This window comes from Perognathus longimembris, chromosome 25 (assembly GCF_023159225.1).
Source record: "Perognathus longimembris pacificus isolate PPM17 chromosome 25, ASM2315922v1, whole genome shotgun sequence".
NCBI lineage: Eukaryota > Metazoa > Chordata > Mammalia > Rodentia > Heteromyidae > Perognathus > Perognathus longimembris.
This window is the reverse complement of record NC_063185.1, coordinates 18,082,948-18,148,924: the sequence shown is the minus strand read 5'-3', so window position 1 is coordinate 18,148,924 and position 65,977 is coordinate 18,082,948. Positions and strand designations below refer to the sequence as shown.

Genomic DNA, 65,977 nt, shown 5'->3' with positions numbered 1-65,977 from the left:
TCGGTCTTCCTTCTGCTTTTCAACAGAGGGTTACCACACATAACCAACGATTCAATTCCATGCCATCTGTGTGGATTCGACTCCATCCACACAAAAATATACACATAAGTGCTCGTAGCAGCGTAATACCCAAAAGGTGGGAACACTCCGTCTGTTCGACGGATGGAGAAACAACATCCGGCACAAAACCCTCCGATGGACTATTACTCAGTCGTGAAAAGGACCTTAGTTCAAATACACGCTATCACCACGACACGTGTCAACTTCAAAACCTGTACTCTAAGGAAACAAAGCCAGTCATTGCCTCTAAACCATTCCTACCACATGTCCCCAAACAGGCAAACCTACACACAGGAAAAGCAGGTCAGGGTTGCAAACGGCTGGGGGGTAGAGTATTGGGGAGACCAGTATTATCGCTAAAGGATATGAGGTCCCTTTTTGAGACGCCAACGCTGTTGTAGAATTCTCTGTGACTTTTACACAACTCTGTGGATAGTGAGGGAAAAAAACCCACACAGAATGATGTGGTTTCGTGAGTGGATCACAAACTATGCCAGTCCCATGTCAATAAGATCATTTACCAAAAAAAAAACACCCCCAAAACCCAAGGTTACCATTTTAATAATATTTTCATGATCCTGTTGGGGGAAAGTTTGGGTACCACATGAACAGGAAGAGAGAGATGGAGCAGGGCTCTAGGAATTTTGGGGGGGGGGCAACGGTGGGGCCCCCTCACCCAACGTTAGCTGTGGTGAGCCACAACCAACAGGAGGTGGTGGGAGAGAAAAACAGCAGCAAACACACCCACTCCGCCCCACGGAGCAGCCCCTGAGCTAACGATTTCCTTCCCCCACCCCCCGCGAGAGAGAGGGGGGGGGACAGGGGAAGAAATGCAGGAAAATGATCACTCTACCACGTTCATGACACAAACAAAACAGGCCATGTAAGAGAAGCAAACCCACGGCAAGAGCTGTCCTTGGCACTCGCATTGGTGGGCGCATCCGGGTAGCGGGGGAGCCGAGGACTTCAGGTGTGATTTAGGGGAAAGCAGAGTTCTGACTCGGTTGGGAAATGGGGCAGAGGGAGGGGTAGGGCCTAAGAGAGCGGACATCCCAGCAGGAGAGAGATGAGCCATCATTCGGAGATGTAGAGGGATGGACACACACACACACACACACACACACACACACACACACACACAAAATCGAGTCCTGGGTGGGTGGTTTGGTTATATCTTTCTACACTGTCCGGTCGTTCCTGTACAAACGTGCGCGTGGATTGCTCTGAGGGGGACTCTGACCTTGGAAGACACCCCCCAAGGCCTCCATGCTGGCAAGAGGGCCGGGCAAATGGCAGGTACCCAGCCCTGGCGGGCGAGGCGGGCTGCGGTTTAACCGCCTCGCTGCTGCCTGTCTGTTGGGACCAGAGGCTCCACACCTGCACCTGCAGCCTCTCCCGACTCGGGGGGCCCGGGGCCCACAGCAGAGGCGTCCGAGCCCCCCCCACCGGGTCCTCTGAGGCCCACCCTTCTCGTTTTTCACAGGGAGGTGGCGAGAGGGACCTGGGCGGCGTGGAACAATTGTCCTGCGGTTTGCCAGCTTCTCTCAGCGGCTTCCTGTGCTGTTCTAAGCGGCTGGAGCTCTTTCCTGTGACAGCCAAACCCGGCCTCTGCCAGCAGCTCAGGGACACAGCCCCGTCCTCTCACGGGGGGGTGGGGGGTGGGGGGGGGTGGGGAGGTCATGCCTTGAGTGGCATGACCCCTGGCAGGCTGCCACACCAAGGTGACTTGCATGCGGGGACAGGGGTGACTGGCTGCCTTCAGGGTGGCACAGATTGAAGCACACAGATGCCAGCGGTGTCACGACTGTCCAATTACAGCTTGACACGGCTTCGTCCGGAGACTGACCTAGGCCCCGGCTCACCAGGGCTTCGTTCACTAGGAAAGGGCCAAGTTCCCTGTGTGTGAAAGACGGCGGGTGGACATCTGACACGTGTAGTGTCCAGGTGGTGTCAGAGTAAATACATCGGTAGTCTAAATCCTAAGGTTTGCACACTAGGTACAAAGAGAAGGTTCAAGGTGACCCCCCCCCACAAGGAGCATGATTTCCTTGGGTGTCTCTTTTCCTAAATGGAAGAAAACGGGGCAGGGTTGGGGGACCTGGTGCAAGGCTTAGGTTCGTGTCTCCTTCCATGTGAATGTTAAACGGATGGGGGTGGGGATGGGGAACGAGCTGAGAGAGCGTAAGAGACGGGGTGATACTGTCCCCAAAGAAATGTACTCATCATCTGAATTAGGTAACTGTAACCCCTCTGGACATCACCTTCATAATAACAATAGAAATAAAAATGAAGCCAGGGGCCGGTAGCTCACGTCTATAATCCTAGCTACTCAGGAGGCTGAGATCTGAGGATCACGGTTCAAAGCCAGCCTGGGCAGGAAAGTCCGTGAGACTCTGATCTCCAATAAACTACAAAAAGAGAAACAAGAAAATCCGGAAGTGGCATTGGTGGCTCATGGACAGCACCAGTCCTTGAGTTCAAGCCCCAGGGCTGGCACAAGAAAAAAAAAACAGAAAAGGAAAATTGAGGGCAAGGGTTGGGTTGGGAGGGAGGGGAGAGAATGAGGGAAGGCGTGACAGGGATCAAGACACACTGTACTTATTAACTGATCCTTTGTACAGCTACTTACAAATAATAAGAATGTAACTTAGAAAAACATGCCACCAGGCCAGAGCAATCCCTTGTAAGAAATTCCGTCTGCTCACATAACTTCTCTCAAGATCTTGTGCCCATTCTGTGTTCCCTTCCATGGACGCATGCTCAGAGACGCATCACACACCACCCTGGGCCCTAGAATGCCAGCATCCCACCGCTTTGCATCATGGGAGGCATCCCACCGTCACCTGACAGACACGGGGCCTCCGTCACCAAGGACCTCTCCACTTCCTGCTCACGCCCTGCGCCTGCCCACAGATTCATCTCCCCGAATTGACACTCAATAGATCATTAATAACCTGTTCTTTAGGAATGGCGGGCACCCTTCCAAAAGAGCCGCCTTCTCTTCCCACGCCCGTAGCCTCTTCTCTAAATTGGTCCGGGGCTGGACCAACTGCTTGCTGTTGCCCAGTTGTTCAAGCCAGCAAGGTTGAGGGTTGGCATCGAGGCCCCACAGTAAGCCAGGGAGAAATTCAGTGTCCTGAGTCCACTCACTGATGGTCTGTCTGTCCCGGAAGTGAGCGCGAAGCACAGCAGAGCCGGCTCTGGATACTTTGGGTTGGTTGCAAAATGGTGAAGGAAGAGGCCCTGGGTGTGTTGAAAGCCGAGAATCACCTTCTGGGCTTCTGCTCACCGATTCCCTCTCCCCACTCAAGTACTGCCGAGACCCCTGTGTCCCTGAGTCCCCAACGGCGGCCATGTCTGCTTGCCCTTTCTTCTCCATCCCCTTTGGCATTTGGGGACATTGATCACAAAGCCAAACACCCCTTGACAAGGAGGGGTGCAGCTCTGGAGATAGAGGGGTTAAAAAAGAAAGAGCTGTGGGTTCACTCCAAATTCTCAGTGCTCGTGTAAACCATGCATCAGTGCAGCCATAAGGGCATGAATAGGATCACCCTTATGACATGCCAAACCCTGTGCTCAGCGCTTTCATGGACCCTCCATTGAACAAGGGCATCTTTGGATGGGCCAACCCCCTCCCCCCTCCACTGCCTGGTCCACTCCCCCACGTACCACCCCTCCCCTTGAGCTCCTAATGCAGGGCCCAGCCTCTGAACCCTAGACGGGCTCTGCTCCTCCACACACACGACCGGGCCAAAAGGCCCGTGCACAAAGGCTCCAATGAGGGGGCTGATGTCTGCTTTCGTCAACTACAAGTGAATAATTAATACTTGCCAGGAAAGAAATAGACTCATTGTGACAGTGGCCACATGGAGGCCACAAAAGCCCATTCTGCCAGGCTCTTGGTTGGAACCCCGAGGCGAGCAGGGGCCCAGAGAAGCGGCTTTGAGCTCACAGGCCAGATGCTGAACCGTGAGGACCCACGCCCTGTCCCGCTTCCCAGCAATGCCGGCTCCCATGCCAATCAGCCCGTCCTCTATTTAGCACCTCACGTCCATGCATCGCCCAGTTGGGTTTTCTGGGCACCGACAGCCCCAGGGGCACACTGAACACTGAGAAGGTCTAATTTTTTCAGAGGGGACTTCACCCCTTTAAAAAAAATCCCTCTTCTGTGCCAGTCTCGACTCCAATGCCCCACTCTTGGCCTCCTGCCTAAAGCCAAGTTGTCCTTTTCCATTTTCCAGGACACATGGAACATGGGCGGCCACAGAAACCAGTCGGAACTGGCCGGGACGTATAATAAAGCAGCTTAGTGAACCTAGAGATAATGCCCCCAGCCGGGGGCTGGGCCAGCGCAGCGACCCAGGGGCCCTGGCTTTGTAAGCTACAGCTCCTTCTTTCTGTGGTCTCCTCGCCACCCGGGCAGGTGGCGGTTGGTGCCAGCGAGGTATGCTTGTGTGACAGTTTCACGGTGCACAGGTAGATGCTGGGTGCTGAACACACACACACACACACACACACCCCTACTTTTCCAGTATCTAGTATTTTTTGCCCTCAGGGCCAAAAGCTGCCCTTGCTAAATACGGAGCTGACAGCTGCTACATCTTGTCATTTCGGGGTTTGTTCCCCATTAGAATGACCCAGCCCGCCAGCCTGCCAGCCACCTTCAACCCCAACTCACGGGTGGGAAATTCTACCATGAGAGAAGAGTTCATCCTATCGCAGAAAGCTCTGTGTCCACCCCCTCCTTAACATGTCTTCCATCCTTATTTCCTTTCTGGTCCCAACAGACTCTCCGAAGCACCTGTTTTTGCATCCAATGGGAAATTTTCGTATTTGGCTCTTCAAGATCAACGCTATTCACTGGCTCTTTCCTTGAAAACAAGTTCTGACGTCGGCGGCAAGAAGGAAAGCGCAGGGCCCTGGCTGGACCGGGTGGGAGGCCGCAGGGAGGGACCCAGAACTGGGGCGTGGGGGTGAAAGCAACCCTTCCAGGCCTTCCCAACCCTGGCCATGGGTACAGCCCTAGGTTTGGGCCCCCACCACCCCACCCAAGGTCTAGAGGCTCCCAGCTGGCTGGCATGGGTTCTCGCAGGGCCTGTAGGCTCAGGAATAAGGCCCGGGTGGGGGGGGGGTCCCGTCCTACAGGGTGGGGGGCACCGAGGCAGGAGGTGGGAAAAGAAGGGCCGGGCGCAGGCCTCCCTGGCGCTCCTGTCTGCAGGCCTGCCCTCCGCCCCGCTGCCAGCTACCAGGGGCGGCTGGTGATGGCTCCCAGGCCCCACTGCTGGGAGTCACAGAGTCCTTTCCACCCCCCCGGGCTCTGGGAATCCATGCCACCTGCCAACCCCCCCCCCCGACCCCCGACGACGCCAAAGGCGGGCCACCCCCTCTCTCTCCTCCGCACCTCGGAGGGGGTCGTGGGTTCCGTCCCTCCCCGCCCCCCCACGCCCTCCCTTCCCCCAGCCGAGCCCGGGCTCCGCAGCCACCAGCCTGGCCTCCGCGCTCCCCCAAACCCCGTCACCCCCACCCACCGCCCGCCCTCCCGGCCCGCGACCCCCGGCGGGGTGCGCCCCGGGGCTGCGGGGGGGGGGTGAGGGGGGCAGGGGCGGCCCGGGGCGCGGCTCTCCCAGGCCCAGGGGCGGCGCCGGGGGCCGCGGAGGCCGAGGCCAGGCCCCCCACCCCCCCACCCCGCCCCGCCCCGGGGCCGCGCGCGCTACCTGGGCGTGGAGGCGACGCCCGGGGGCCGGGCCGGGGGCGGCCGCAGGTGCCGCGGACGGACGGACGGACGCCGCGAGGGGCACCGCCTCCTCCCCGGGGCGGGCGCACCTGCTGCCGCGGCGGCGCGGGGCCTGCGGCGGGGCCGGCGGGGACCCCGGGCGCGGTGCCGAGCGCCCCCGGCGGGCGGGCGGGCGGGGCGGAGGGGGCGCCGGGGCCCCCGCGCATCCTCACTGCGGCACCCGCTTCCCCCCCCCGCCCGCCCGCCGCCCTCGCCGCCCGCGGCTCCCCGGCGCCGCCCGCCCGCCCCGGGCCGCTCACCTGGGTCTGCAGATCGCCGCGGGGAGGGATCGAGGACGCCGGTGGTGCCGCCGCCGCCGCCGCCGCCAGGCCCCGCGCCGGGGCGCAGGTCGCCGAGCCCCGCTCCGCTCCCCGGCTCCGCTCCGCTCGCCCCGCCCCGCCGGAGCCCCGCCCCCGGCCACGCCCCTCCCGCCTCGGCACCGCCCCCGCCGTGGCCACGCCCCCTCGCCGCCGCGGCTGTCACACAAAGAGCCGGAAGTGGCTGCGGCCGGGGGCTCCGCTGCACCCCCGGAGCTCAGGGCCGGGGGGGGGGCGGGGCGGGGGGGGAGGAAGCGCTGGGCCCGGGGCTCCGGCCCTGAGAGCCGGCCTCGGTGCTCGGGGAGGAGAGAGGAGGGAGGGTGGATGGGAGGACGGGAAGGAGGGTGGGAAGGAGGGAGGGAGGGAGGATGGGAGGGTGGATGGGAGGGAGGAAGGATAGGAAGGATGGATGGATGGGAGGGAAGGTGGGAGGGAGGATGAGAAGGAGGGTAGGGAGGGAGGGAGGATGGGAGGGAGGGTGGAAGGGAGGGTGGATGGGAGGGAGGATGGGAGAGAAGGAGGGAGGATGGGAGGGGGGAGGATGGGAGGGGGGAGGATGGGAGAGAAGGAGATAGGATGGGAGGGAGGGAGGATGGGGGAGGATGGGAGAGAAGGAGGGAGGATGGGAGGGAGGGAGGGAGGATGGGAGGGTGGAGGGTGGGAGGGAACCCTGGAACTGGCAGGGTTTCGTAGCCAGGGTGGGTGTCCACACTCTGTAAGAGCCGCCCTGTGGTTCCCTGCAAACCCAGGGCCAGGGAGGAACTGGGGACAGACAGACCGACACCTCCTGTGTCCCAGGCTTCTCTGCCTCTCAGGGCTCTTGAGCTGAGCTGTGCTGGGCCCAGGGAAATCCTGGCCACTCAGGAGGCTGGGATCTGAGCGTTGCAGTTCAAAGCCAGCAGCCCTGGCAGGAGGGTGCACGAGACTCGTACCTCCGACTAGCCACCAAAAGGCTGCCAGGAGAGGCGTGGCTCAAGGGGTAGAGCACCAGCCTTGAGCAGAAAAGCAAAGGGGCTCTGCACACAGGAGTACAGGCTTGCGTTTGTCCGTAGCCCTCCAGCCCACCCCTGAGGGGCGGGGGCCGCTCTACTCCAGCCTCGGGGAAGAACTTGAGCAGCCTGAGCCTCCCATGATCACACATCGTTCCCCGTGTGCTCAGAACTCACGAGCCTCTGTGGCTAGCTGTTACATCACTCCTCCGATTTAAATCGCTATTTCAGGGCTGATGACTTACACAGAGAGACACATATATTTCCCTGATGCCTTGGGAGAAGGCTGTGGGGGTGTCTGTGGAGGATGGCTTTAAAAACAGAACTCACATTTCATAAATGCGTGTCCATATAGTCATTTTCTACCACCGTCCGTGAGATTTCAAGTATCAATAACAAATTCAATCACGGCAAAGAATCAATGTCTGCTTTTCATTCTAAAGGGCAGACTGATTTGAGTCGTTCTCTTTCTTTTTCTAGGAGACATATTTCTCTGGGTGCTTTCTTTGCCCTTTCTACCTTTTTTTCCTTTCTTTTTGCTGGTTTTGGGGTTTGAACCCAGAGCCTGGGTGCTATCCTTGAGCCTCTTTGTGTTCAAGTCTAGTTAGCGCTCTACCACTTGAGCCACAGCACCACTTCCGGCTTTTTCTGAGTACTGTATTGGAGATAAAAGTCTCTCGGACTTTTCTGCCCTGGCAGGCTTTGAACCACCATCCTGAGATCTCAGCCTGCTCAGTAGCTAGGATGACAGGCGTGAGCCACTGGCTCCCAGCTTCCTTCACCGTTCTACAGACCCTGCCTATGATGGAAGTAGGAGGTGGATGATACACAGTGAGCCTAAAGAATATGCTTGAAACCTAACTTTGATTTTAGTAATAACAGTAAATGGATATGTCAGCCAACATAAACTAGCGAAGGAGACAAAGGATAAAGATCAACTTCGTCCTACCACTCCCCTGCCTTAGGAAAGCAATCAGACAAAAATTTCAAAAAGGAGTTGTTTCGAAACAACATGGGAAAAGGTCAACCCATCTGTCTTTGGTTGACTTTTAGGCACAAATACTTCCCAAATCTGTGAATTTTATTTGCTTAGAAGGAAGAAGCAATTGGGTCTATTTATAATAAGTATTATATTAGTAGTAGTAGTATTTATGTTGGTACCGGGGTTTCAGCTCAGGACCTGAGCATAGACTTTAAGCTTTTCAAGGCCGGTGTTCTACCACTTGAGCCACAGCTCTACTTCTGGCTTTTTGCTGGTTAATTGGAGAAAAGAATCCTAGAGACTCTCCTGCCTGGGGGTGGCTTTGAACTGCGAGCCTCAGGTCTCAGCCCCCTGCGTAACGAGGATGACAGGTGCCAGCCACAATGGGATCTTTGGAAGTCACCGTGTTAGAAATCCAGAGATGTGGCCTTTGGGTCCTAGTTTTGCAAGTAACAGAATAATGATTTTAGGAAAAAAACCACCGCCTGCCCCTTTATTTCCTCATTTGTAAAGTTAAGTAGGGTGGAAGCCTGCCAATATTCCCCGGGAATGTGGAAAATTACACGAGTTAAAACAAATAGCATGCCCTTCTCTAGCTTAAAGCCGGTACTCAGCTAATGCTTTGCAATCCAGCACTACCCTTGGGACAAAGCGCAGACTCCCTACCGTGCCCGGCTGAGATTTCACCATCTATCATGAGCACAGGATCCATTGTGAACACACCTGCTGTGATTCAGCTAACGGGGGCGGGGGTGGGGGGGGAGCTCACCCCATTCCCCAAACTCCAGGCCTTCTGTCTTTTGTTTGACATTTGCAGCATCCACGGTTTTTCCTGGGGATGTTCTCTTCTCCATCTTCCTACCTGCCTGACTTCTGTGCCCCTTCTGGCATCTCCTCGGCTGCCTGGGCTAGGTTAGCATCCTCTCTACCTCCCTGCTCTTTCTCCATCAGGTCACTTCCCGTGCTGTCCTGGGCTCCTGTCTAAGGACAGACCTGCACCTCTCCTTCCCCTACAGCAACCTCCACGCCTGGCAGGAAGCCTGGAGTTCAAGGGGAAAGAAAAAACAAAACAGGTCAAGGAAACAAAGCAGAGGTGAAATCTCTCCACTCCGGTGTCTCCTTCCTTCACGCTTGCTTTGCATCTGACCCTCAACATCATCACGTGAGAATTGCTTTGCCACTTTGCTCTCCGCCCCCCCCCCCCCCGCCCCGTCCGGGCAATGACACTTGATTTTTGATCTATGTGTGCCACGATTGCAGCTTGAACTCAGGGACTCACTCTCTCTTGGCTTTTATTTTTCTGGTACTCTACCACTTGAGCCACGTGTTTACTTCTGGCTTTTTGCTGATTAGTAGGAGATAAGAGTTTCATAGACTTTCCTGCCCAGACGGACTTCGAGAACCGTCTGGTTCATTGAAACCGTCAGGAATAAGCATGGAAATCTATCACTCACCCTGAGTGGGGTTACCAAAGTCAAGGAACACGAATCTTATCGAAGGCGTCCGTCTGCAGGTGTGATCGTATGACCGCCAGGCACTGTCATCCTAGCTACTCAGGAGGCTGAGATCTGAGGACCGAGGTTCAAAGCCAGTCTGAGCAGTAAAGCCCTAGAGACTCTTATCTCCAGTTAATCACCCCACAAAGGGAAGTAGAGCTGTGGCTCAAGTGGTAGAGTGCTAGCTTTGAGCAGAAAAGCCTAGAAACAGTGCCCATGCACTGAGTTCAAGCCCCGGGACTGGCATGTGTGCCTGCCCACGTGGGTGAGCACACACACACAGACACACACACACACCCTAGAATAGTGAAACCTGCTGAAATTGTTTTGGGAAGAGGGATTTGGGATAGGAAAACTGGTAGGAGAGGTGTGGTTGATACACTGCAGAGGAATTGTGGTGGATACCTTGTATGTGTTACAACAGAACCCCCTTGTACAACTATAGTATGATAATTGAAAAGAAAACAACATAGCTGCAAAAAGGCTACTTTGTAGCTACACACTGGTATCTCACGCCTGTCATCCTAGCTACTCAGGAGGCTGAGATCTGAGGATCAAAGCCAGCCTGGCAGGCAAGTCCATTGTTGTAAAGCTGACTCCATCTTGATTATTAGGTCAACCTGACCCCAAAATTCTGCTTCTGTAAATGGCTTGCTTGTTGCTTGCTCCCCCCTCTGTGTTAACCTCCTACATCTGTGCCTCGATTTGCTCGTTTGAGGCTTACTCCACCCCCTGCGCCAAGCCCCTACACCTGTGCTACGCCTTTACCTTTCTAAACCCTGTTCACTGAAGGGTCGGTGCTCTTAATCCAGATCCGCTGTGTCGGGGCCGGTTGTGAGTCCAAGCTCGAGCTTGCAATCAAGACTCTCGTGCGTTTGCATCAGAATCGGCTCCTTGGTGGTTTCTGGGGACCCCAAATCTGTGCATAACCCCATGAGACTCATCACTAGAAAATGGGTAGTGGGTCAAAGTAGTAGAACGCTAGCCTTGAGCAAAAGAGCTCAGGAACAGCGCCCAGGTTCTGAGTTCAAGCCCCATGACTTACAAAACAATAAAATAGCAACTTGTGTCTAGTGCCAGTAGCTGGCACCTGTAATTCTAGTGAGTCAGGAGGCAGAGATTTGGAGGATTACAATTTGAGGTCAGTTGGGCAGCAATGTCCTTGAGAGTCCATCTCCCCAAATAACCATCTTCTTGCTAGTTATTTTGAACCAAGCTGGAAGTTGTGTGTGTGTGTATGTGTGTGTGTGTGTGTCAGTCTCAATCTTTCTTGCTATGTCTTTATCTCTGTGACACACACACACACACACCCCACACACCCCACAGGTCTATCTGTCTTCTCAGCACGGTGAGCCCCTGGGAAATTCAGTGTCTGCAGAAAATCTGCCGGACCTTGGAGCTCCCTCCGGGGATTATTTGCCATGAGTCCTGGGGGGGACTGAGTGGAGCCTCCAGGCCTACTACCCCATGTCTGATAGTCAGCTGGTGCAGGCACTGACTCCTGTAGTGCAAATGAGTATTTGGCGAGTGGAGATGTGCCAAGTGCTTGACCGCGCCCCTGGAGGCTGAGGAGGGAGGACCGCAGCGATTTATGACTGGCCAGCTGAGATGGAAGAACTCCGAATTGCAGTTTCCACTGTCACCCACACGGCAGATGACAGCGAATGAATACGAATAAATAATCTGTTTCTGTAACAAGTTTTTTTTTTTTTTTTAAATCTCCAAACTGGTTTCTCTCTCACCAGCTTTGCCTTCCCCAAAGCTACTCATCAGAAAGCGTGAAGTGCAGCTTTGGCTTTCCTGTCCAGCTCTATCTAGAAGGCAAAATTCTACCTCCTTGAACTCTTAAAATAAGCCTGGGTTGCTGGGTGCTGGGGGCTCATGCCTGTCCTCCCAGCTACTCAGGAGGCTGAGGTCTGAGGATCACGGTTCAAAGCCAGCCAGGGCAGGAAAGTCCATGAGACTCTTATCTCCAACGTCTTATCTCCAACGAAGCAGTCAAAAAATGGAAAGTGGCGCTGAGGCTACAAGTGGTAGAGTGCTAGCCTTGAGCAACAGTGAATTGAAAATAGTGTCCCAAGTATTCCTGAATATTCTGAACTCCCTTCCTTCCTTCCTTCCTTCCTTCCTTCCTTCCTTCCTTCCTTCCTTCCTTCCTTCCTTCCTTCCTTCTTTCCTTCCTTCGTGTGTGTGCATGCGCGCATCAGTCTTGGAACTTGAACTTGGGTCCTGGGATCTATCCCTGAGCTTTTGTGTTCAAGGCTAGCACTCTACCACTTGAGCCATAACCCTATTTCTGACCTTTTAGTAGTTAGTTGAAGATAAGAGTCTCAGAGACGTTCCTGCTCAGGCTGGCCTCAAACCACAATCCTCAGGTCTCAGCCTCCCAGAGCTGGGGTGATGAGGAACTTCTTGTGAGGAAAGACTGCATACCCTTTCCCGGCTTTGTTTCTGTAAGGCACAGCACATGGAAACAACATGTTCAACTTGAATGAATGTAGCAGAATGATGTGAAGTATCAACTTGTCCTGAAAGCTGAAACCATGTAACTATTTTTTTCACTTAAGCAGGGTTCCTGGAGTTGGCCATTTAGAAGCCAAGCCATACCTGCTATATTTATTAAAAACAAAACAAATTGTTTTATTTGCCATGTACAACTTTTGACTTTGTGTACTCTACAAAGCATAAACAATCTCTGTAACGTTTTTATTCTGAACGTGAAGCAGTGACTGTACATCAATAAATAGTTATTTGATCCAGATATAAATACAGTATCAAAAGGTACCCATCAAATGCAAGAAATACAAAAATACAGCTAGAATCCGAACCTGTCACAAGGGAATTCTCTATGGATACAATGCCACCCCCAAAACTTTAGAGAAAGACAGAGAGGGAGGGAAGGAGGGAGGAAGAGAGAGAGAATATATATGTATATATGTCATAAAGTATATATATATACATATATATATATATCAGGGAAGAAGACTTTTATGATGCTACAGGTGAGCAATGTACATGTGCTCATTAAAATCCACAAGGAATGTCTATAATCCTAGCTACTCTGGAGGCTGAGATCTGAGGATCACAGTTTGAAGTCAGCCTGGGCAGGAAAGTCTATGAGACTCTTATCTCCACTAAATTACCATTTATTTTTAAAAGCCAGAGTGGAGCTGTAGTTCAAGTGGTAGAACACTAGCCTTGAGCAAAAGAAGCTCAGGGACAGCGCCCAGCACCCCAAGTTCAAACCTCAGGGTTGGCAGAAGGAAAAATAAGAAAATCTCCAAGGAATCTGAGCTTTAAAGAGATAATGTCCTAGGGAAGAATCTTTTAAAAGCAGACTACAGAGATCAGCAATTCCAGTATTTTTCTTCTAGGCTGAACATCCTAGAAATCATCTCTAATTGAGGCTTTCCAATAAAAGAATGGACAAAATGCAGAAAAGGAGACCGATGATTGTGGATACATTGAGCAAGAGTATCCCCTCAATGACAGAGTTTCATCTGGACGCTGTGTTTTTACCACAATTGTGCTAAAAACGTATGCATCTGAATCTTCAAGCCAGTCACAATAGTCCATGATGTGGAAGGAACAAACAAAAAACAAAGCAAGAAAAACCAACCCAGATAGCAATGCCATTTGACAATTTCTCTAAGAGTTGTTCATGGTGGAGAAACCAAACTGTCTCTTGTATCATGGAGCCATTCCTCCTTACGAAATGTCCAAGAAGAAATACTACAGCTCAAAGTTAGAGTAAAATTATATATATATGAAGCCTTAGGGCTTGGGTAGCAGAGTGGTTTTTTTTTTTTTTTTTTTCCAGTCCTGGGCCTTGGACTCAGAGCCTGAGCACTGTCCCTGGCTTCTTTTTGCTCAAGGCTAGCACTCTGCCAGTTGTGGTGCTGGGGAATCGAACCCAGGGCTTCATGTATGTGAGGCAAGCGCTCTTGCCACTAGGCTATATCCCCAACCCGGTAGCAGAGTGTTTTGAAGCTGTTTGGAAGGCATCTACATAAATGGGTCACACACTTGGACTCTGGTAGGCTGGGAGGCTCAACGGGTGAATTAAGTTAATGATCAAGGAAGGGATGGAGATGGAGGAAGTGTAGATCTTCCAGGTCAGAGGGCCACTTGGCCCTGGGGTGGTGGGAAGGGAATTGTCTCTCACTGGTATTAATTGGCTGTCTGGGTCTTTTCTCCTTTGTGGTGTTGCTCTCCTTTGCAACCCCTTTCCTTCTCAATAGGAGGCAGTGTTGAACAGCCGGTGAGAATCCGCATCTGGGTTAGGTTTGCGTTCTGTCCATCTGGGCCGGCGTCCTGGCTTTTCAAAGACTCAGTTCCATTATGGGTGAAATGCGGATCACGGTGTCATTTCCTGGGCTGGGCGTGAATTGCAGTATTCATCCACTGTGCTATCCACAGCCCACGTCCTTACGCACATCTTGCATGACTCAGTTTCCACCCGGGTGGCTGGACCAGGAACAAACTCCTCTCCCAGAGTCTTGCAAAAATGTTCAAGTCCCAACCTCGACCCTACCGGGGCAGAAGGCAGAAGTTATCTTCCATGGCTCTGTAAGGCCACGTGGAGCAGCCCCACGCTGCCCCCTGTGGGTGGAAGTGGGGCAGTGCAGAGAAGGAAGCAGAGGCTGGGAGCAGGCAGGGCGGGGAAAGTGCCAGAAATAAACCATTCCTTCAGCAATCTTCCTAAAAGCAGAGGCAAAGTCATTCACATGACTCGGTACAGAATACGGGCCTTGGAGTGCCAACACCCCCAAACCTTTCTTTTTGTGCCCGTTGGCTCCCCAACATCAGATGCTCCTTGTATTCCTGACTAGACATTAGATTCCCAATAGCTCAGTCATGGAGTCTGAACGGATCACCCCAATCCGTCCACGAGAGCACACAACGGGAGAGACGCGGCAGCCTGTCCAAAGCCACTCCTGATGACATCGGGCCATAGGCTGGAGGACTGCATTATTGGGACAAGCAGAGAAAGTGTCTTGAACCATTACGCTTGGGCTCCATCCACGCTTAAAATACTAATCATGAGAACCTGAGGGGCTCCGTCAGCCTCTCCTACTGCGAAGAAGAGCAAGTCTGCAGATGGAGGTTTCTGCCCAGGCCCGTGGCCAGGCCTCCAGCCTCTGGCTGTCAGGATACCGCATTGGTGGCAGCTCAGGGACCAGGGCCACCAAGCCAGCCACCTCTGGGGAGTCCGGGGCTGGTGGCCACTTTTAATGCTTGTTGGAAGGAGGCTGTTCTCCTTCCATCACAGTCCAGACCCCGGGGGCTGGCAGGGGACTTTCTGCTAAAGCCCTGATTCCGCGATTTCTGCCAGCTGACCCAACAGTTTAGAGAAGGGGGGCCGCTCTTCTGGTCTCTGGAAGAGAAGAAAAAGGTCTCTGTGAGTTCTTTGTACTTGCATGGCAAAGCCAAGTTCAAAGCAAGTCAGAATTCAACAGCAGAAGTCTCTCTCTCTTTAGTGCCTTTCCTGGGGCTTGAACTCAGGGACTGAGCTCTGTACCTGAGCTTTTTAGCTTAAGGCTAACACACTACTATTTGAGCCACAACTCCGTTTCTGGATTTTTGGTGGCTCATTGGATAAGAGTCTCACAGAGTTTTCTGGCTGGCTTCAAACCTGGATCCTCAGATCTCAGTCTCCTGAGTGGCTAGGACTATAGGTTTGGGCCACCAATGCCCAGCTGATAATGTTATCTTTTGCTAATTTGAAAATATGCATTCACAGAGACTGCCCGGGGGGCACTATGCCTTCGTGGTTAATGGCGGTTATTCTGAAATTAGGTGGCCTCATTTTATTTTATTTAATTAATTTATTTTTTTGATGGTGGAATGCGTCTCAAAATCTTTAATAGGGAAAGGGACTTATATAGAGGTAATGGCGGGAAAGAAAGGGGGCTGACCAAAGGGCCATTCATAGGCTAAAGACCATGATGTCATGAAACTTCCTTTGTGGGCGGGACAACCCCATCATGGTGTCACGCACGTTTCCCCCCCCCCCCCCGGGGCGGGGGGCTTCTTTTCCGGTTGAGGCCAGAAGGTGGGAGGGGCTCCATCCCACACTGTCCCAGGGCTGGGGGAGGGGCAGCGCCTCGCTCTTGGCGCCCTTCCCCCACCAAAGGTGGCCTCATTTTAAATTTTAACCTCACTACTCATTAGCTGTGACATAGCTATCCTCTGGTTACTAAGCCTCTCTTTATGTTAGTCTTATCATCTGTCAAAAGGAGATACTAAAAAAAAGATGAAATAAGTCACGCATAAAAAAATACCATCATAAAATGAATTGTTACATAGCACCAAGGAAGAGCTATTTAAGCATCAATCTCACACACAGAAAAATGTCCAGGCTTGATATGAGGGGGGAAAAGTAAACTTTGTAGTGAAAGGAAGAAATAAATACATGGAGAAACAGAGCATGGTCCTGTGCAGGAAAAGTGTACTGCTGGGGCTGGGGATACGGCCTAGTGGCAAGAGTGCTTGCCTCGTATACATGAGGCCCTGGGTTCGATTCCCCGGCACCACATATACAGAAAATGGCCAGAAGTGGCGCTGTGGCTCAAGTGGCAGAGTGCTAGCCTTGAGCAAGAAGAAGCCAGGGACAGTGCTCAGGCCCTGAGTCCAAGCCCCAGGACTGGCAAAAAATAAAAATAAAAAAAAGAAAAGTGTGCCGCTAAGGTCTTCGCTGTGGTGGGTTCAGCCTTCAGAGGTGACACTATTCCCATGAGAACCCCGCTAGCGATGCAGAAGGGATCGCCAATCACACCCCGCGCTCTGTATGACGAGGCAAAGCGTGTGCAGAGCCCCTGTGCCAACGACCAAGCCGCACAACTCCAGAACTCACTGAAAAGCACTGGTATTCAAGACAGGGCGGTGTTGGTGTCTGGCTAAACAAATAGGCCAGTGGTGTAGACAGAGAAAGAAGGAAGGCCGTGCTTCGTAACAGTGTAGAATAGTGTAAAAGGAAAACAAAAAAAATAAAGGGAGATGGGCACCGGTGGCTCACGCCTGTCATCCTAGCTACTCAGGAGGCTGAGATCTGAGGATGGCGGTTCAAAGCCAGCTGGGGCTGGAAAGCCCACGAGACTTACCTCCAATGAACCACCAGAAAACTAGAAGCGGAGCTGTGGCTCAACGTGGTAGAGCGCTAGCCTTGAGCCAAGAGAGCTCAGGGACAGTGCCCAGGCCCTGGGTTCAACCCCATGACTGACAAGATAAAATAAAACGGGAGTACCCTCAAGGTCCCATTGCTGGTAATACATTTCAGCCATCCTCATCCTCATCCTCATCCTCATCCTGCCGTCTCATCCCTAATGGCATTAGCATTCCTGTAGACAGAGGCAGGGGACATGGTGCCTTTTGGTGCAGGGGACTGACCTCTTTCCAGCAGAGATTCATGAGCTGGTAGACGGGCGGCGAGGCCAGGCGGGGCTTGTACAGCCGGAAGCCGGTGCTGATGTCCTCCACCACCTCCGAGTTGCTTCGGTTTTCGTATGGGATTTTGCCTTCACTGAAGACTTCCCACATGAGCACACCTAGAAGCAAGGGTGACAAAACACACAGCTACAGAGCCCACCCCGGACCAAAATGCAGACTTACCTCTGCAGGTCACACTGTGGGGCGTTAGGCCCTTGCTCCACAAGGATAGGATCCGGCCTACCTGATGGCTATGGGGACTGGGAGTGTGGCTCAGCGGTAGAGCACTTGCCTAGCATGCATGAAGCCCTGGGTTCGATTCCCCAGCACCACATACACACAAAAAGCTGGAAGTGGCGCTGTGGCTAAAGTAGTAGAGTGCTAGCCTTGAGCAAAAAGAAGCTCAGGGACAGTGCTCAGGCCCTGAGTTCAAGCCCCAGGACTGAACAACAACAACAACAAAAAGATGGCTATGGTTTGTCACCAAATGAGAACTCATTTTTGTCATCTTTGCTGTTTTTTTTTCTTCAAAAGTCATTGAGAGTTAAAAATGTGAATTCAATTTGATATTTAAAAAAAAATATTGCTTCAGGGCTGGGGATATAGCCTAGTGGCAAGAGTGCCTGCCTCGGATACACGAGGCCCTAGGTTCGATTCCCCAGCACCACATATACAGAAAACGGCCAGAAGCGGCGCTGTGGCTCAAGTGGCAGAGTGCTAGCCTTGAGCGGGAAGAAGCCAGGGACAGTGCTCAGGCCCTGAGTCCAAGGCCCAGGACTGGCCAAAAAAAAAAAAAAGACTTAAAAAAAATATTGCTTCAACATCCATAAACCAGAAGTCCAAAATGCTCTAAGATCTGAAACTTTTTCTGGTAGGCTGTGTGTGGGGCTTGAACTCAGAGCCTGGGCGCTGTCCCTGAGCTTTTTTGCTTGAGGCTAGTGCTCTAGCACTTGGGCTATGGCCCCTTCTGGCTTTTGAGTAGTTAATTGGAGGGAAGAGTTTCAGGCCCTCTGCTGGCCTGGCTGGCTTCACACCAAGAGTCTTGTATCTCAGCCTCCCGAGTGGCTGGAATTATAAGTGTGTGCCACCAGTGCCGGGCTCTAAAATCGGAAACTTTTTGAGTATTGACATGGTACCAGAAGTGAAAAAAGCCCACACTATGAAACTTCATACACAAAATGATAATTTAAAAAAATACTGGGTGAGATTACCTTCAAGCTCTGTGGACCAGGTACATGGAACGAACAGACTTGTGTTTATTTAGACGCGGGTCTCACCTTCAAGGTAATTCCTTATGTGCATGCAAAAGGTTCAAAATTCCAGGTTGGGAACACTTTTGATCCCAATCGTTTGGGGTTAAGAAACTCAACCTACAGTGGACCAAAATGGACCACGTGGACCACGCGGACGGCATCTTCCATTGTCCATCGTGGTCCCTGGACCAGACATTGTGCTCTTTTGCCCTTCGTAGGAAAACCACACCCAGCTTTATCTTCATCCTTCACAAATATATACCAGAGGGGTGTGTGCACAGCGCTCATCTCTGCTTTAGGACCATAGCCAGAAAATCCTAAACGAGAGTTTCCCACAGTATGGTCTCCAAAATAATCTGAATAAAAGTCACCTCACAAAACCTCTTCCTTGGAGACCTCTAGAACAGCGTCCCTGGGAGCCCCCCCCCCCAAATGCCTGGGAGCAGTTGGGAATTCTAGGCTTGACATTACAGAACACTCACGCCCACAGATGCCAGAGTTTCTACTGAGGTGTCTTTGCAATGTGGGGCGTTGCTGGTAAAACCTGGCTGGACCACAATGGCTATACAATAGTTCTGCAAACCGAATGCAAGAAGAGAGGCTTCATTTGCTCAAAATGGCTCACGAGGGCACATCAGACAAACAGGTATTCATGAACAACTTTAACAGGCCACGGCAGGCAGGGAGCGCTCCGCCCATCTTGGTCTGTGGGGCTCCAGTCTGTCACCCTACTTTTCTCACCCTTTTCTTCAAGGAACCCTTTCTTATTCTGTTGTGCCCATCCGTCAACCCACCTCATTCCTGGACTCTGTTCAAACCACACGCCTCAGGCAAGGGCGAATTGCAGCCTAACCCTCTAATTAGCAAGTGGAGGAGAGAATTCCCAGGCTGACACCCTCTGTAATGGAGCAAACCCCAAGCAAACCCCACTCAGAGCCTACATGAAGGCACCAGGAAACCAGGTCCCTAGGTGGGGCGGCTTTGTACATTGCAGTTAGCTTTGACATCTATAGAGTGTTGGGCTCTTGGAAACGGACATTCTGTGTGTGTGTGTGTGTGTGTGTGTGTGAGAGAGAGAGAGAGAGAGAGAGAGAGAGAGAGAGAGAGAGACTCACCGAAGGACCACACGTCCGACTTGCTGCTGTAGCGGCTGAAGGAGAACACCTCTGGGGACGCCCACTTCACGGGGAACTTGGTGCCCGTGGAACTGATGTACTGGTCATCGAGAACAAACCTGGGAGGGCATGGCACAAGGAGTTAGCACAGAGCGAGGGCTCCAACCCCCCCCTCCCCCGCAGCCCGGCTGCTTCCACGGCCCTGCATTACCTCGTCATCCCAAAGTCAGACACCTTGATGACCTGGTTCTCACCCACCAAACAATTGCGAGCAGCCTGGAGAGGAGAGAGACCCGCTGTGTCGGTGGAAGGGATTTCTAATTCTGCCATACATTTTCTGTGTGTGTGTACACATGCGCTAGTCCTGGGGTTTGAACTCAGGGCCTGGGTACCATCCTTTAGTGTTTTCTGCTCAAGGCTAGCACTCTACCATCTGAACCACAGCTCTACTTTTGGCTTCTTGGTGTTTCATTAGAGATAAGAGTCTCACAGACTCCCCCCCCCGCCACCCCCCAGGCTGGCTTTGAACTTCGATCCTCAGATCTCAGCCTTCTGAAGAGCGAGGATGACAGGCGTGAGCCAGCAGCACCCAGCTTCGCTGCGTCCTGTTGTGCAAAGGCCTTGAGGAGCTGTAATGAATAATCCCCTCCTCCCACACACGGCCTGACACCTGTAAGGAAGCCCAGGACTGGAAGACCTGGTTCAAAGCCAGCCAGATCAGGACAGTTCAGGAGACTCCAGCTCCAATAACCAGCCCGGGGACATGGCGCCGCGCGGCACAGTGCCCGCCAGGAGTGAAGACAGCCGAGCAGGTGCACGACCCCCCGACCCCGGCATGCTCCAGGGGGCCTGGGCCGTCCCGGTGCCATCTTGACAAATCCTTGGACACTGCTTCAAGCAGCACGCTACTTATCTATGCTTCTCACAGGGGAAACTGAGGCTCAGAGAGGCTAGAAAGACGCCAAGCAACACTTGGAGAGTGTTACTAGAGGAATGGCTGGGATTGTGGCCAAGATGTGACTCGTGAACTACTCCTGTCGGGACCTCCTGAGTGGGGGGAGGCATGGGGGGGGAGGAAGGGAGGCGTGGGGGGGAGGAAGGGAGGCGTGGGGGGAGGAAGGGAGGCGTGGGGGGGAGGAAGGGAGGCGTGGGGGGGAGGAAGGGAGGCGTGGGGGGAGGAAGGGAGGCGTGGGGGGGAGGAAGGGAGGCGTGGTGGGAGGAAGGGAGGCGTGGGGGGGGGGGAGGAAGGGAGGCGTGGGGGGAGGAAGGGGTGGGGGAGAGGCAGGGAGGCCTGTGGCTGGCCACCGGCCGGGCCTCCCCCCCTCCCCCCGCAGCACCCCCTGTCCGTGGGCCGGGGCGCCCCCGTACCAGGTCTCTGTGGATGACGCAGGCCGTCTCCAGGTAGCTCATGCCCTCGCACACGTCCTGGCACATGCCCAGCAGGGTCTCGGCCCCCCAGAGCCCCCGCTGGCTGCGCAGGTAATCCGACAGGCAGCCGTGCTCCATGAACTCAAACACCAGGCACATGGGGGCCTGCTCCAGACACACGCCGTACAGCTGCACCAGCTTGGGGTGAGAGAGTTTCCTGGAGAGAGAGAGAGATGGAGAGAGAGAGAGAGAGAGAGAGAGAAAGAGAGAGAGATCAAACCCAGTCTCTCGATAGTGCTGAGCATGGCTGGATAACTGATGTCACGTCACCTAACCCACGGCGTTTAAAGAACCCGGCACAGAGCACCCCGCACCCCCCCATCCCCCATCCCCCACGCAGAAGAAGAGCCTCAGCGACGCGGGCTGGGGCCACTCACATCATGACCTCCGCCTCCTCCAGGAAGGCCTCTTCCGACATCGCCCCCTGCTGGATGGTCTTGATGGCCACCTTGTGTGTGTGGAGCCAGTAGCCCAGATGCACCAGGCCAAACTGCCCGCTGCCAATCTCCTGCACAAACGTGAGCTCCGAAGGGTGGATCTCCCACTTCCCTGGGAGGAGGGGGGGGGGGCGGTGGAGGGGACGGCGTCAGGCAGGCAGCGGAGAAAGCGTGGGGCTCACAGCAATCTATATAACCCCACCCGGAAGTTTGGCCTATGATTAATATAACTCAAATAGGGCCAAGAGGGAAACCATCTTTCCCCTGAAATAGTGACATAGGAGACCATATCTATCTATCTATCTATCTATCTATCTATCTATCTATCTATCTATCTATATTTTATGACATATAATATATTGTATAATTATACATAATATATAATTATATGTGTATATTGTATAATCACATAATATGTATGTATTACATATTATATATCACATAAGCTATATATAACATATACACGGAGACGATATATATACTTTATGACAAATGATATATTGTACATAATATATAACTATATGTATATATTTGTGCATTGTATAATCACACATAATACATATATAAGCTATATATTATATATGTGATATATGATATATACACACATAATATACTATATACAGCATATGTAATGTATAATATGTAATAATATATAATATAATATGTAATACATGCATACATATATGATGTATATTATACTATTATATATATCCACATCAGAACCATACTTGCTCTTGTTCTAGTACCCTCTGAAGCCCTCGCAGAGAATCCTTTTAAATTTGCTTTAGACCTCTGAGAACATGAATTTTACCCCGCATTTTAAAAATGTTCCTGCTATGACACGGCTCACCATATCTCAGCCCTGCCGTGACCGGAGCTTTCTGCCTCCAGGAACAAACCGGATACCGGAGTCGGGTGACCAAGCCTGGGTTGATTGAAAAGCCAAAGGCGGCGGTTAGAGTTTTGCCCTAGCCGCTGTCTCCATGAAAGCACCGGACAGAAAAGAACGATCACAAAGCAGCTTCGGCCCCGAAAACAAACCCCGAAGCCCAGTCACTGCCCGGGCTCCCCCGAAGCGTGGCAGGACGTGAGGATCACGGCCTCGGAGCTTGTTAACGGAACCCACACGAGCGTTGCCCCCCCCCCCCCCCGTGCTCCTCCTTGTACATGGCTTGCCGGGGGGCCCCCCTCTGGCCTGGTCCCCGGGAACTCACCTCCTCCATTGTGCTGGTGGTATTTGATGAGGAGGGGGATGGAGTCGAACACGTACTTCTCGGCCACGTAGTACCGCTTGGGGTTGTCGTTTGTTTCTTTGATGTGATAATGCTTTATACAGGGGTGGCTGTCGCTTTAAGCAAGCGGAGGGACAGTCAGGGTTAGGAAGCCACGCCAAGAAGCGTACGATCTGATCTATGTCTGTCCTGGGGCCTCTGGGGGGGATGGCAGGTGTGCAGTATGGCAGTGTGTGTGTGTGTGTGTGTGTGTGTGTGTGTGTGTGTGTGTGTGAGCTGGCACTTGTTTTTGTGGGGCTTTTCTCCAGGTGCCTCTTCCCACTTTTTTTTATCTTTTGCGGGTCCTGGAGCTTGAACTTGGCCCGGGGGCTGTCCCTGAGCTTCTTTTGGTTCAAGGCTGGCACTCTACCGCTTGAGCCACAGCGCCACTTCTGGCTTTTTCTGAGATCTTTATTGGAGATTAGAGTCTCATGGACTTTCCTGCCCGGGATGGCTTCGAACCATGATTCTCCAGTCTCAGCCTCCTGAGCAGCTAGGATGACAGGCGTGAGCCTCTAGCCTTGCTTTTCTGAAGGCACAGGGGACCCCACACCCCTGTAGGGGGCGTCTGCCTGCTGCACAGTTGTCTTTGACATGACAACCCATCCCCTAGAGAAATGATCCCCCCCCCAAGCCCATCAGCACCCCACCTGACAATGGCCTTGGTGAACACAGAGACCGTGTACGTTCCCGGGGTCCTGGAGTCTCGGACCATGAAGGCTCCTTCTTTGCCCTTAGGAAGAGGAGAACATTAGTGAGTGGGGGGGGGGGGAGGGAAGGCCGGCTGGGGAACCCAGCTCTGCCTTCTTGCTTGTGGAAGTGGGGAGGACTTCCTGCCACCGATTAGACTTTCAGTAACACAGTTGTGTCAGGCGCTCCGGTGTGGGTCGGGGGTGGATCGAGTGCTGAGATTAACCATGAATAGATGGACAAGTCTCAGGCCTCTTGGAACCTACCATGCGCCATTGTACAGACATTTCCCAGACCTCACCCCGACATTGCAGTCGATGGGATTTCAATTTATCATGAAATACTAGGAAGAACTGACAAGTGGGATTGACTCAAATTAAAAAAAACAACACCCAAACAAACACAAAACCTTCTATGCAGCAAAAGAAACAATGTCCAGAGTGAAGAGACAGCCTACAAAATGAGAGGAAATCGTTACCAGCCGTTTATCCACAGTGGTTCATATCCAGAAGACCATAAGAGCTCAGAAATATTACACACCAGAAGAGCACATAATCCCAATCAATGAATGGCAAAGGAACTGGAGGGATCTCAAAGGAAGTACAAATGGCTAATACATATTCGAAGAACTGTTGGATATCTTCGGCCATAAAGGAAATTCAAATAAAAATGGCACTGAGAGAGGCGGGCGCCGGTGGCTCACGCCTGTAATCCTAGCTGCTCACAAGGCTGGGATCTGAGGATCACAGTTCGAAGCCAGCCTCGGCAGAAAAGTCCCTGGGAGACTCTTACCTCCAATTTACTACTCAAAAAGTGGAAGTGGCGCTGTGGCTCAAAGTGGTAAAACGCCTTGAGCTAAATTGCTCAGGGAACAGCACCAAAGCCCTGAGTTCAAGCCCTACAACTGACCTAAACCCCCCCCCACACACCCCTTCCCCAAATTCTGGTGAAGATATGGGCAGGGAGGGGAACTTCATAGGCTATTGGAGGGAATGAAAATTAGTGCAGCCTCTACGGAAATCAGTATGGAGGTTTCTCAAAACAACAAACCCTCCACTAAAACTAAAACTGCCACCTAATTCTGCTATTCCATTCTTGAGTATGTATGTAAAGGAATCAAAGTCAGCACTCAATAGAAACACGTGCATATCCATGTTTATTGCAGTACTGTTCACAATAGCTAAGCATTGGCTAGCACAGCCTAGCTGAGGAAACCGTAATTGATTTTTTTTTTTTCTTTTTGTGCCTGTCCTGGGGCTTGAGCCCTGTCCCTGAGCTTTTTTACTCAAGGCTAGTGCTCTACCAATTGAACCACAGCACAACTTCCGGTTTTCTAGTGGTTCACTGGAGATAAAAGTCTCTCGGACTTTCCTGCCGGGCTGGCTTTGAACTGCGATCCTCAGATCTCAGCCTCCTGAGTAGCTAGGATGACAGGCATGAGCCACCAGTGCCCAGCTGCAATTGATTTTTTTTTTTTTTTTTTGGCCAGTCCTGGGCCTTGGACTCAGGGCCTGAGCACTGTCCCTGGCTTCTTTTTGCTCAAGGCTAGCACTCTGCCACTTGAGCCACAGTGCCACTTCTGGCCGTTTTCTGTATATGTGGTGCTGGGGAATCGAACCCAGGGCCTCATGTATATGAGGCAAGCACTCTCGCCACTAGGCCATATCCCCAGCCCCCAACTGATTTTTAAGCTCACTGACAAACTGAGGCAACTTACTGTGTCCAAAAGAAGTTTTTCAGCTTTGTCTCGACTGATGCTCTTGTTGTACCATCTGAAAGCAGGAAAAGATCATGTGGTCGATGCTATTTTTGTTTAAAGTCATTATGTGCTTAGGAAAGATCATTCTAGAAAATCAGGTGTTCACTTCCTGCTTCTACCCATACTTTCAAACTCAAAAGTGAAGACGTCACCCATTTCTAGGCAAGAAAGAGGTTTACTTGGAGAGAAAGAAACAAAGCAGGAGTAACCAAATCATTGATCATTGTTGAAGCTGGGTTTTGTTTTTTTGCAGGTGGGGTGTTCACGATATTATTCTCTCACTTTTGTGCATGCTGGCCATTTTCCACCACGGGTTTTTAGAAAATATTTACTTTCCTCTCCATTTCATAAGCCAGTGGGTGGTTGTAAGTAGGAAGATGTTAGAGCATCTATAAAAACTTAGCACTAACAAGCAAGGTGCCACCTTTTCGTAGTTTTATTTTCTGAGCTTTCATTTGCCCATGGTCCAATGCTCATGGCTCCAAAATATTACACGGAACATTCTAGAATGAGTAACTCGTGGTTGTTTTTTTTTTTTTTAATGGTGCACTTCTTTTGGTTTCATGATGAAGCATCATGGATGTGGTCTGGCTCTATTCTGCCGAGGTCTTGTGCTTCATTGCTCTTTGTACAACACATCCATCACTGTGACACCTGCCTACGAATCACTTAGCAGCTGCCTGAGTTCTCAGATGGACGGACCCCCTGGGGCTGTGAGTGTGTGTGTGTGTGTGTGTGTGTGTGTGTGTGTGTACAACTAACCTTATTTTACTTGATGACGTCCCAAAGCGCAAGAGTAGTTATGAGGGCAATTTTATCAACGAATCACTTACTCTTGGGGTTGGAGACATGGCTCAGCTGGTAGAGCGCCAGCCAATGAGCAAAAGTGTCAGGAACCAAGTTTGAATTCTGATCCTTCTGATCCTCCACCCCCCAAATGAACTCTTGACCTAGGGAGGGCTTCTTACTACCCCACTTTTCAAAAAAAAAAATTAAAATATCTTACGCATAGATGTTCAGGTTGTTGGGAGATTTTTCCACCAAATAACTGCTTGGTACATACCCTTCGTGCCTGTTTGAAGGGAAATTAGTGTTTAGACTCATACAAACCTAACGTTTATATCTTCACGGCATAGAGACACTCTGCTAAAAGTTCTCTAAAAGGAGAAGGTCTCATATTATTTGGCATTTATATTAGGCCACTTTAAAGTTTTAGGATAAAAGAACTGGTAAAAGTAACAACCTGCTATTGTTCCAAGTAATAGATTTCACCACCAAAAGAACAAATCGAATTAGTAACAATTGGTTATTATATTTCAAAGGTTCAGTTTCTCTTTTTGTGAAATTTCTTCCACCGGAAAAACACAAAAGGTGAGTGTGTTCATTCTCTATTTCCTATAATGAAGCATGTTTTATGTAAGCAATAGTCAGTGTTTTTTTCTACTACTTTATATCACTTCTAGTGAGGTGGCCCAAATAAGTAAAATATTAACTTTTTAACCACAGGTCCTAGAATATATTCCCAGTTAGTAGTGTAGGCTTTTAAACTCAAGGCTTCTCTGACTGAGTTTCTGCAGATACATACACATGAGAGAAAAATGGTAATGTCTTCACTGTCTTTTCTCCTTCTTCCCTCTCCCCTCTCTGAAAAGTTTACTGATAGCCAGAGGGGACTATAAACTTGGCAAGTGTTTTGAGGAAATTATCTATCAAAATGAAGATATCATATACTCTGACTCAACATTTCCACAGTTAGAAATGTGAGGCACAGATGTACGTATTCCAAAGATTGCCAAGATCATAAATAATGTAGGGTCTTTCTTCATTGCAGCCTTGTTTGAAATAATGAAGAAAAGGAATAATCTGGAAACGAAATGTCTTGCCAGGAAAGATTATTTAAATATAGTTCGAGCATACATTCTAAAACATGTTTAAAAAAAAAGAGGTAGGTTTGTATGCACTATGATGGAAAAAATATCTATGGCACCATCAAAGGTTAAAAGAAGGGTAAGAACAGAATGAATCATCTTAGCACAAATAAAGACTCATATGTATATAATTTTCTTGCTTAGGAAATACAAGAAAGTATTAAATGATTTTAGAATTGATGCAGAAGCAAGTACAGGATGACTTATTTTTCATATATCTCTATATACATATGTATATATACATATATACATATTTCTATCTACAGTTGGTCACCTCCCTCCCTCCCGCCCTTCTTCCCTTCCTCCCTCTCTCCTTTCCTTCCTTCTCTTCTTCCTCTCCTTCTGTGCTGGGATCAAATCCAGGGCTATAACCCAGAAGCTTCAATGATGGCTTTTGTTTTCTTTTACAGATATTTTAATCAATAATCTCATTCTTGGAAACATTTAATATTAACCTATAAGAATGTTAATCTTGATGTTTACAAAATATTGGAAGAAACCTAAGAGCCTATCAAGGAAATGTGATACATTTATGCGCTGATTTATGAAATCACTGAATTTAGATTCTGGAAGATATTTCAGGCATGGTTCAATACCGTTCACTTCGGAAAACCCAGAAAAAGCCTTATAAAGCAGTATAGGGCTTCACATCTAAAGTCATGAGCAGCCCAGCCCATTCTGAAGGTTAGTAACTATAATGTTCGACATCTCAGATTAAAGTAAGGCTCATGCAATGTCTTTTTGAATCAAAAATCCCAACACTGTGAGCAAGGAGTATTTGTACAATCTTGTTTTCTCTATGAATCGTTTGGGTGGCTGGTTCAAGGCTATCCTCACAAACCAAATTTGTGGGGCTTGAACTCGGGGCCTGGTTGCTGTCCCTGAGCTCTTTTGCTCAAGGCTACTGCTCTACCACTTCGAGCCACTGTGCCACTTCCTGTTTTTGGGTGCTTCATTGGAGACAAGAGCCTTCCGGGGACTTTTCTGCCCAGGCTGGCTTCAAACCATGACCCTCAGATCTCAGCTTCCTGAGTAGCCAGGATGACAGGCGTGAGCCACCAGCGCCTGACTGTCCACACTTTTCCTGTCTGCCATCATGGATCTACCTTTAGCGAGTCTTAGACACTGAAGAACAACAGTGCTCGCAAAATAAGATGCCAGTCTCTCAAATGGAAGAGGTCAGTGTAGAAACCCAGGGTATTTGGGGGGAGAGTTTAGGGCTGGGAGTGCTCAAGGTGGGGTCCAGGGAGGCAAGAGGACAGCCTGCTACCACCCCTTCTCCCTTCCTCTCTGCTCCCCTTGCCTAACTTGGTGAGGTGGGCTGTCTGAGAAAGATGGGGAGACTACCCCCTCCTCCCTGTTTCCTTGGTTCCTGGAGCATTTCGAGGCCCCCAGAGATGCCTTACCCATTCTGGTCTTGAACTCGCCACCAGTGGATCTCGGAGCTGTCCAGCAGGAAGTACTCTTCATCGCACTGCAGCGCGAGCTCCTGAGGGTCGTTGGTTTGGTAGTCGTACAAGGCAATGAGCAGGGTTTCTTTAGGTTCCTGAAGTGACCTCTGGGGGAGGGGGAGGGAGGGAGGAGGGGAGATCACACACACGGAGCAGATACACAAAGGTGGCCAAGGGCTAAATGCACTGAGCTGTATCTTGCTCCTGCGGCTATGTTGGGTCACTGATGTGACAGCCAGGACACAGGGAGAGAGGAAGGGCGGGTGAAGGCAGTCATGATATTCAGTGTCTATGTGTGAACATGGAATCAGGTGGCTTGAGGGGCGGGGGGTGGGGGTGGGTGGGGGAGATTAGGGGACAATGGGGGAGGGGGGTGGCATTGATCAAGCTGCGATGCACTCGTGAGTTGATGTATTGATTTGGAAATCCCCTTGGACAACTACTTAAAGGTTATAATAATTTTTAAAAAGCTGCATGGGCTGGATGTTGGTGGTGCACACTTGCAATGGTAGCTACTCAGGAGGCTGAGATGTGAGGATGACAGTTCAAAGCCAGATCAGGGAAGGAACAGTCCGAGAGACTCCTATCTCCAACGAACCAAACGGCAAGAAGTGGAGCTGAGCTGCGGCTCAATGTGGTAGAGCCAGCAGTCTTAAGCAAAAGAAGCTCAGGGACAGCAACCAGGCACACACACACACACACACACACACACACACACACACACACACACACACACACAGTGAAACCTCTTGACTAGGTCTTGATTTCCTACGCTCTAATACGAGGATAAAACTATAGGCCTATGAAGTGGATAGCAGAAATGCTTAGTGGGTTTTTGTTGCTGTTGTGGGTTATTGGCTTTGTGTTTATATTTTGGTGCTGATTTGGGGGCTTGAAGGCAAAGCCTGACACTCAAAAGCCCAACATTCCCTGTGTATGACATTCTGTTTCTTCTGTTATCATGAAAAGAAAGTCCTAAATACTACAACTTATGTAAGCACATGCTTTTTAAAGGAATCAAAAGTGTTCTAAGTGTAATTTTTCATGCAATTGCTTTTGAGTGTGCTAGTATTGGGGCTTGAACTCAGGGCCTGGGCGCTGTCCCTGAGCTCTTTAGCTCAAGAATAGCACTCTACCACTTGAGCCACAGCTCCACGCCTGGCTTTTTCGGTGGTTCGTTGGAGCAGAGAGTCTCATGGGTTTCCTGCCTGGGCTGGCTTTGAACGGTGATCCTCAGAGCTCAGCCTCCTGAGTTTGCACCGCCGGCGCCCTGTGAGACACTAGGTTTTAATGCAGCTGGTAGAAGTGTGGACGTGCTTTGAAATACACACAGAGTCATCCTATGTACGTCTCCAAAGCGCTTGTGTGCTGAGGGGTGGAGTTGAGACACTGTTGGGAGCCAGTAATTATGGAGTGAATGACCAGAGGGTGGAGATGGAGCTGACCGGAGCCCAGACTAGGCACAGACCGACAAAACAACCCCAGAACTGGATGTTTTGAACACAGCCTGTTCCCAGCCCCCCTACAGCCCCATGCCCGCCCAGAGCCTGCCTTCACTCACCCTGTTGTCTTCTGGAGTGGGAGGAAGAGGCTTCTTTGAAGCTGAAACAAGAAAAACCAAAGAAAGTGAGCAAGAAACCCCCCAGCCTTCCAGAGAAAAGGGGCCCAGAAGAGAACAACCAAAAGAAAAGGGGGGGGGGCACAAGGAGAGGGTGCAAGACAGAGAAACCAGAGCCTCTCTTTCACCTCCCCCTACCCCCCACCCCAGTGGTTGGTTTCCAATTCACTTTTCTAGAAGATACCAGAAACTTCCAGAAAGTCAATATTTGGGGTTCTCTCCTTTTGTACTCCCAAGGGAAGCTTGTTTAGGGGTGGAAGTGAGACTTGGAACCCTTCCTTGCAGGAAGAGAGACTTCCATGAACATGTTTGCCAGTGAATGAACCCAAAGGGCAGGTCTGACTCAGGAACAGTGACTTGTTAGCTTCCTGGTGCTGCTGCATGCAGGCTGGAGAAGGGGGCAGGTGGAGTGGGAGGGAATTATGCTTTTCTTTGAGTAGGCTGCAATCTGTGCAAGGTTGCCTGAGGTATCTATGAGGAGCTCTTGCTAACGCCCCCAAACTATACACCCAACCAACACTCATCTAGCCATCCATCCACCCATCCACCCACCCACCTATGCTTTCCTTCATCGATCCATCCATCCCTCTCTTTCTTTCCATCTCCCTGTCCTCCTTCCTCTTTCTCTTCTCTCTCCGTTGCTCTTTCCCTTTTCTCTTCTCTTCACTCTTTCTTCTCTTGGTCTGCATATCTCCAAATCTCTTTTTATTGCTCTCTAGCTCTTCTTTCTCTCTCCTCACAGGCATAGCTACTGCTGCATCTTAGCCTCAGACCTCAGATTCTTTTATCCACGCAGCAAGGAGATGGGGCTAGGAGTAGCCTGAATGCAGGCTCCAAAGGCCTGTATTCCTAGACTTTGTACTGTCAGTATGCTCAAATCCAGGAAGGACTCTTGGAGCCTTTCTGCCCTGCATATGACCATGTGCTGTGTTCACAGCTCACAATGCCTCTCAAGAGCTCTGTGGTGGATCCTGTCAAAACCAAGGGGGGTTGGGTTATTTAACCTGGTCACAAAAGGGTAGAGCACAATGCAGGCAGAACCTGAACCGGGGGGGGGGGGGTTGCTGGGGTTCTGAGAGGGCCCGGGGTCACAGGAGAGGAGCTCATCGTGAGAAGCCCCCCACTGGGGAGGGAGGGCAGTTACGAGGGGAGCTGCTCAGATGCCCCATGTGTGAGACCCTTGGGTGACAGAGCCCTGCAGTGAGCAGAATGGTTTCAACCCCAGGGGGAGAACAGCTACATGGAAGCACAAGCAGAGGATTTCACATGGTGGGGGGGGGGCGGTGGCTGGGGCAAGAATCATTCCATCTTGGGCCCCTAACATCTCCCCTGCCGAGTTTTTAGAGATGAGGCCATTTGGGCTCCCGGATGGCCAAAGTGACTCTTCTATGCCCCTCATCAAGGTGCTGGTGGGAGTTGGAGACCCTCCCGACTCTGGTTTTTTTGGGGGGGAACTTTCATATGAGACAAGCCAAGGCCATTGCTTGATCTTAATCCTATCCAAACAAACCTCCCGTGTCTTTCTCATTCGACCCCAGCTCAGAGGAGGAGCATTAAGGAGGCTAAGGGGCAGAGTGGCCAGCTCCTGCAGCATGGTTAATATTACTCATCTGGCCTACTGGATTAATGACCTTGAAGGACTTTCTCTCCCAAGGCGGAAGGTGAGAAGTGGTGGGTTTTTAAAGTGAGGCTATGGGGTGGTGACTCAGGAAGCCACGGAAAACCCAGCCACGTGTTACATCCGCCGTAAACTGTGGGTGTCAAGCATAATGATTAGTGCACAAAAGAAACCCACAAAGGAGAAAAATCACCAGTGGTGGGGGAGCCTGGGGGGAAAGGAAAACAGAAGGACAATGGATTGGCTTGTACGACCTTGAGCCTCCTGCATGGCTGACAGGGTCCATTTCCTGAACCTCACGCCTGCTACCTCCATTGGCATTGCAAGCCAAGAAACAACTTGGTTTGTATGCTGTGTGCATGCTATAGGCTCGTTTTCTCTCAAGACTGTGAAGGCCAAGGTCAAGTTTAAGAAGTCATGGTGCAGGCAAATCTCCCAGGGACTCTTGCACTTCTGGGTTGACTAGATCTAGGACGGGACCAGCAAGGCTGCGTTTTTGGACAGTTGGTATGGAAGGTGCTGGTCAGAGCATCCACACACTTGGAGCAGCAGGAGTTTTGTAAATATCAGCTGAGATAAAGAAGCCTGGATGGAATGGTGGTAGCAATAAATGCTTCCCCCCGTGAGGTTCCAAACTTGTAGAATTTTGCATTCAATCCACTGATAGCCCTGAGGATGAGACCCTGAGACCTTTCCCTCTTTTTAATTTTTCTCCCCCAAGGATTTGAATTCAGGGTCTCCTGCATTAATTCTTTATGCTTTAATTATTTTTCAGATAAGGTCTCAAGTTGAGGACTTTGATCTTCCTGCCTAGAGGCCTTGCAAGTAGCTGGGATTATAAACATGTGGCACCTGACTTGCTTTTTATTTTTAAGATAGAGTCACTTTTTTTTTTTGCCAAGTCTGGCTTGGAACATTGGAACATTCCTCCTATCTCAGTCTCCTGAGTAGCTAGGATTACAGGTATAAGGTAACACACATGTACATGGAACTTTCCCTCTCCACAACCCTTTCAGAACGGAGAATGGACATTGGCAGCCTTACCATTCTTTGTTGGGTCATACTGGGCACAGCCAGCAGCCAGCTTTTCCATCTGAGAACAGCACCTCCACCTCCCATCTATCCAGAAGTTGGGGTGATACTTGGATACCAGAGTGTTATTGTTCCTTGTTTCTGAAAGAGGTTGGCACCCATGTTAGTCTAACTGAAGCGCCATCAGTTTTACAGTTCTCTAAGATTGAACCCTTGTGTGTGGCCCCGACTCTTACCCAGAATAATCAGAAAAAGAAGAAAAAAAAAAGACAGGTAAATCCATCCTGCTCCTTACCAAGGGAATAGGTGTCAGATTTGGGCATGACAGGGTTAAGGGGAAGGCTGAGAGGGTGGGCTTTATGCCCCTCCCCCTCTTTCATCTTCCACCACAGCAACTTTGGTTTTTTCCCTTCTAGATATGTGGCTTCGAAGTACACGGTTTGGGTAGGAGACGATTTTGCCTTGGGGAGCAGGGAGCAGGGTCCCCACGGAACTAGATAAGCTCTAACGCTCCTTCAGCTTTAATATCCTGCTCATAAAACCCCTCCAACTCCTCCAGTAATCTGGCCCTTGAGGGCTCTTTCCTCATGTTTGTTGAACATCTCGTGGCTGATAGACTTAAGAGCACTTGCTTTCTCGTTTGCCTAGCACTTGCCTGTTAATCTCCCGTCCAACATCCATTTGAACTTGGAAGCAGATAAGAGAGGGGTGTGTGTGTGTGGGGGGGGGAGTTGGTTGGTCTTGGGGCTTGAACTCAGGGCCAGGGTGCTGTCCCTCAGCTTTTTTGCTCAAGATTAATGTCTTACCCTTTGAGCCACGGCTCCACTTCTGGGTTTTCTGGTGATTAACTGGAGATAAGTCTCATGGACTTTTCTGCCCAGGCTAGCTTTGAACAATGATCTTCAGGTCTCAGACTCCTAAGTAGCTAAAATTATAGGCTTGATCCACCAGCACCTGATTTAGAATTTTATTTTTATCCCTGCTTTTCAGATAGAAGAATCATGGCTCTGGAGATAGCATATTCTTAGTTTCATAGCTTCTTTAAAGCACATTAGTATTTGAGCCCCAGTCTTCTGGTCTATGAGATGCATCTAGCTACAGAATAATAATCTCCATCAAATGATGTTTGGGGGAGTAAAAACTGTATTTAAGTGCCTTATATATCTTAAGTCACTAGGTGTTAATAACAATTACATGATAGTTATGGAAGTAACTGAGGAAATGGAGACGCCTAAAGGTCAAGGCACTTGGCCAAGTTTCCACTGTAGCCAAGGGCAAAGCTGGGATTTTTTGCTTTACCTGCCTGGCTCGCCATTCCAAGGGTGGAAACACCGACCTGATTCTAAAGGAAGATGCCACCAAGGTGAGGCTTCAGAAATGGCTAATAGCTATAGGACACTGACCACAGGACAGCCAGCGGTTACAGCATTAATTCAATTCAGCCCTGGAGTGGATATGGTTATTTCTTCCTTCTTTCTTGCTTAACTGACGGGAAAACTCAAGCCCAAAGCAGTTAAGAACCTGCCGAGTAGCAGTGTAGTCAATGGCAGAGCCAGGCTTTAAGCTCCGGTGAGCCAAGAGACCTCATTCTCTCTCATTACACAAACAGTTGATAAACCCTATTTTTTTTTTTTAAGAACCAGGCCGTAACTATTTTAAGTGTTGCTGATCATGTGGCAAAGGAAGGATATTGTATGGGTTCTTATATAATTTGTTTGGAAACAGACCATTTGAAAATTCAAAAAAAAAATACCAAAAACTAGCCAGATGTTGGTGGCTCACATCTGTAACCCTAGCTATCTCAAAGGCTGAGATTTGAGAGTTGAAGTTCAAAACCTGCCTGGGCAGATCCGTCCCTGGGACTCCTGAGACTCTTATCTCTAATGAAATAGCAAAAAGCCCGAAGCGGCAGTGTGGCTCAAGTGGTGGAACACCAGTCGTGAGCAAAAAAAAGTGAAGGGACCCAGCCCCTGACCTGTGCTGATTTGGGACCATCACCCAAAGGGATAAACGTTTGCCGTGGGCTTCCCTCCCAACCCCTCTACTCTCCCACGGACGCCATGTCTATTGTAGGGAGGAGGGTCTCGGCAAATCAACCGCCCGGGACTGGATTACCTTCTTTGAGAGCCAGCACCCAGCGCTGCCGGCTCTCGCGGTCTGGAGCGAACACATACAGCAGGTAGTTGTCATGCACAACCTGGAAGCACACACGGAGCGCAAGGTAAGCTGGGTACCTCGGGAGGGACCCTCACGGCAGGCCTACCTGGCTTTCTGGACCGAAGGTGAATCCTGCAGTGTCTCTTAGTGTCCCAATCCATCTGGAGGATTCCCAGACACCCCAGGGAGTGGGTGACTCCTGTTATCCAGATGTTCGGCCACTGTGCAATCAGGACAGACCTCGACGGCTTCGGCTGCTCATCTCAGATCTCAGCCTCCTGAGTAGCTGGGATTACAGGCCTGAGTCACCAGCACTTGGCTAACCTATTTTTTTTTTCATCTTACATTTTCAGTGGTTAAAAAACAACAACAACACGTTCTTTCAGGTAAATGAGTATCATGTTAGATGACATGTGTAATCAAGATTGTTTTAAGTCCTGTTTTACATTGTCAAAGACTAGAAAGAAGTTCCAAAAATAGTACTGAGTTCTGAGTTCCTATGAGCTTTCCACCCACTTTCCCCAGTGATAACATCTTGCATAACACTAGCACTCTCTCTCTCTCTCTTTCTCTCTCTCTCTCTCTTTCTCTCTCTCTCTCTCTGGGAGAGAGTTATTGAACTTAGAGCCTCACAATTGCCAAGTGCCCCCAGCTCCTTTTTGCATGAGTTATTTTCCAGGTAAAGTCTTGCTTTTTATCCTAGCTAGCCTTGTCTGTGACTCAGCCAGCCCCATGTGCCACTGTACAAGTCCATTGCTTGAGATGGAGTCGCATGAACCTTTCTACTCAGCTTGGCATCAAACCCCATTCTCTGATCTCTGCCTCCCAAGCAGATAGGCTGTAAGCGTTGAACTATAAGCTCATTACGTATTATTATTTGCTGGTTCTGGGGCTTTACCTCTGGTCCTGGGCATTGTCCTTGAGCCTCTTTTGCTCAAGGCTAGTGCTCTATCACTTGAGCCATAGTGCCACTTCTGGATTTTTCCAGTAGTTTATTGGAGATAAGAGTCTCACTGACTTTCTTGCCCATACTGGCTTCAAACCATGATTCTCAGATCTCAGCCTCCTGGGTGGCTAGTTACAGGCGTGGGCCCCCAGTGCCTGGCTCATTAGCTTATATTTTTAAGGCAGGAAATTGGCCTTGGTCTCATACTATCTACTAAATGAAGATCTTTTTGTTTCAAGAGTATTTCCCCTCCCAATTCCCCAGTTTTTCACAACTGGGAAATTCATGTCATTCCTATCATTTTTCTGTCCTAACAGTTCTAACTCCCAGAGGCCCGCTTTTTCTAGAATGAAACATGTTCTTTCCTGCATTGCCTTTAATCCTAGCTTCTCAGGAGGCTGAGATATGAGGATCAGGGTTCAAAGCCAGCTTGGACAAAAGTCTACAGCAAGCATTCCCACCTCATGGTGCCCACAGAGTTTGTGCAGTGAGACGGAGTCACATGACCTGCAGTCCGTGCTATCTAGGAGGGTAGCACTGGCCACGGGGCTTTCTGATTGGTGTCATGTGGCCGGGGTGAGTGGGAAGATGGAATTTTAATATCAGTTCATTGGAAGCAACTCACATTGACGTGGAAACATTCACACGTGGCTAGCTGGCTACTGTGTCATCCCCAGATCACTGGCAGATTGTGAAACTTCAGGAACTCCTAGTACTTAAGGACCAAGGGTTCCGAGCTCTTGTCCCAAGCTGGGAACATGTTATGACGAACGAGATTTTGTGCTTCACTTCTGTTGCATGAATTAATGAGTGAGTGAACAGGTGCATGGATGAATGAATGAATGAATGTCATGTGTTGGAAGATGGGCATGGACACTGTCTCATGGGCTGGGTCAGAGTCCTCTCTCTCTCTCCCTCTCCCACCGTGGTTGAGGGGCTCACCTGGAACGGGTATTTGTAGTGGCACGGGATGCTCACGTCACCCCTCACGATCTCCACGCACTTGATCCGGGACAGTTCGATGGAGCCCTTCAGCACGCGCTTCTTCTGTGGGAAGAAGAGAAGGTCGTGGGTTGGGTTTTTTTTTTTGTCTAAATGGACTCCTAGGCGAAGTCCCATTAGCTTCGCAAACCAACTCCAACCTTCCCAAGGAAACATCCAGAAGCTTCTCCTGGCCTTTTTTAGTGGGCTCATGGGAGAAGAGGCCCCTGCTTGGTGTGCGGCTTGGTGGGGCGGCTGGTTTCTGCTAGATAGATTTCCCAAATAACAAATTCCCTGCTGTTGTTCGCGATTTATAATGTTGTTACATGCAAGCCATTTCTAAGGGAGTTTGAGCTTGGAAAATAAGTCCCAGGAAAGGGAATTATGTACCCATCAGGTCAGGCTCCGGCTCTAAGGAAGGCTAGTGAGAGAAATGCTTTTGGGGGGGGGGGGGGACAGCAGGCTCTCACAGGTGCCTAGAATTCGGCCACCATTGCGAAGGGCTTTTAACTCAACAGTTGAACCAGTCACACATGGCGTAGGAGAGGTGAGGTTCAAAGGTTCTTGTCTCTTATTTGCCTCGTGGCCTCCAAGAGCCTACAGGTTCTTAAGATGTGATGGAAGATTAGTACTGCCAGGAATATAATTTTATAAATGCAAAAAGAAGAAAAGAAGCTGAGAGCCAGGGGGCAGGGGCTCTCCCAGGATTATAAAACACACAACCTATGTCAGTCTCCCCCACAAAGGTCCCCCCACAGATGGGGCAGAGGGGAGTCTGATCTTGCTTGGCTTTGATGAATCCATTCCATGCTCCCAGCATTTTGAGAAGGGAGCTGGTTAGGTCCCCTGATGGCTCCCCCAGAGATACAAGAATGGAACAAAGCCACGGATGAGTGTCGAGGAGGTATTGGGACCTACCCTTTACCTGCCCCAGGCATTAAGTGGAAATACATGCGATTGCCAATGTCCGACTGTGTTTTATTTATCTGCCAAATAGTCATTCCAAACGGATCAGTCTCTCTGAGACTTGACCGTCTTCCCAGGAAATGGATTCTATGGGTACATTTGCTGTGCAGATGTGAAGCCTGGGAGTGCATTAAAAATAAAAGCTTTTCTTCCTACACGTACTACTACTACTTATTATTATTAATTATTATTATTTTAAGTGATGGGCCATGACCTCAAAACAATGACCCTTCACAATAATAACTACAAACAAGTTTAGTGACCTTGGCTGGATACATTTAAAACTCATCAAGGTCTCGACTATTTAAAGAAAAAAAATCCTTTAAAAGTGTTATTCACGACTACTCACTGTTGGCATTGGGAAATAAGAACTGGACGTGACCATGGAGCCAGGATAACAGGCGGGCGGGGGTGGGGGGGGGCTGGAGAGACGGGGAGGGAAGGATGGAAGGGGCAACATGGACCAAGATGCACTGCACTCAAACACTGGCATTTTGAATTAAAAACCTTTTGTACAGGTACTTAAGGATCATTTTTTTTAACTTTTTAAAGAACAAAAATAAGAAATCTGATGTCTGCCGGGCACCAGTAGCCATCATTCCAGCTATTCGGGAGACTGCGATCTGAGGATCAAAGTTCCAAGCCATCCCAAGCAGGGATGTCCATGCGACTGAAAAACAAGCTTGCGCTATGGCTCAAGCGAAACAGCAGGAATTTTGAGCACAAAAGCTCAAGGACAGCACCCAGGCCCTGAGCTTAAGCCCTAGGACTGGGGAAAACAAAGAAAAAGGAGAGAGAGAGAGAGAGAGAGAGAGAGAGAGAGAGAGAGAGAGAGAGAGAGAGAGAGAGAGAGAGAGAGACTACAGCTACACATACAGGCTAGCCTAGCCCAGCACCTAGCAGCTGGGGAGGAACTGCCCGTCCAACAGAGTGCTTTGCACTTGACACCCTTAGAATTCCAGGACGACGTTTCCCAAGATGGCGGAGGGATGAAGCCATTGGCCACCGCGCCTCTGCTAATTTCAGATCACAAAATGCCTAGAACCCACAAGCATGGAGACAGAAGACGTGATGTCATAGAGAAGGCATCAGTGGCCCTACGGCGTTACCGTCCTAAGTGCTTCTTTCTACTCTAAATCAAGGACATTGAGCTTGGTTCTCCCTGAGTCCCACCAGCTACTAGTAACTTATTAATCAATGGTCCAGAGATCCAAGTACACTTCCTGTGAAGTTGAAGCTCCAGCCAGTCCTCTTTGCCACGTTAAAAAAAAATACTATTGTCTCTGAAATGAAACTGATGTTGGTAGGAAAAACAAGGCGATGGATGCCACACCTGCAGTTTGGAGAAACCAAATCACCCAACGCATGTCGCTTTCTCTGCGCTCGGCTCTGGTTGCCCTCATTGTGCTCTCTGGCTCTGTGCACATTCCTTGTACAGCTTTCAGGATCATTCCAGTCCTTATACAAAATAATATATTAAAAAAGAAAAAGGTTGCTGGGCACCGGTGGCTCATGCCTGTCATCCTAGCTACTCAGGAAGCTGAGCTCTGAGGACCCTGGTTCAAAGCCAGCCGAGACCGGGAAGTCTGTGAGAGTGTATATCTCCAATGAACCACCAGAAATCCAGATATGGCGCTGGGGTTCAAAGTGGTAGAGCGCTAGCCTTCAGCAACAGAGCTCGAGGACGGCACCCAGGCCCTGATTCAAGCCCCCAGGATGGACAAGATTTTTTGTTTTTTTTAAAGGCAAGAAGAAGTGCTTGCTACTTTACCCCAGGACGGTCCTCGAAGTAAGCCAGGCTGGCTTTGGTTAACACAAAGAAGCGGATCTTGAAGTTGGAGGGGGACGTTCGTCGCTTCTGCTGGGATCTCTTGATCAGCTGCTCTTCCAGCAGGACGTAGTTGTTCATGATCTAACTCTGGAGAAGTGGCTGGTCTCAGGCACTTGCCCTGAGTACCACCCGAGGAAAGAGCGCGTTCCAGGGCCAGCGATGGACGCCACCCTGGGCTGTTGATCGTCAGGAGGCTGCTCCGAGGCTGCCAGTCCCCAGTGTTATCTTTCTATCGACAGTGAGGTTTGCCAACCTAGCAGACATCTGATGTCAAAGGCCTCAACCACATCCTTTTGAAGCTCAACCAGACTAAGCGGGTGGATGCGAGCAAGCTGCCGGTCGTTGGTGGCAGGCTACGGAAGTGATGTTTGAAGAGGCTTAAGACTCAAAGTTCTATGAAGGATTTTATTTTATTTTTTACAGTCTGTGGGCTAGCCCATGCTACAGTAAGGACAGCACAAAGGATAAGGATGGGGTTCTAAGACCATGGGAGCAGAGTTGTGGAAAGCTTTTCTGTAGGTGCAGTTACACACTGTCCCAAGCTTAGTGCCTGAAAGGAACACAAACCTGTTATCTTACAATTTGGACATCTGACATGGGTCTCACTGGGGAGGGGGGAGGGGGTGTTGGTATAGTGGAGAGGCTGTTCAGTTCACAGGCGATAGATCCAGAGCTGCTACAGGCCCAGGGTGAAACAATCCGGACAGCTAAGGGAACTAGCTGGCTGCCTGTGGCTCACGCCCCTAATCCTAGCTCCTTAGGAGGCTGAGATCTGAGGACTGAGGTTCAAAGCCAGCCCGTGCAGGAAAAGTCCATGAGACTCTTATCTCCAATGAACCACCCTGAAACTGGCCAGTGGAGCCATAGCCCTGGGCAAAAAAGCTCAGCAGGGACAGCACCCAGGCTCTGAGTCCAAGCCCCACAACCCAACAACATCAACAAAAGGATCAAGAATTATAATAAATGGAAGACTAGAAAATGGGTCAAAATCCTCGGCTCCTAAGACAGTTGGGAAAAAAAAAGTGTTCTGACCCATTGATCTATTTCAGAGGACAGTGTCAAACCAACTGATTATTCTGGAAACAAACACTGGACTTTCTCCCTACTCCTGGCGAATGGGTATCTCAGGTCAGTGGTCTCAAGTGGACTCCTGGGAGAAGCTCAGGAAAGGAGGAGTGCTGGCAGAGCGCGTGATCTCCACCACGGTCCTCCTCAACCTCAGCCTGCGGAAAGCCCACCGTACCAGAGGCCACTCAGAAAGACCAGTGGACGCCCTCTCGTGTGCAGAAGCTAGACCTAAGGGAATCATGACGTGGCTGTCCAAAGGAAAGGGGCTCCAGCAGGAAGCGGGGAGGAGGCCAGGGAAGAGCGTGAACGCGACGAGGGTCCATTGCATTCGCTAACGTCTGGGCCTCTCACGACCCACGGGCACTAAGGAGCTCAGTACGAAGCTAGGCCTCGGTGGGTGAGCTGACTTGCTGTGACCCAGGGCTCTTCTTCACAGCCCCAAGGGACAGGCAGATGGCACCTGTCACCGGTGGTGATGAACCAATAGGAAATGCCAGCACCAAGCCACCACCCATGCAGGTTGTCTTGCTAAGAAAACAAACACAAGAACATGGCATTTTGCTGGGCTCACACCTGTAATCCCAGCTACTCAGGATGCTTTTTTTTTTTTTTGGCAGAGCTAAAGACTGGACTTAGGGCCTTGAACTTGCTAGGCAAAAGCTGTGCCACAGATCTAAATATCTGAGGATCACAGTTGAAAGCCAGGTGGGAGCCAGGGAAGTCCTCTAATTAATCACCAAAAAGCCAGACATGGAGCTGTAGCTCAAGTGGTAGAGCTTTGAGTAGTAAAGTTCAAGGAGAGTGCCCAAGCCCTGAATTCAAGGACTGGCACAACAAATAAAAAAATTAAAAAAAAATAAGAAAGTCATCAAATCAAACACTTAGATCTAAATGTGAGTTTGTAGGAAGGATGAGAGATAAAGGACCAGGGCCTGTGGCAGGAAGGGGTGTTGTGGGTTAAGCACAGAATACACATCGCGTTGAAGACGAAGGATCTCTAATCTGCAACTAAAAAGTTGGAAGAAAAGCCAAGTCTGGTGGCTCATGCCTATAATTCCAGCTACTCAGGAGGCTGAGATTTGAGGATCGAAGCTCAAAGCCAGGCCAGGAAGGAAATTCTCGAGACTCTTAACTCCCATTAATCACCAGAAAGCCCAAAATGGAGGCTCGACTCAAGTGACAGAGAGCCATCCTTGAGTGAAACGGCCAGGTGGGGGGAGGAGGAGGAGGAGGAGGAGGAGGAGGAAGAGGAGGAGGAGGAGGAGGAGGAGGAGGAGGAGGAGGAGGAGGAGGAGGAGGAGGAGGAGGAGGAGGAGGAGGAAAAAAAAGAAAAAGAAAGAGGAAGGAAGGAAAGAAGGAAGGAAGGAAGAAATGAAAGAAGGAAGATCACTTCATATTTTCCTAGAGACAGACAATGGTAATATTTGCTTTTTGCCAATATCTATAATAAACGTTCATAAAACTTTTGTAGCGCTGCACTTCATGTAGACTTGCAATAATAACTTTATCCCAGCCCTTGGAATTTTTTTTTCACCTCTCTGTAATTTCTGATCTTTATTTTTACCTTCCATATTACTGGGATTCTAAATTGTGCCTGCTTCTGTTTGGTTGAAATTGCCTTCAGTGTAACATCAAGGAAAGAATATATAAACCGAAGGTGGGACTTCGGGCGGCTTCTGACTAGAACCAGGTAGGAAATGAGAAATAGTTCTGATATTGGTGAGCAGAGGAGAATCTTGGTTTGGAGAATGGCTAACTACAGTTGGGCAGGGCAGAAGAAAGAAAGAAATAGGAGTGGTGGAGGTGTGTGGGGGGGGGAGGAAGAGGGAATGGAGAGGCGAAGATGCTAGGTAGACCACAATGTTGAGAGATAAAATGATTCTGATCACTGGCCTGGCTTATTCTTTTCTCCATCCACACCAGGTTGATTTTCCTTTTAAACCAGAGGTAGGGGAGACAAGTCGATTTGCATATCGGCCCTGGGGTGGCTGGGGGAGCGAGGTCAGTGCCTCTGGTCTTTTCTGATAGCCCAGAAGGTGAGCAGCATTCAAGCTGTCTCTCTGGGGTACTGGGGGGGGGGTGGTTTAGAGAAAAACCGCAATGTGTATCCTTCACCACCTTGGCTGGCAGAGAGTGACATCAAAGCACCTCCGACTGCCTTTCCCACTGGGGTATTACCCATGGGGGGGGGCAGGGGCTGTGGGAAGGACAGAAATCTCCCCACCCCCGCATCCTGCTTGGCTTCCAGCCCCTTCCCCAAGCTGCACCCCTACTGTAAAGGCCAGCTCGAGCTGGCCCTCTGCCTGGCTGCTCAGAAGAGGCCTAGGGGAGCCTGCCTGCTTACAAAAGCAGCTATTGCTGGTTTGACTACAGTGAGAGACGGAAGCTCTACCAGGTGTTTATCTGCCATGCTGGTTTGCTGTCTGTGTCTCCGGTGTGCGTTCTTTCAATAGCAATGTCTATTCTTCCAGCTCTTTTTGTTGTTGGTACTGGGGCTTGAACTCAGGGCTTGGATGCTGTCTCCGATGGCGCAGTGCTCTACCACTTTGAGCCACGGCTCCACTTCCAATGTTTGGGTGGTTCATGGGAGATAAGTCTTTGAACCTGGAACCCTCAGAGCTCAGCCTCTTGAATAGCTAGGATTCAAGGCGTGAGCCCCTAGTGCCTGGATTCCAGCTCTGTCTTAAACCACCGTTACCACCTTGCAGGTTCCCCAGGAATGAACTAAGGAGACCCTTGACACATGTTCCTGTTCGGTTTGCATATGAAGCCACCGTTTAAAATTCCTGAAACGTATTTTGACAACCTGGATATGCTGAGCATAAGGATGGATACGTGCTAGGCAATGGATATATCTTTTACTACTGATTGGAGGCCTGTCATGTTAAACTCTAGGAGAAGAGAGGAAATTGCCTTACTGTTTCCAAAGTCAGAAAATGAATCTGAATGTTATTCCTTCCCCCCTCCCCCACCTTCCTCCTCCTGTTCTGGAATTGGGTGTCAGCATCTCATTTGGAGGAAGCTGGTGATTGACTTCCACATCAAAGCTTGAATCAAGGGATAATTCTGAGGCTATAATTTCACTGACATGATATCCTTGGAAATCTGTAAACTTAAGGTGGAGTTTCTTTTTGTGTTGCTGAGAATGTGCAGCTGAACAAAACTTACATATCAAACAGAGTACCCAGAAGGCAGGCTCCATTCTGCTATTGCTTTGCATGATCCTTTCTACATTCTAGTCCCCTTTTCCATTTACCACCCCCTCCCCCCATACATTACAGAGACGGCAGGCATGTGCTACCGTGCCCGGCCATGAGTCAAGATGGAGCCTGGCACACTTCTTATTTGCCCAAACAAGCCTCAAATCTTTATGCCACCTCTCTCCAAATTAGCCAGGATTACAGGCTTAAGCCACCATGCCCAGCTCAATTTCCTATTATTAAGCCTAACAGTGCTAACTTTAATTATCACCTTACAAGACAATATGAGCCACTCTGTTTTTTTTTTTTTTAAAGTAAACCAAGACCTTCAGGGAAAAAAAAAATAGTTCAACTCTTCCCAGGCAAAGAGTCTTTATTTTTGCCTTTCCCTCGTCAATCAGGTCATGAAATTCTAGTGAATCAATGAAGGGGAGAATGAATCTCAGCGGATACAAGGAAGTCTGCGAGTGACAGGCGGCCAGTTAATTTCAAGAGCTGGACAGGGGAATGATTGAGTACTGGTTATGGATGTGTGTTTATTTCAGAAGTGCTTTTCTTACTGAAGGGGGGGTGGAGGGGGGAGTTTGGATTCAAAGATGAAAGGAAAAAAAATAAACCCTCCAGAATGATGGCTTTGCCACGATTTCTGTGAAGAGCTTTTCAAAGAACCCGAAAGGTCAGTGGTTTATCGAGGCGCTATCAGGAGTGGGATAACAGCTCCCCAGCCGCGAGACGCCTCTACGAATCCCCGCGGTGCCTAGCAAGTCCCTCCCCCAACCCAGCTGCCAGCAACCTGTTACCTACACTCGGAGAACCAAGAGTCCGCCTGGGGTCACTGCCCTTGGCAAGCACAATCTACTTCCGGGATCTCCCCCACCCCCTTTTGATTGGGCCAGTCCTGGGGCTTGAACTTGGGATCTAAGCTCTATTGCTTAGTGTGTGTGTGTGTGTGTGTGTGTGTTTCTCTCAAGGCTAATACTCTATCACTTGAGCCGAAGCTCCACTTCTGGCTTTTTTTGTCTTTCTGGTTAATTGGAGACAAGCAACTCATGGGACTTTCCTGCCTGGGCTGCCTTTGAACTCTCATCCTTAGATGCCAACCGCCCATGACTCTGACGACAGGTGCGAGCCACTGGCGCCTGCTAACATTTCTGACATCTTATCCCCCAGGAAATAATTCTACCAAAGCCCAGAGGTATCTGCTTCAAAGACGGCCTGCCAGCCAGATGTTCACCAAGGCAGAAGGGCTCCCTACACGATGCACTGCAATGCTGTGACTCGAAAACAAACAAGTCCAGTCTACCCATCCACCCCTTAGCTCCCTGGTGGAGCTGCTTCTTGTGTTTGGGGGTGAGGGGGGGGGGAGAGAGAGAAAGCTGTGGTTTGGATCCAGCCTGAGTTGAGCGGGAGGGGGCAGCCAGGACAAAGGGGGGATGTAATGGTGACAGGTCACAAAGGGCAGAGGGCAGCAGAGGATAAGGGAGGGAATGAGAGGAGACACAGGCAGAAGCCCCCCAGGGAGATGGGCAGTTGTTTCGACTCCCTCCCTCTTCTGGGGACTCCATTTGTGGCTGGCAGCGATGTCTCGGATGAAGAAGACCATGAGCAGTGAGTGTCTGCTGCCTTACTACACGGCCCACAGTTACCGCTCCACGGGGGTGTTCAATACCTCCATGGGGGAGCTGCAGCGGCAACTCTACAAGGGAGGGGAGTACGACATTTTCAAGTACGCGCCCATGTTTGAGAGCGACTTTATCCAGATTAGCAAGAAGGGAGAAGTGATCGACGTGCACAACCGAGTCCGCATGGTGACCGTGGGCATCGCCTCCACCAGCCCCATCCTCCCCCTCCCCGACGTCATGCTGCTGGCCCGGCCGGCCAAAGTGTGCGAGGAGCACCTTCGATGGAGCCGGGTCAAGGGGAGACGCAAGCCCCCCAAGACCCTCGAGCTCACCAGGCTGCTCCCCTTGAAGTTTGTCAAGATCTCCATCCACGACCGCGATAAACAGCAGCTCCGTCTCAAGCTGGCCACGGGCCGCACGTTCTACCTGCAGCTCTGCCCCTCCTCGGACGCGCGGGAAGACCTCTTCAGCTACTGGGAGAAGCTCGTCTACCTCCTGCGCCCGCCCGTCGAGAGCTGCAGCAGCGCGCCCACCATTCAGACCGGCGACATCCCCATTGTGGAAGACATCAAGAGCCAGGTGGTCAAAGGCAGCTGGAGACTTGGGGGGGGGGAGGGGGGTGGGTTGGAGGGGGTGGGGTAGGGCAGGAGGCAGGGAGCGTCAAGAACATCCCCAAGTTGGGGCTCTACAGAACCTCGGGGACACTGCAGCTCACAAAGGCAATGTCCTGAATTGGAAAGGGCCCCGGGGACAAAGGAGCCAGCACTAGGGGGACTAACTACTTACTCTAGGAGGATCAGGGATTTCTCAGAAAAAGAAGTCCAGCTGGAGCCTGCTAGGATTTAGCTACTCGGGAGGCTGAGATCTGAGGATCGTGGTTCAAAGCCAGAGCAGGAAAGTTCGTGAGATTTTTTTTTTTTTTTTATCTTCAATTAAACCACCAGAAAACTGGAGGTGAAGCTGTGGCTCAAAGGGCTAGAGCACCAGCCTTGAGCAAGAAGAGCTCAGGGACAGCGTTCAAGCCCTGTGACCAAAACAAAAACAGAACACATGTCTGGCTGGGGCCCGGTGCTGGCGGCTCACACTTGCAATCCGACCTACTCAGGAGGCTGAGACCTGAGGACTGAAGTTCAAAACCAGTCAGGCAGAAAAGTCCGTGAGACTCCCATCTCTAGTTAACTAGCAAAAAGCCACACCAGTGTTAGAATGCCAGCACTGAGTAAACAAAGCCCTGAGCTCAAGCTGGCCTCCAACTGGCCATGGCCCTGCCTCTATTTCTAGAGACCTGAAAGGTATATTCTCTGATTCCTGTCAAAAATTTTGTTTTTTTTTCTCTTTTTCCTTTGAGTCAGTGCTGGGGTTTGAACTCGGGGCCTGGGCATGGTCCTTTAACTTTTTGGCTCAAGACTAGAGCTCTTATCACTTGATACAACTGCCACTTCCAGGCTTAGTCTCATGCCATCAGTATCTGGCTCCTCCTTTTCCTCTTTTTGCTCCTCTTCCTCCTCTTCCTCCTCCTCCTTCTCCTCTTCCTCCTCCTCCCCCTTCATTTTGCCAGTACTGGGGTTGAACCCAGGGCCTTACGCGTTCTCACCAGGTTCTCTACCACTGGGCCACATCTCCAGCACGTGCTTGTGCTGCTTATTTTTGAGATAAGGTCTTGTTTCCTACCCAGGCCTGTGGCTGGACCTTGATCCTCCTGTTTTTCATTTCCTCCCTCAGCTCGGGTGCCACACATGTACTACCAAGTGCAGCTTCTTTTGCCGAGATGAAGTTTCAGTGGAATCGCCATCCTTCTGAGCTCAGCCTCCTTCTAAGCTGGGAAGCTGGGATTGCGGGCATCGCACCCAGCTCTGGGTTTAAGGAGGTCTGGGAGCTTTTCTGCTGACGTTGGCCTCGAACCATGATTCTCCCATTCTTAAGCTCCCATGTAGCTAGGTGTACAGGGGTGAGCCACTGGCATCTGGCTGTATTTTTCAGTTTTAATCGATGCATCGTGTACATAGTTATGTAGTGCCATGTGACATTTCAAAGCTTGCATGGATGCACAAAGATTAAATCAGGGTAACTGGCATATACCTCATTTCTGTATGTGTGCTAGGATTATCCAAAATTCTCTCTGCTGGTTGTTGCAAAGTATGTGATTAATACTCGCTAACCAGCTATTCCTTCTATTCAGCTAACCATCCCTGCTACATCTTTTCTCCCCAACACTCTAGTCAGGTCCTGGTTCTGTGCTGTGCTCCTGCAAGACCAACGTCTTTTCCTGCAGAACGTGCTTGTGCAGATGTGTTCCAGCACTGGGGCTTGATCTTCGGGTCTGGGTGCTGTCCTTCAGCTTTTTTACTCAAGGCTGGAGGTGCACCCGAGTCACAGCTCCACTTTCAGGTTTTTCTTTTGGTGGCTCACTGGAGATAAGAGTGACACAGACTTTCCTGCCCAGGCTGGCTTTGAACTCAGCCTTCTGGGGACCTCAGTTTACAGGTGTGAGCCACCAGCACCTGGCAGCACAAAACACTTTTGACCACTAGGGAAGTCCTTATTTCCCTCGAACTGGGATTTGTCTTCCTGTCACAACAATGTGCGGATAGTGGTGGAAGTCAACAGAGCCCTTAGATGTGTGTGGACATTTATAATTTGTTCCACCAACCACCAAAACATGAAACATATCCCTTGACTAGACAATCCTGCTCGTATCCAGGTAGGGACGTGTGGCTCAAGTGGCAGAGCACCAGCTCTGAGTGAAAAAGCCAAGCAAGAGTGTGTGGCCTTGAGTTCAAGCCCCCATATCAGTGCATACACACATGTGTGTGTACACACACACACACACACACACACACCTTTACCAGGATGGGCAATTCTATCTGTATTTTCTTTGATGCTCGAGCTGTTCAAGTATAACGGAGGGACTCACAAAGGTGCTGTGGGGGGCAGGGGCAGAGGGCCTCTGGTAACCAGCAGGTGCACAAACCTGGTGATTTCAAAGTTTGTTCTCATGCTCAACCCTGGAGTCTCTGCCTCTTTCTCTCTCTGTGTCATTGATCTCACCTGTTTCTCCTCCCTTTGACACAGTCCTCAGACATCCATGGAGAAGGGGATCAGGATTCTGGGTCTCCGAAGCGCTGCGAGCTCTCTGGAGCCTCCTCTTCTGCATATGCCGGGGGAGAAGGCCTACTACCGGCACCCTCTACCCAAGTAGCCTCCAGCTCTTCAAAGCCATCTGCGGGGGGCACAGCAGGACCAACCTACAGCATGGCAGTTGCAGGATCCAGAACGGGCTCCGCCGCAAGCCTGGCCATTGTGGGATCCACCACCAGCGCCACCTCGTGCGCGGGGAGCCTCACCACCACCAAGCACCAGAGTTCTGGCCACCTCACAGCAGCCGTGGCAGGCAGCACCAGCAAGGATCTCAAGGGAAGTGGGGCTAGCAAGACCCTGGCGGCCGCCACCACCGTGGGTTCCTCAGAAGGCGTCAACGTGGCCGTGGCGGGCACGGGCAGCACGTCGTCGGTGGACATGTCCACCGCGGGGGTCACCAGCATGTCCGCAGACAGCAGTCTGAGCGTGGTCTTTTCGGGTACCCTGCTCACCAATACGCCCGAGGGGGAGAAAGGCAAGGCCGAACCCAGTGCCCCCCCGCCCCTGGTGTCCACTTTGAAGAGCGAAGGCTACATGAGTGAACGCGATGGCAGCCAGAAGCAGGGGCCCACCATCCACAAGGAGAAAAGGGAAAGAAGAGAGAAGAGAGAGAAAACCGCCAGCCAGAAAAGTTCCCACCACTGCAGAACAGGGGAGAGCCACCACAGGATGAACAAGGACAAGACGCGCAAGTCATCTTCCCACAAATCCGTGTCCAGCCACGGCCACCGAAAGGAGGAGCACAAGAAGCCAACCAAAGGGCAGAGCTCCACGCGGGGCAAGAGACGCGGGTCTCCTCACAAGAGCACCAGCCGCAGCTCCAGCACCAAGGAGGGCAGGCCGGCTCACAAGCCAAGACCGACCCGATCTGGGGGTGCCACGGGCACTGTCAGCAAGAAACCAAGCAAGATCAGCTCTTTCCTGAGGAATCTCATAGCCATTCCCAGTTCAAAAACCATGGTCAGCTCGCACAAACGGGAGGTGGACATCATGGCTAAGAAGGTGGAGAAATGCAACATTGAGACCAAGGTGGAGAAAGGCCAAGAGGGCCAGGAGCTGGGGATCAGTGGTAAGGTCATGTCGGAGACAACGGAAATGATCATCTTTGAAGCCAAACCATTTAAGTAAAGAACCAGCCAGAGCAGAAAGCTGTGACACACATGCATGCACACACCACACACACACATACACACACACACACACACACATTTTCTCTCTCTCTCTCTCTCTCTCCTGGGGTTCAGGGAAGCAGCCCCAGACAACCAATTCCAGCTTTCTGAACAGCAGTTGAAAAGAATAAAGGTCCCATGCCTCCACAAAGAAAGCTGTCCACGTGAATGGCTCCGTCCCATGGCCCGGCATAAACCTTCCCCAGTGGGGTTCCATGAGGAGCCCCCCCCCCCCCCCCCCGCCAACGTTGAGGCAGGAGCCCTCAATACTTACTTCACTTTCTGGTCTCCAGTTCCCTAGGACCTTGACAGTCACCAGCCATGGGGAAGTTGATCTTCACCATGTCACCGTGCCCATGTCCCCCTTCTTTCTCCAGGTCTGTGGGCGTGGACATTCAGTCCCATCCATAGATGAGCAAACCGTTCTCATACCCTCTCAGCGGAGATGGAGGGAGTATAGTAGTAGCATCCAGATAGGGATTGTAGTCTAGTGTTAGGGTTAGCATGTTCAGGCCCTAGTCACACACACACACACATACACACACACACACACACACACACACACAAGAAAACAAAACAAAAGCTAAACAGAAAGAAATGAAGAAAAGAAATAACTTCTCCTCTAGATCAGGAATCAACAGACCATGTTCAGAGGGCCGGATCACATCTGGGTGTGTTGTCAATAAAGTTTTATTGGAACATCCCCACAGCCATTCATTGAGGTATCATCTATGGCTGATTTCACACTAACATGGCACCAAGACCACAGGGGCCCAGGCCCTTGCTGGAAAGAGTTTGCTGATCCCTGATCTAATGTGAATGATTCTTCTTTCTCTGTGGATGTGGACTGTAGAGGAACTCTCCAAAGGTTTAGCAAAACTCTGGCAATAGCCCACGTGTTCATCAACGAGGAAAACCCGGTGATGTATATGTTGTTGGGTCTATTATTTACAACAAGGGAGGTGAATTAACGGTTCCTCAGGTTAGCACCAGTGAGTCCTACATAAAATTGAATAATAAAATGATGTAACAGAGAATTCCATTTGCAAAGGCAAGGTCAAACAATTTTGGGTGGTGTACACACAGTAAAACAAAGGAAGGACAGAACATAAATTTGAGAATTGCCGTCCCATGTAGGCTAAAAGAATGGGAAGGTATGGTATGGAGAGTTTAAAAACAAAGAATTGTTATTAAAAAGGCAATATAGAGAAGGGTTACAGTCACATAAGTAAAGAATACATTTCTTTGTGGACAATGTCTCCCCTTCTCTTGCTCTCTTCCAGTTTTTTCCTTCCATTCTCAGGTGTAGAGTTTTAACAGTGGGACGTGTTCTATTCTAGAGAATGTGTCATAAGGGTTTGTTAATATATCTTCATTTTAATAGCTGTGGAATCAGCATGGTTCTTAAGTCACCACTAAGCCAAGTAGCCCTGTACGTCATTGTGACGGTCTTAGAAATAACCTCCCCCACAGGCTGTGTGTTGCAGGCTTACACACCTGTGTTCCTCGCTACTCAAGAGGCTGAGACCTAAGAGTGATGGTTTGAATCCAGCCCAGGTAGAAGAGTCTGTAAGAATTCACCAGTAAGAAGCCAGGCTGGAGGTGTAGTGCAAGTGGTAGAGGGCCAGCGAGGAGCAAGAAAGCTGAGCAAAAGCACAAGGCCCTGAGTTCAAACCTTGGTACTGGCACGCACACGCACACATGCACACACACAATCCTGACCAACTTCTTTCACGTACATTTTCCTGTTTATATGTGCACAAGAGAAACGTTTACAAAATGCCAAACTTGAAGTTATCATTCAGTAAGTATAGAATGAAATTTTTAAGTGACATGAAAAAAAACATGTAAGTATATTGTCACTAGGTATGAAACCAGCCACCGGTGGCTCACGCCTGTCATCCTACCTGCTCAGGAGGCTGAGATCTGAGGATCACAGTTCAAAGCTAGTCTGGGAAGAAAAGTCCCTGTAAGACACTTTCTTTTCCCTTTGGTTGGTTGTGGAACTTGAACTCAGGGCCTGGGCCCTGTCCCTGAGCTGCTTTTGCTCAAGGCTCGCACTCTACCACTTGAACCATAGCACTACTTCCGGCTTTTTCTGTGTAGATGGTGCTGTGTAGATGGGCTTCATGCATGCTAGGCAAGCACTCTACCACTAGGCCACATTCTCAGCCCTAGCTTTATAAATCTTGACTTACTGTCTAGGAGAATAGTGTCTATTGGGACAGAGGATGGGTTTTCTGAGCAAACGTGGATAAAAGTGAAGGCAAAGAGTGAGTACTGGAGAGAAGGGGCGGCCTGGAGGAATTAGGACTGGTGGTTGGTTGGGAAATTCTACCATGTGATTTTCAACAAACAAAGATGGATGGGTACTGTAAACCCAGATGTCCCTGGAGGGGACCCTTAGAAGTGGGAAAAGCAGAAGGAAGAGGCATATTTAAAGACCCGAGCAGGCTCTGGGGAGGAAACCAAGGAAGGAAAAGAACCAAGACATCTCCAAGTACCTAATCAATAGCTATGCCAATGGCAGATTCAGTTTTGCACTCAGCACCCCAAGCTTACCATTGGGAAAACCATAGCTTTGTCTTTCATCCCCCCCAGCCACCCACCCCACCAATCTTGTCAAGGAAGTTCTGCCCCTTGCAAATGAGCACCGTTGATGCCTTAGCAGGGAAAGCCTGACAGACCCACGGATGTCACTCGGGGACCCGGGGGTGGGGACTTGCCTACCATGGTGTGCCCCGCCCAGAATTCGCTCTGCATCGCTTCTTCTATCTTCAGACTTCATCAAAGGACACAGGTGTGGATATGGCTATGTGTGTCAAGGCAACAGACCTCTTCCTCCGGAGAGAAATATCAACTGGGGCATCAAGTCAACGCGCCGATCAGATAAAGGCTTGCATCCTTATCATCAGTCCTCGTCACTATGGTGACCATTCTGCAGCTGTTGGTGTAACTAGGCAAATAGATGGTTTAATTCCCAGTCTGGGTCCCACATTCAAAATCTGCACGCATGCGCGCACACACGTGCACATATACACACACACTCAGAGAGGGGTGTGTATGTGTGTGTGTGTGTGTATGTGTGCCAGTCCCGGAGCTTGAACTCAGGGCCTGGGCACCATCCCTGAGCTGCTTTTGCTCAAGGCTAGCACTCTACCACTTGAGCCACAGCACCACTTTCAGATTTTTCTATATATGTGGTGCGGAGGAATGGAACCCAGGGCTTCCTGCATGCTAGGCAAGCACTCTACCGCTAAGCCACATTCCCAGCCCACACAGCAACTGTTATTTACGAAAACTCCGAGAAACCCTTTGGAGAAACTGATACTTGAGATGGATCTTTACACAGCAACAGCAAACTCCTCAAAATGATGGTCTTGCCTCTGTGTATGATTGGATAGGCATTTTAAGTTCTTCAGCCTGCATAAGATAACTAACAATATCCCTCTACCAGGCCCCATATGTGGGAAATAAATCTGTTTGGAAAGGCTTTGTCTCCACTATGCAGTGGTTCCCAAATGCCGGGCTTACTGCCGCCCTCTGCTGGTAAGAATAAGGTACTGGGCAACGCGGGAAATGCAGGAGGGCAGTGGTCTCCACCTGCAATGCATCATTTCAATAATAGAGGTAAGTTGATGAATATCACCCAAGGGGGCGAAGCAGGGCTGGAGGTGTGCAGTTTAACTTGCCAGCTTCTAGTTCTTCTTGGAGTGATCCACAAGCCAGAGATACAATGTTTCCGACTGACAAGAGTTCAGAGATTATTATTGCAGTCGGCCTGTAATGACAGAAAGACCGACAAAAACCACCAGAGTACTGGAAGGATTAAGCTTCTGTGCCAAGCAAGCAAGCAAGCAAGCAAGCAAACAAACATCACCATCACCACCAACAACCCGGGAACTTCAACCTTTACCTTGAACTACACGCAAAAAAGAATTCCAAAATGGGAACACAAAGCTTAAAATGACAAACTTTCTAGAGAAAAAGACAGAAAAAAATGTCTTATGACCTTTGTTTAGGGGAGTATTCTTTTTTATTTTATTTTAATTAATTTATTTATTGAACACAAATTTTTTTTGACAAGGTGTTGTGCAAAAAGGGTACAGTTAAATAGTAGGGCAGTGTGTACATTTCTTGTGATATCTTACGCCCTGTTTTTCTTTCCCTTCTCTAGGTCAGGTAGACATAGATACAATATACAATGTATCAAGAACATATACAGTAGCCACGTGGCCAGGCCCAAGAAAATTCGCCTAGGGCTTTAAATGTAATGTCGATATTAGACAATATGTCGACAGTAGTCTTATATGAACGTACATACCTAGCTTTTTTTTTTTTTTTTTGCCAGTCCTGGGCCTTGGACTCAGGGCCTGAGCACTGTCCCTGGCTTCTTTTTGCTCAAGGCTAGCACTCTGCCACTTGAGCCACAGCGCCACTTCTGGCCGTTTTCTATATATGTGGGTGCTGGGGAATCGGACCCAGGGCTTCATATATACAAGGCAAGCTCTCTTGCCACTAGGCCACATTCCCAGCCCCATACATAGCTTTTGAGCTATTGTATTAGGGGAGTATTCTTGAAAGGACACAAAAGCATAAACCATGAGAGAAAACAGGTAACAGGTCTGGCGGCTACTAGTCACACCTGTAATCCTAGCTTCAGAGGCAGGAGGCTGAGATCCATGGATCCAGGTTCAAAGCTAGCCCAGGCAGACAAACCTGAGATGTTCTTATTTCTAATTAACTAGCAACAAAAGAAGAAATGGAGGGGGGGTGGGAATGTGGCCTAGTGGCAAGAGTGCTTGCCTCGTATACATGAAGCCCTGGGTTTGATTCTCCAGCACCACATAGATAGAAAATGGCCAGAAGTGGCGCTGTGGCTCAAGTGGCAGAGTGCTAGCCTTGAGCAAAGAGAAGCCAGGGACAGGACTGGCAAAAAAAAAAAAAAAAAAAAGAAATGGAGGTGTGGCTTAAGTGGTATAGCACTGGCCCTGAGCAAAAAAAAAAAAAAAAAAAAAGTGGAGCAAGATTTTGAGATGCTGAGTTCAAGCCCCAGACTGACTTAATTGAAATTAAAATCCTCTGCTGTTTAAAAGACACTGTATGTTAACAAAAACTTGGGCCATAAGTTGGGAGAAAATATTTGTGCAACATTCTGAGTGTGTGTGTGTGTGTGTGTGTGTGTGTGTGGTTTCTGTATGTTTCCTTATGATAGTGAGAAAACAAATAAGCGGATTTAAAAATGGAGAAGCCAGGCACTGGTGGTTTACTGTAACTTTAGCTCAGGAGATTGAGATCTGAGAATTGGGGTTTGATGCCAGCCCAGATAAGAAAGACCATGAGACTCTTACTTCTAATTAACTACCAGAATGCCAGAAGTGGAGTTGTGGCCCACTGTAATAACAATTTTGTTATTGTTGTTGTTGTTGGGTTGTGGGGCTTGAACTCAGGGTCTAGGCACTGTCTCTGAGTTCTTTCACTCAAGGCAAGTGCTCTATCACTTTGAGCCACAGTGCCATTTTCAGTTTTCTGGTGGTTAGTTGGAGGTAAGAGTCTAATGGACTTTCCTGCCGGGTTTGGCTTTGAACTGCAATCCTCAGGTCTCAGCCTCCTGAGTAGCTAGGATTAGTGATCCATCAGCACCGGGCAAACTTATCTTTTTAAAGTGCAACATGCTTCTAGAAAACGTCTAGGAATTTAGAATTTGTTGTACTTCTGGTGATAATAAGCTCCAACAGAAATATTTATCCTAGCACCACAAAAAGGGGGGGGGGTGGGAGAGAGAGAGAGAGAGAGAGAGAGAGAGAGAGAGAGAGAGAGAGAGAGAGAGAGAGAGAGAGAGAGAGAGAGAGAGAGAGAGAGAGAAAGTTGATTTTCTTTCTTTTTTTTTTTTTTGCCAGTCTTGGGCCTTGGACTCAGGGCCTGAGCACTGTCCCTGGCTTCCTTTTGCTCAAGGCTAGCACTCTGCCACTTGAGCCACAGCGCTACTTCTGGCCGTTTTCCATATATGTGCTGGGGAATTGAACCCAGGGCTTCATGTATACGAGGCAGGCTCTCTTGCCACTAGGCCATATTCCCAGCCTGAGACAGTTGATTTTCACCCATTTTCCCCCACTTGGTAATTTGTGGCTTTAATGCACTAATAATAGGCATCTGAGTTCCCAAGTGAAAATAAAAATAAGTGGATAATGAAGAAAATAGAAATTCAGAATATATTAGTGACTCCCAATCACGTTCACAATATTTCATATAAAATTAATATTTATTTTTAATAATCTAAAGGCCAGCCACCAGTGTCTCTCACCTGTAATTCTAGCTCCTCTGGAGGCTGAGCTCTAAGGACCCCAGTTCAAAGCCAGCCTGGGCAGGAAAGTCCATGAGACTCTTATCTCCAATAAACCACTGAAAAGCTGGAAGTGGAGCCTGTGGCCCAAGTGGTAGAGCACTAGCTCTACATGATATCATAAAACAATTACATATTACATAATAATTACATATCATTCTATGTACATTATATATAGATACACACGAATAGCATAGAGAGTCTAATCTCATTTTTTAAACATAGTTTTTGACGGTGGGGTTGGTGTTAGTAGAATTTTTTAAAATACCTGCTTACCCGTGCATTCGAATCGTTTACAGAAGGCAAGTGGATGCCTACCTATGTTAAAATCGGGCGGGACAGAGCCACCTGCCGCTCTTCAGACTGACAGCACAAAGAACCAACCACACGTCAGGGCCGGAAGGCTTCTAACCCGCCCCCACGGGCATGCGCAGGCGCAGTGGGCGGAAGGCGGGACGAGAGCCTTTGGCGAAACGACAGCCACGGCAGCCAATGGAAAGGTAGCGTCCGTAGCTCCTTCCGGTGAGAGAGACCGGAAGTCGCCTGTGGGCTGCGGCGGTCCGAGTCGCTGCTGTGGGAACACGGAGCGGAGGTGAGTCGCGGGCGGCCGTGGGCCGTTCGGCGGCGCGGAGTGCGGGTTCCCCTTGCCCTTCGTCCCCACCCCCGCGGCCTCCTCCGTGCGGGGAGAGGTGCGACCTCCGGGGCCGGCCCGTCCTCCTCCCTCGGGTCCCCCGGAGTGGCCGGGCCAGGGGTGTCTCCCCACCCCACCCCGCCCCCCAGCGCGGCCTGGTCGGAGCCCGCGGGCCCGACGGGTGGTCGGGAGGCCGGGAGGCCGGGAGGCCCGAGCGGCGAGTTCGAAACCCCACGCCGCTGCTTCCCCGAGTTGTGTGGCCCTGGTCACGTCACCTGCCCCCTCTGGCCACTTAACAAGTGGAAAGTTCAGCCCAAAGAGGACTGGGGGAGAGAGAGAGGAAAACGGTGACGTTGTCCAAAAAGAAATGAACTCCTTACCTGGTGCACATGTCTGTAGTCCCTCTGTACATCACCATTATAAGTAATTAAAAAAATTTGTTTTTTCCGTAATAGGTCCAGTACTTGGGGGTCTTCATTTCTAAAGTGAAATTTCCCAATCCCCTTTTAACTCTAGAATTTTAACAGGTTCTTCATTTCTAGAATTTAGGTGACGTTGAAAACAGATGCTACTCCCTCCTATTGTTGGCCTTCTGAAAATGGCAACCTGAGTGACACCCATCCTCTAAGGGAGACCAGAGAACTAAAACCCGGGCTGTCTCAAATTTTATTTCGAAGCACCAGGTCAGTATTAATGGTCATGTTTTGGCAATGGTGTTGTGGTTATAAGAAAATATTGTTTGTTGTTGTTCGGAGTGCTCTTTATTACTTTATTTGATTAGAAAAGGGTCACCAGTTCAAAATAGGCCTCACCAAGTTACCTTAACCAAAGCCTCAGGTTATTCTTGTGGTTTTCTCTGTGTGTCTGAGAGAGGGGTGTATGGGTGTATGGGTGTCTGTATGTCTCTGTTTATGCCTGTGTCTCTGTGTCTGTGTTTGCTTGTTTTACATATGTGTCAGTCACATTTATTTACGAGGGACAAATGTCGGAGAACATTGGAGGGTACGTTCTCTATTGCATAGAAAAACACAAATTTAGCATCTTAACAAAAACTATCCAGTTGTTTTTTATGGTGTAGTGGCTGGGTCTTCTGACTGTCATCTTATTAAGCTGGAATAAAAATGCTGGCCAGGACTGAAGTCTGAGGCTCTGGGCCCTCCTCCAAGATTTTGTAGTAGGCAGAATTGTTCCTTGTTGAACTCACGATGCCCATGCCTAGTGTCTTCTATTGTTATTATACCTAATGTTTTTGTTTTTTTTTTATAATCAACATCAGTTAATTGTACAGAGGGTTTACATTGTGAAGTTTCTGTAATACATATAAAGTGCTTTAATTAAATTTATCTTCTCAGTTTTGTAATCCCTCTCCCTCCTCCTGCCTTTTAAAACAGTTTTTAGTGGTGGGTTTCATGATGCCATTATCATATATAATGTGCTTCAATTCTGTTTACCTCCTCTTTATCTTTGGGATAATAGTCTTGTTTTACAAATACACACAGAAGTATTTTAGGGGTAAAAGGATGAGACACCAATAAAGCAAAAGGGAAAACAGGTGGATGGTTGATACTTTTTGAACCCTTTCCCTGTTGTAAAGATTTAATTTTGGAAACTAAGGTTCAAACTGTCAGGAGATGAACATATTCTGTCTGTAGTCACTGATGGTAGTAGGTTCGTTTTGCAGCTCTACTCTGAATCTCAGTCTGTTTCTGTAGGTTCTTGATTTTCCCACAATGGGTGAACCCCAACAAGTGAGTGCGCTTCCACCGCCCCCAATGCAGTACATCAAGGAATACACGGATGAAAATATTCAGGAAGGCTTGGCTCCCAAGCCTCCGCCTCCAATTAAAGACAGCTATATGATGTTTGGCAACCAGTTCCAGTGCGACGACCTTATCATCCGCCCCTTGGAAAGCCAGGGCATCGAACGGCTTCATCCTATGCAGTTCGATCACAAAAAGGAGCTGAGAAAACTCAACATGTCCATCCTTATTAACTTCCTGGACCTTCTAGACATCTTGATAAGGAGCCCTGGGAGCATCAAACGAGACGAGAAACTAGAGGACCTTAAGCTGCTTTTTGTACACGTGCACCACCTTATCAACGAATACCGACCCCACCAGGCACGAGAGACGCTGAGGGTCATGATGGAGGTCCAGAAACGGCAACGGCTTGAAACGGCTGAGAGGTTTCAGAAGCACCTGGAACGAGTCATTGAGATGATCCAGAACTGCTTGGCTTCTCTGCCTGATGACCTGCCCCATACGGAAGCAGGAATGAGAGTGAAAACGGAACCGATGGATGCTGATGACGGCAACAACTGTACCGGACAGAGTGAGCAGCAGAGAGAGAGCTCGGGACAGAGGAGGGACCAGATCATAGAGAAAGATGCTGCCTTGTGTGTCCTGATCGATGAGATGAATGAAAGACCGTGAAGGGGTTTCCTAGCGCCAGACAGGAGTTTATTTTCTCTTTGATAGTCTTAAAAAGAGATATAACTAAGAGTAATGAAGGGATTTTTTTAACTTTCAACTTTTTAATTAAGAGATGCTATAGGTTATATTGTATTGTAAAATGAGCCTAGACGGGTGAGCATACCTACATTAAAAGTAACCACTTTGAAAAGCAAATTGTTTACCATTGTGTGGGTGAGCCCTATTTTTGGAGTTGCAATAAAAGTTTGAAGCAGTAATAGCAAACTGTCATCCTTGAAAGTAAATTCTTTGGTTTGCTTTAAGAATGAGAAAGGATATCAAGCTGAATATATGAGAAATTGTGCGATTTTTCAACTTGTTTAAAATTTTCGCTTAATATCTAAAGTAGTGTGTGACGTATTGAGAGAGGAGCCCAGTAGAACTTTATTTATTTATTTTTTGCCAGTTCTGGGCCTTGAACTCAGGGCCTGAGCACTGTCCCTGGCTTCTCTTTGCTCAAGGCTAGCACTCTACTACTTGAGCCACAGCACCACTTCTGGCCGTTTTCTATGTATGTGGTGCTAGGGAATCGAACCCAGGGCTTCATGTATACGAGGCAAGCACTCTTGCCACTAGGCCACATTCCCAGCCCTAGAACTTTATTTTTTTATCCGAGCATTCCTTATGACTCATATCTCAACCTCTTCATAGCCTGCAGAGAATCTTGGTGTGAATCTCAAGGTTTTTTTTTTCCTTTCAGTCTCTTGTAATAATTCTTTGCCCACTTTAATTGTGTCCCTTCATTTTAGTAACTAAGATGTTTATGCACTTACATTTTCTTAAAATGTGAGCTTCCCTCATGCTTGAGGCTCGACCCCTGCAGTGGGAGAAGGGCTTGGTGGCAGAAATGTCTAGATATGTAGCAAGGATGGGTGCTTCCTTTTGAGAGGTGTTGCTGAGACATGGCTGGCTCAGGGCTGTGCATCTGTGCGAGGTCATGTGACTCAAGCCCTGGGCACTGGAAGATGACTGTGGGACTCTAGATCTGCCCCGTTAAAATTTCCGGCATGGTAGTCCTGTTTTCTTCTCTCTTTCTGCTTAGGTGGGTGCTCCCAGGATAGCTTAGAAGCCACTTGAAGATGGCAGAGATTCAATGATCTGGGGTCTTAGGTGAGCTTTTCCTTTCTAACTCCATTTCTTTCCCCATGAATTTGACTATATATGAGTAAGAAAACAAGTTTGAGTACTGAGATTTTGTTTCTCTTATTTTCATTCCCTCCACCCCACACCAAAGTCTCAAAGACAGCCTCACCCCTGAGATCCCTACCTGCCGTTTTCTTAACTTGGGCCAGTGGTTCCTGCACCTGCAGCCTTAGCATGGCCTAAGGACTTGTTAGGCTCGCAGCTCACGCCTGTCATTCCAGCTACTCAGGAGGCTGAGGTATTGAGGGTCGCAGTTGAAAGCCAGCTCAGGCAGGAAAGTCTGTGAGAGACTATCTCCAATTGACCACCAGAAAACTGGAAGTGGAGCTGTGGCTCAAAGTGGTAGAGCACTATCTTTAAGTGAAAAGTTGAAGGACAGTGCCCAGGCCCTGAGTTCAAGCCCTCCTCCCCTGCAAAACAAAACAAAACAACACCCCCCCCCAAAAAAAAAAAAGAAACTGGCTCTATTTCAGACCTTCTGAAGTAGAATCTTCAGAGGTAGCATCTAAGAATCTGTTTTAACAAGCTGGAAATCAATCGCTGATAGAGGAAATGTATTTCTCAGATGTCCACTTTAGAGTCCTCCCTCAATCCCTGGTTTCTAGCAAAGGATTTGCTTTACTGGGTGTCATTGGTCATGGAGCTGAGGAAGCTCAGTTTAAAACGGCTACAGGCCTGTTCTTGAGAAATGCCTCGTTTGCCCTCACAAACCATGCAGCTGCAGTGTTTATGCAAGTAGGTTCTCAGCAGTACAGGCTGCTTGTGACCAGGTCTTTTTCTGTTACGTGTTTGGTTTAGACCTTTGGACTCCAGAGGTCACGGTCCAGGATCCTTTAATCTTAAACTGGACTGAGGAGTACCCCTCCCCTCCATTGAGCAAGTGTTTCTGACAATTTAGCAGCTCTCCAAAGAAAATTTTGTTTTTCCTCCTTTACTCATAACCTTGCTGAGATGCAAAACCAGGGTCAAGCTTAAGACCTTTGCTTGTAAGACATGGAGTCATTTAACACCATAGAATCACAGCAGTTATTTGAAGTGGATAAGTGGCGGGGATGGGTTGCAGGGTTAAAATGCCAGGGGCATCTTTCCTTTTGAATTCTGGAGGATCTGACCTTGCAGTGAGTGAAACCTGACATTTCTTAGAGCATTCTGATGTGAACTCAGTACTCCAGTGGAATGAAAGGCATTCGTGGTCTTGACAGTTGTCACAAGTTTAAAGGCTTACCTCTGATCTTATATTTGAGTGTCACAGAAAAACCCAGTTTTGTGCGCTTCAAATAAACTAATAGGAGAAAAAGCCCTTTCAGTTTTGTAAGATTAAAATACACCTTTCCAACATCTGCTTATAATGAGTATTCTTCAAAGACTCCCCAGAGAAAAACATCTGGAAGAATCATCAGAGTCATTGTTGGAATGCCCATTGTGCAAACGTTGGAGAGTTAAGATTTCATCTTGGGGACTGGAGTTCTGACCTGAGTTCTAAAGAATCTGCAGATGATTGTGTGGTGGCTGAAAAAAGTACGGAATGACTGCTTTATGGGCGACAAAATGCCCTACTTGTACTAGTTGAAGCTGAAAGATGAATTTGTCGAAAAGGATATGGATTTGTTACAGGGTTAGGGAATTCAGTTGGTCAGCGGGACTGAAGCTAGAAAGGCTGTGTGTCTTGTAAGTAGTCCTTTTAGCAGAGTGAGTGGATGGCTGCTGTTCCTAAGTGTTGAAAGAAGGTCAAGTCGAAAATGCATGTGATTAGTCTGTGCAGCGTCATAGCTTTGCTATCCTTCCCACCTTAGCATATGTATGGTAGCCTTCAGTGAGGCATTGAAGGGGATCAATCATTGCATGTTGCTTGTCTGAGAAAACTATTGGATGCTTACCACTTTCAGTCCCATTTCAAGTTGATGGGTTGTAGGTTGTGAAATATATCTGTACCTACCACTGGCTCAAGACTAGCACTCTCCCACTTTGAGCCACCGCCCCACTTCTGATTTCCTGGTGGCTAATTGGAGATAAGAATCTTAGGAACTTTATTGCCTCGGCTGGCTTCAAACTGCAATCCTCAGTTCTCAGCCTCCTGTATAGCTAGGATTACAGGTGTGAGTCACCAGCTCCCAAATTTAAAGCCTTTTTTTTTTTTTTTTTCTTTCCCCAGTCCTAGGGACTGAACTCAGGGCCTGAGCATTGTCCCTGAGCTTCTTTTTGCTCAAGGTTATCACTCTGCCACTTGAGCCACAGCGCCGCTTCTGGCTTTTTCTATATATGTGGTTCTGAGGAATTGAATTCAGGGCTTCATTTATACAAGGCAAGCACTAGACCACTAGGCCATATTCCCAGTCCTTAAAGGGCTTCTTACAAGGAAGTCTTCAAGTTTATGGTTTGTTTGGTTTGGACTGTCGATAAGGAATTGGGGATGTTTTTACTGGACTCTCTATCTTCCCCATGTCTGGTTGAAACTCATTGTAAATCCTGTTAGTAAACATTTTAGGCATTTAGCATGGTGCAGTCTTTGTTGCAGTCACTCAGCCCTCTGGCACAGGATTAATCATAGAAAATAGGTAAGCAAATATGAGCATGTGTCCCAATTAAACTCACTATATGGACACTAAACCGAATTTCAATAATTTTCTATCTTTGAGAAACATTGGTTGGTTTTCTTTGATTGCTTAAATACCATTCTTATCTCCGAGAGCATAAAATCAACAACAGACTAGATTTGGCTGGTAGGCTGTGATCTAGGTAGATGGCTTCTAAACCCTGTGTGACCACAAAAATAGCAATATATACACCACATAAATGCAAGTGATTGGCTTGTTCTAAGGATCATAGGACATAATAACTATAGAAAACTTACCGCAGGTTGGGAAAGAGTACGTATAAAGCTATCAAAGATTAGCTAGTGTCTGCCCTACTCTCTTTAAGTTTTATTTAATTTTTTTTTTGTACCAGTCCTGAGGCTTGAACTCAGGGCCAGGGCACACTGTCCTTGAGTTTTTCAAGGCTAGCACTCTACCTACTTGAGCCACAGCTCGCCTCTGACTTTTTGGGTGGTTAATTGGAGTCTCATGGACTCTCCTGCCCAGGCTCGCTTCCAAGTGTAATCCTCAGATTTCTGCTGAGTAGCTGGGATTACAGACATGGGGCCACCAGCACCCAGCTTTAAGTTTTATTTCTAATTGAGAGCGATACACATTTATGGGGTACAATGATGCCCTGACACAAGTATTTGGAGAGGTTTTTTTTTTTTCTTTTTTCTGAGCAACATCGGAATTTAGCATTAAAGGTGTCTACCAATCGCAGTTTGGTGATGCCGCCAATAGGTGGCATTCACCTCAAGTTTAAGAAGCTGTAACTAGGGGCCTCAAAGGAAGAATCCAGAGAAACTGCTAGTGACACACTAAGGGTACCTCACTTCTTTGTTTTTTTTGGCCAGTCCTGGGCCTTGGACTCCGGGTCTGAGCACTGTCCCTGGCTTCTTCCCGCTCAAGGCTAGCACTCTGCCACCTGAGCCACAGCGCCCCTTGTGGCCGTTTTCCATATATGTGGTGCTGGGGAATCGAACCGAGAGCTTCATGTGTAGGAGGCAAGCGCTCTTGCCACTAGGCCGTATTCCCAGCCCAGGGTACCTCACTTCTAACTGGTACCAGCACATACCCAGTTGGTATCTGTTGAATCAAAGCTGGCTGCTGTTGGAAAGCACTCAGAATTCCGCTGGCTGTGCCGGTACATACCTATAATCCTGCAGACTGAGGCAGGAGGAGCAGGAGTTCCGTCACAGCTGGGGCTGTGTAGCAAATTCCAGGCCAGTCTTCTATGTAGGGTATCTCCAAAGCAAACAGACAACAGAAACCGAGCCAACAATAAAAACAACACCCAAAATGCCAGAGTTGGAACTCACCATATCAGCCTGTGCTGCTTTCCTTTGTCATTTTAGTTGCCCTGGAAGTGGTTTCTCTGACTGTGATAATTATTGTACCTCCTGTAGTGCTGAGAATGAGGGAGACCCACCCTAGTTCCTTCTGAAACTCACTTGCTCCCAAGCAACATAGTCAGATCTCAAAGCCCCTAATCCTCTGTGCCAAAGCATCTGATCTGAGAGGACAGGAAGTATACCAGAGGAGTTAAAGTGTGTGTAGACTTGGGACTCTGAGGCATGCAATCAATTGCTAACAGAAACAAAACAGAGTTTAACTATAGATATAGGCTGTAAAAGATAGTAACGTATTATGGGTAACTATCTTAAGGTATTTGAAAATTTAGAGAAAGCACGCAAGTACTTAGGAAACTATCAACACTGCTTTAAGGAATAGGACATATGAATAATTCTCTAAGAACTAAAAAGAAAATGAGTCAGAAGTCATCAAGAAGACTTTAAGTTTAGCTCCACTGGCAAGTCTGCCACACAGTGAGTGCCAGAAAAGACACACACACACACACACACACACACACACACACACACACACACAAAACTAATCAAGCAGAATTACTTTTTCAGGGAAGAGAAGACAGTAAACATTTCCCAGTCCCTTTTATGAGATTAGTAGAACTATTAAGAAACAGTCCAGTAATAGGTAAAACACAAAAAGGTAATATTTTATTGCCAATCTATGTTTAACCTAAGAAAACTTAAGGTAAACATTAATTCATATAACTAGCATTTTTGTAGACTAGAGTATTTTGTGTAATACATCAAAACAAAGAAAAAAAGTCAGAGCTGAGGGTGTGTCTCAAGTGATTGCCTAGCAATCCTAATGCTGAAGTTTTGAGTTTAATCCCCACACGCCAAGAAAAAAGAAACATTATTTACCTCAACAGATAGGCAGAAGGCGCTTGTAAAACAAATTCATCAAGAAGTAGAAGAACTCTTAAACACCAGGAATAGAAGAGAACTTTGACATTAAGATGCCCACTATAAAAGCTTTATTAAATATGTGCTAGAATTCCTAACCAGAAGGGTGAAAAACCAAAGTGTAAGTGAAAGGAAGAAACCAAGTTACCATTTCTCCCAAAGGTAATTGTCAACCTAGACAATTGAATAGAACGTAGAGATGATTTATTAAGCATTTACTAATTTCGGAGGGGAAAAAATCAATACTCAAAAATAAATTTCATATCAATATGTTATCAACAATCACAATTCAAATGCAAACGTAAGGTACTATATAGTCCAGGTGTCGGCTCGCATCAGCAACCTAGCCGCTCAGGAGGCTGAGGTCTAAGGTCGGGGTTGAAGCCAGCGCTGGCAGCAAAGTTCATCAGATTTCTATTTCCAGTTAACCACCGAGAGGCCAAAATTGAGCTGTGGCTCAAGTGGTAGAGCACCAGCCTTGATGGGAAAAGCTGAGAGGGTGAGGCCTTGAGTTCAAGCCCCAGGACTGGCACGCCGCACACGTGCGCACGCACGTGCATTGCACGCATGCACGCACAGCGTGCGCAAAGAATAAGAATTAGGCTCTTGTTTCAAATGTGCAGATAAGGAGCATACAGCCATTGTTTTGTTCTCCCACTCCAGTCCTGGGGCTGATACAAAGTAGCTTTGCTCCATGAATGTTGTTGCAGTCTCTGCTGGACTGAATAGATTGCGTGGAGTTTATTTTCTTTGTTTAGTAGTCAGAATTCACACACAGGAGGGTTCAGGCTTGCGTCATCTGAGGTATGAATAGGGCTCT

The 65,977-nt window shown here is 49.1% G+C and overlaps 3 protein-coding genes across 4 annotated transcripts; 2 read left to right on the top strand and 1 right to left on the bottom strand.

Annotated features, from left to right (window-relative positions):
- Positions 1–14,606: 14,606 nt before the first annotated feature.
- Itk (IL2 inducible T cell kinase) lies at positions 14,607–39,920 on the bottom strand. The gene is made up of 17 exons (XM_048334233.1): positions 39,467–39,920; positions 36,691–36,795; positions 34,761–34,842; positions 32,658–32,786; positions 29,939–29,979; positions 28,333–28,484; positions 26,005–26,070; positions 24,957–25,011; positions 23,200–23,282; positions 22,493–22,626; positions 22,129–22,203; positions 21,219–21,390; positions 20,782–20,998; positions 19,625–19,689; positions 19,414–19,532; positions 17,007–17,164; positions 14,607–14,994 (listed from the first exon to the last, which is right to left on the bottom strand). Exons 1-17 carry the CDS (start codon positions 39,602–39,604, stop codon positions 14,923–14,925), a joined length of 1,863 nt encoding a protein of 620 aa, XP_048190190.1. The 5' UTR covers positions 39,605–39,920; the 3' UTR covers positions 14,607–14,922.
- Positions 39,921–45,374: 5,454 nt separating this feature from the next.
- On the top strand, positions 45,375–49,868 carry Garin3 (golgi associated RAB2B interactor family member 3). The gene is made up of 2 exons (XM_048334192.1): positions 45,375–45,998; positions 48,489–49,868. Exons 1-2 carry the CDS (start codon positions 45,375–45,377, stop codon positions 49,680–49,682), a joined length of 1,818 nt encoding a protein of 605 aa, XP_048190149.1. The 3' UTR covers positions 49,683–49,868.
- Positions 49,869–56,598: 6,730 nt separating this feature from the next.
- Med7 (mediator complex subunit 7) lies at positions 56,599–59,535 on the top strand. 2 transcript variants are annotated; one of them, XM_048334257.1, is made up of 3 exons: positions 56,599–56,658; positions 57,240–57,380; positions 58,410–59,535. In XM_048334257.1, the coding sequence occupies exon 3, from the start codon at positions 58,428–58,430 to the stop codon at positions 59,127–59,129; it is 702 nt and encodes a 233-aa protein (XP_048190214.1). In that variant the 5' UTR covers positions 56,599–56,658; positions 57,240–57,380; positions 58,410–58,427; the 3' UTR covers positions 59,130–59,535. The 2 variants fall into 2 exon arrangements, with proteins under 2 accessions (XP_048190214.1, XP_048190213.1); XM_048334256.1 differs by having other exon boundaries at positions 58,379–59,535.
- The last annotated feature ends 6,442 nt before the right edge of the window (positions 59,536–65,977 follow it).

Bases quoted from the DNA above. Each gene is read 5' to 3' on its own strand.
- Itk (XM_048334233.1), bottom strand. From the start codon at position 39,604: ATGAACAACTACGTCCTGCTGGAAGAGCAGCTGATCAAGAGATCCCAG. The intron at 34,843-36,690 runs GTGAGCCCCTCA...GTGTGCTTCCAG, and splicing joins ACTACAAATACCCGTTCCAG to GTTGTGCATGACAACTACCT. The intron at 19,533-19,624 runs GTAATGCAGGGC...ATGCCCTCCCAG, and splicing joins TCTGACTTTGGGATGACGAG to GTTTGTTCTCGATGACCAGT.
- Med7 (XM_048334257.1), top strand. From the start codon at position 58,428: ATGGGTGAACCCCAACAAGTGAGTGCGCTTCCACCGCCCCCAATGCAG.
- Garin3 (XM_048334192.1), top strand. From the start codon at position 45,375: ATGTCTCGGATGAAGAAGACCATGAGCAGTGAGTGTCTGCTGCCTTAC. The intron at 45,999-48,488 runs GTCAAAGGCAGC...CCTTTGACACAG, and splicing joins AAGACATCAAGAGCCAGGTG to TCCTCAGACATCCATGGAGA.